Source organism: Muntiacus reevesi, chromosome 7 (assembly GCF_963930625.1).
Source record: "Muntiacus reevesi chromosome 7, mMunRee1.1, whole genome shotgun sequence".
NCBI classification, from domain to species: domain Eukaryota; kingdom Metazoa; phylum Chordata; class Mammalia; order Artiodactyla; family Cervidae; genus Muntiacus; species Muntiacus reevesi.
In genome coordinates, this window is record NC_089255.1 from 35678201 (window position 1) to 35733651 (window position 55451).

The 55451-nt window shown below is 42.1% G+C and overlaps 1 protein-coding gene across 1 annotated transcript; it reads left to right on the top strand.

Moving 5' to 3' along the window:
• The first annotated feature begins 2212 nt into the window (after window positions 1-2212).
• RTF1 (RTF1 homolog, Paf1/RNA polymerase II complex component) lies at window positions 2213-48906 on the top strand. Its single transcript, XM_065940971.1, has 18 exons — window positions 2213-2422; window positions 14164-14274; window positions 23966-24113; window positions 25453-25657; window positions 34032-34146; window positions 34824-34935; window positions 39914-40049; window positions 40489-40666; window positions 41569-41651; window positions 42796-42883; window positions 42992-43099; window positions 43683-43760; window positions 44287-44408; window positions 44582-44639; window positions 45082-45159; window positions 45626-45721; window positions 46445-46556; window positions 46799-48906. Exons 1-18 carry the CDS (start codon window positions 2213-2215, stop codon window positions 46903-46905), a joined length of 2145 nt encoding a protein of 714 aa, XP_065797043.1. The 3' UTR covers window positions 46906-48906.
• The last annotated feature ends 6545 nt before the right edge of the window (window positions 48907-55451 follow it).

The following is a 55451-nucleotide window of genomic DNA, read 5'->3' on the forward strand; positions in this document are numbered from 1 at the left end:
CCATGAATTGCAGCACGCCAGGCCTCCCTGTCCATCACCAACTCCTGGAGTTTACTCAAACTCATGCCCATTGAGTCGGTGATGCCATCCAGCCATCTCATCCTCTGTCGTCCCCTCCTGCTCCTGCCCCCAATCCCTCCCAGCATCAGGGTCTTTTCCAATGAGCCAACTCTTCGCATGAGGGGGCCAAAGTATTGGAGTTTCAGCTTCAGCATCAGTCCTTCCAATGAACACCCAGGACTCATCTCCTTTAGGATGGATTGGTTGGATCTCCTTGCAGTCCAAGGGACTCTCAAGAGTCTTCTCCAACACCTCAGTTCAAAAGCATCAATTTTTCGGCACTCAGCTTTCTTCACAGTCCAACTCTCACATCCGTACATGACCACTGGAAAAACCATAGCTTTGACTAGACAGACCTTTGTGGGCAAAGTAATGTCTCTGCTTTTTAATATGTTGTCTAGGTTGGTCATAACTTTCCTTCCAAGGAGTAAGCGTCTTTTAATTTCATGACTGCAATCACCATCTACAGTGATTCTGGAGCCCAAAAATATAAAGTCTGACACTGTTTCCACTGTCTCCCCATCTATTTCCCATGAGGTGATGGGACCAGATGCCATGATCTTAGTTTTCTGAATGTTAAGCTTTAAGCCAACTTTTTCACTCTCCTCTTTCACTTTCATCAAGAGGCTTTTTAGTTCCTCTTCACTCTCTGCCATAAGGGTGGTGTCATCTGCATATCTGAGGTTATTGATATTTCTCCCGGCAGTCTTGATTCCAGCTTGTGCTTCTTCCAGCCCAGCGTTTCTCATGATGTACTCTGCATATAAGTTAAATAAGCAGGGTGACAATATACAGCCTTGACGTACTCCTTTTCCTATTTGGAACCAGTCTGTTGTTCCATGTCCAGTTCTAACTGTTGCTTCCTGACCTGCATACAGGTTCCTCAACTAATCTTTAAGTCCTGGTCATTCTACCTTCCAAATTATCCAGAAGCCATCCATTTCTCCCCAATTTCACTGCTTCTTCCTTAGTTCTGGCTTCCCTGGTGGCTCAGGAGGTAAAGAATCTGCCTGCAATGCGGGAGACCTGCATTCAATCCCTGGGTTGAGAAGATCCCCCTGGAGAAGGAACCGCTACCCACTACAGTACCCTGTTCTGGAGAATTTCGTACATGTATAGTCTATGGGGTCGCAAAGAGTAGGACACGATTCAGCGACTTTCACTTTCCTTACTTCAGGGCATTATCATCTTTTGCCAAAATGCCTTCAACAGCCTCTGTGGTTTTCCTGCCTTAGTCTCCTTCCTTTTTTATTCACTCACCACACTGCAGCCAGAGTAATTTTTTCAAAAACACAAATCTGATAATGTCGGTTTACAGTTTAGAATCTTTCAATACCGAAGATTTTAAAACTTCCTAATATAGTTTATTAGGGTCTGAATGATTTGGCCGCTGCGTGCCTCCACAGTCTCATTCCCACACACCATGCCCTCTGTTCGGCTATAAAGAACTTTCATGGAGAAGGAAATGGCAATCCACTCCAGAATTCTTGCTTGGAAAAGTCCATGGACAGAGGAGCCTGGCGGGCTGCAGTCCATGGGGTTACATGACTGAGCATGTGTGCACGAGGGTGGAGGGAGACGGGTTGGTAGCAATAAACTGGTAGAACTAAAAAAAGAAAAAAAGAATTTTCAGTTCCCTCGACCCAACTTTTTCTATTACCGCTATGTCTTTGACCAAACGGTTCTCTGCTTGGAATACCCTTCCCTCTACTCTTTTTTTGGGGAAGTCAGATGCATCCTTCAGGTCCCAGATCAGTTGTCACTCGCACAGCCCAGATAGGCAGGCTTCATTCCACAACAGGTGCCCTCAGCGTGGTCCAGACGATTTGTCTTTCAGGCGAGCGACCCTAACGGTGCCCTCGAGACTCCATCAGTGTCGGACAGTCGAAAGGCTCCTCAGAGCAGACCCAGATGCTTGCGGCTCCAGTCCAAGACAAGTAGGCAGCACATGAAGCTTCGGGCCCGCAGCAGAGACACACCCAGAGTTTCCAGCTGCCAGCTCTGGGTACAAGACCGCCGTTCACCGCCCGGAACCCAGCCGGGTGTCCCCGCCTCCCACGCTGCGTCGGGGGCGGGGTGGGGCGGGGCTCTGGGCGCCGGCGAACGGCGTGCGACGAGCGGGGGGCGGGGCCAGGGGCGGAGCGGAGCGCGCATGCGCGGTCGCCTTTGTGTGGGTCGAGCAGCAGCGGCGGCGGCGGCGGCGACGGCGGCAGTGGCGGTCCCACTGGCAGGCGGGCAAGAGGGGAGTCCGGGCGGCGTCCGGCGTGGGAGCCGGGGGACCACGATGGTAAAGAAGCGGAAAGGCCGCGTCGTGATCGACTCAGACACGGAGGACAGCGGCAGCGACGAGAACCTGGATCAGGTTAGGACAGGCCGCGGAGGCGCGGGCCAGCGGAGCGGGAGGGCTGAGTCCCGGCCACGGGAGTCGGGAGCCTGTCGGGCCCCGGGCCTCCTGACTGGAGCGGCCGGCCTGCCTCGTGTCCTGAACGCCACTGCCGCCCCCTCTGTCCTCCCCTCAGTGCCCGCGGCCCTTGGAGTCTGGCCGGGGCCTGGAGACGGAGCCCGGAGGACTTGGCGCCTTGGGCGGGGAGGCGGGGCAGGGGCCAGGCTGGTGGGCCTCGGACTGGGGGAACTGGAGGAATCCTTGGTCTGGCACGGCCAGATCGGGGCGGCAGGCTGCAGGCCAGGCGATCCGGGCACGGAGAGATAGAAAGTATCGCTCGCCAACCCGGGAGATTGGGAGATTTTGGAGGAGGTGCACGGGTGACCGTGGGGCGGTGCGGGGGGGTGGGGGGGCGGGAGAGGGAGACCGAGAAGGTGCAGGCTGTGGAAGATGAAGTTTTTCAGACGAGGGTGTGAACAGAGTGGAGGGGAACCTCTCTCTGCTTGGCGAAGAATACTTAGCTGTGGACACGAATCTACTTGGCAGCTAGGGTGGTTTATGTTTGTTAAGGGTCCCCATTGAGATGTCAGACCCAGGAAAGCTCTTGGGAGGAGGAAAGTGGGCATAAGTGGAGAAATATCTAGGGCTGCATGGAGGGACTGGCGGGGCCTCTTGGCTCTTTTCATGCAGCATCCCAGAATTCTTTCTACTTGAAAGATGTTCAGGAGCCATTGAAACTAACTTTAGGTCTCACTGTCTTGGGGTTGCTTGAACTGTTTGTATACTCTGGAAGATACCATAGGGAGGAATCTGTCCTTTGTAGCAGTGCTCCAGTGATAGCAGAAGATTCAAAGAGAGTTTTCCCCCATGTTTAGTGAACAAATTATATAAAGAAAGAATATGCAAGAGGTAGTAGTTCTGTAAGTTGAATAGAGAGTACTGAACTTAGAATCTGAAATTTTTGAGTTCTAGGCTGTGCTGTTCTCTAGCTATGTATCTTTGGCCATAACTGTAAAGTCTAGATAAAACATCAGCCTTGTGTATCTGATTGGGTTATTACAAAGGATTGAGTAGTTGCAAGAATTAATTGGTACAAGCACCTGAGAATTAAAGGTTTTCTACAAATGGCTTCTTGGGAGTCCTCTGTATTAGGTCAGAGGTCTCAGGACTTAAATATTAGGGCATGAAAGGGGAGGACTTTGAGAAAAAGGGGCTGGAGAGGTGTTGAAGAAAAGAGAGCTCTTTTGAAAATGGTAGTATGTAGGTAGGTGATGAGGAAGTAGTGGGGCCTGTGGAGAAGTATCAGAGGGATAGAAACCTTGTTATGGGATAGAAAGTGAAAGGTAAGGTGAAAATGTCCACAGGAAAGACTCCTGAAATATGTAAAAATATATTCTTGACTGTAAACATTTGGCTGATAAATTTGGACTGGCACTTAGTATTAGAACAACTATTTCCTAATTTAAAAATGTAGGTATTTCTGATGATAACTTGAGTTACCATTTACATAGGGCCTGTGGTGAACCAGTCACCTATGTGTTGTGTGTGCTTAGTCGCTCAGTGATGTCCGATTCTTTGAGACCTGTAGAAGGATACTGTAGCCCTGGAGAAGGAAATGGCAGCCCTCTCCAGTATCCTTGCCTGGAGAATCCCATGAACAGAGGAGCTCGGCAGGCTGCAGTCCTTGGGGTCACAGAGTCGAACACGACTAAGCGACTGAGCTTTAGTCCATTGACCTCCTCTGTTCGTGGGATTTTTCAGGCAAGAATACTGGAATGGGTTTCCATTTACTTCTTGAGGGGATCTTCCTGACCCAGGTATCAAACCCTCATCTCCTGTGTCTCCTGCATCGCAGGTGGTTTCTTTACCCACTGAGCCATCCAGTCACCTCAGTTAAGTGCTTTATTTACAGTTGTCAGGTTTTCAAATTCTGATGAAGTAGGTACCATTTTCCCCATTTTAGATATAAGAAAAATGGAAGTTGAAGATGTAACTTACCTAGATTCACACAACTTGATAGTAGAATTTGAACCCAAGTCTGTATGACTGCAAGGCCTATGCTCTTTCCACTATGCCAACTTAATCTGGTTTTCATATTGCAAAATGATGTTTCATAACCATTTTCTATGTTACTCGAATGCATGTTTGTAAAGTATATTGAGTAGAGGAAATTGATACATCAGTTTAAAAGATGATTTGGGGGGCTTCCTTGGTAAAGCACTCTTAAGAGATCTCTTCTGATGATAAATTAACTAAGCTGTAAATTATTCTGTCTTTGATTATTTTCCACAGAAGTCTGACAAATAAAATGAGTAAAGAGCTTCCTTTTGTAGCAGAAAGATTTTTCCTTATCCACAAATAAGTTTTTTCAAAGTAGAAACTGAAGGGATTACAACTTTAAACCCAGCTTTTAGCTATTAGTAAAAAGAAATTAGCATAAAATTTGTAAGTAATACCTAATACATTTTAGCAGCAATTTCAACTTTCTCCTTTTCAACTCATTGGCATTCTTTTATCAGATGGGAACCAGATCAAAATCCCCATTTCCTGTGCATCCTAACAGGCATCAGTGCCTTCTTTCTATTTGTTCAGCCCTGTGCCAGGCTTTCAGAGGAATCAAAAAGTTCTATGCTCTCTAGAAGTTTTCCCAGAGATCTTTAGCAGAAGTTCAAAGTCAGCCTGGTTTTGCAGTCTTTAGGAATCCTCAGAACAAAGTTAATGCCTTCTGAGCCTTACCTCACCAAGATGCCTTGGTCTCCTCCATCTATTTTTTGGTCTTCATTGGTGGGGTATAACATCGTATTTGCTGTCTAATGTGCAGGCCTTGTGGAAAAGAACAAACCATGACAAATCTCTGAGTGGCAAGTGTGAGAACGGAGCACAGTTAGTAAGGAGATCCTTTATGAGTTTTCCAAGTGGGAATCTAAGCCATTACGTCAGAAATATTACCTCCAAATTAGTCTTTACTGCAGGTGAGGCAGGTCAACCTTCTACACCGGTTTTTCCTGGGGGTGAGAGAAAGAACATGTATGTATGAAACTGCTTGGGTTGCTTGTTTAAGATGTACTTTGCAGGGGCTCCCATCCCAGACCTACTGAATCAGAAGACTCACAGGGGACTCTATCCTCTGAGGTAAAATACGGCTTCTTACCAGTGATAGTCCAGGTACTTACTTGTGTTAAACACTAAGACCACTGTCTATATGCAAGTTAATCTTTTTCATAAGACCCTGTAAGTAGTTTGGGAGAGAAATAGCTTTCTGTCTCAGCCATAGTGTGTGTGCATGTATAACCAAAGGAACGTAACAGAGATGTTTAAGGTGGCACAGCAGCTGGTTTTTCTAATCTCTGAAGCCGTTTGAATTGTTGGGATGCTTTTTTTGAGGCCTGTTTATTTTTTCCCTTTCTTCTTGGTGGGAAGAGGTATGAATTGGAGTTCTTTGAAATTTGTTTTAACTTTCAAAGGTTTTAAATACTCAGACCTTTGATGGATTCATTTTAACATCTGACCTGATAGTGACCTTATTTTTTATGTTGGCCACACCTTTTTTTCAACATCTTAGAATTGCAGATCATGGAGTTATTTGCTTTTGGTGCTTCTTGGGAAAAAATAACACAATTTGAGCCAAATCTAGGCTTTTTTACCCCACCATGTACCTCTGTGGAGATAATGTGTCACTCTTTTGGAATAATATTTATGCAGTGGGTCCTATAATATGAAAAGCATCCAAGACAAGAAAGGAATCAAGTTTTCTATTCAAGTCAATACAACTCAGTGTTTATAAAAAGAACTTTACTGTGCCTTTTTCAAGGAAAAAAGAAAAGCTACATGCAGTTATTTCGTAGTTTTCATCCTTATTTAAAATGATGGTAATTGTGTTATCCTGTTCTCTTTGCTCATGCTACTTGAAGTAGCCATAATTAAACTTTATTTTTTTAATAGGCCCCTAAGTATTTTGTAGGAATTGCTTTTAGACATTATGTATTTAAAATATCCTTGTTATCAAGTATCCTTCCACAAATCTTTCACATAAAAGTTGGGAAATTTAGAAGTTGTGCTTCTCATTAATATAGTCTTTTTTTTTTTTTTTTGTCAGTGCCAGGTCTTAGTTATAGCACATGGGATCTTCAGTCTTCGTTGAGGCATGCAAACTCTTAGTTGCTGCATGTGAACTCTTAGTTACAGTTCTCTGACCAGGGATCAAACACAGGCCTCCTGCATTGGGATCATGGAGTCTTAGCCACTGGACCGCTAGGGAAGTCCCTAAAGTCTTTTTTCATGAGTCAGGGCAGTTTGAAGTCTAGGATGAACTTGTGAGAAGTGTCAGTGTTAACTTGTGAAGTTTTAAAATTTGTGTGATAATGTTGCATCTGGCCTGATGTAACTCATCTGCCAGTTTCACTTGACTTTCCTTTAGAAATAGTGCTGGGAAGGTTGAGTCCAGTGGGAGCCATAACAGAGAGGCTTTTAGGAAAAATTGAAAACCTGTCTTTCAACACCCGTTCTCTTGGTGTACTCATTTGCTCCCTTCCTAAGTTCCCCAAAAGGAAAGGTTGTTTTTTGGTTTTTTTAATCTTTCAACAAATGTGTTAGACAGTGCTAGACAATAAGGCTATTGGATGAACAAAATGGAAGCAATTTCCACCTTCCAGGAGCTGGGAGTAGGGGGCACAGAGGGAGGGACTGGTACTGGAATTGCTCAGAGTCACTTCCTTACCCTTACGTAGGAAGGAAGAACAAAGATGCTGTGACAGTTTGACATGGGACTCAAAGCTCGCCTGATGGGAGTGACGTTTAAGCTGAGACCTGGAATATGGGTTAGGGACAAGGAGATGGGTGACTGAAAAGTACAGGGGCATGTGAGTGTTCGTGGTTGAGGGACCAAAATGTACAAAACCGTTGAGGCAGGAAGGACCGAGCACCCTCATGAAACTGAAAGAAGCAGAGTGACTGCGACATCACCAGTTGGAGAGAGAGTGGTACAAGCGAAGCTGCTGAAGTAGTCTTTTGGGATCCTTTGAGAATGGAAAAACCAGTTTAGTGGATCACAACCTGTATTAAAAATAAAAAATAAAATTGAATCAAATAGAAAAAATAATGGTATGTCAGACCTAGTAAAGATAAGTATTGTCTTATAAAGATATTGTTTCATAAGGTATAATTTATCTCTCTGTGGGCTGAGGTTGAAAAGAAGTTGTAAGCCACTGGCAGGATCAGGTCAGCAATATTCAGGACTGTGAACTCTATTCTGAGGGTAATGAGAAACCAGTGGAGGATTTTAAGCTGGGAGAGGTGTTCCCCTTTGTCTTTTGAAAAGTTTTCCCAGGCTGCTATGTGGAGAGTAATCTGGAGAAGGGACACCAGTTAGGTGGCAGATAGAGGAGTCCAGGTGAGAGATGGTGGAGAGGGTAAGTTCCACTAGAATGGAAGCTCTGAGAGGGAGTGTCCCTGCATCTCGAACAGTGTCCGGCCTGCTGCATGTACCTTGTCAATATTTGTTGAATGAATGACTGACTTGGTCTGGTGTAGTTATAGACATAGCAGAAAGTGGATTCAGTAGGACATAATATTCACGCTCTGAAACTATGAGTTTGATGATTGATTGGATGCTGGGGGTGAGGAAGAGGATGTTCGGGCATGACATAGGGAACCCTGGAGGAAGATCAGGTTTAGAGATGAAGAGTATGTGTTCAGTCTTAGATGTGTAGAGATTAAAATTGTCTTATGAGACTCTCAAGTGGAAATATTGTAGGTAGTTGAAAATAATGCCCGCCTGACACAGAGTAGACAATTAATAAATCATTGCTGAATAAGCAAATGCTGCTTGTTGCATATCCATGGTAGAAAGTTAGATTCTAACTTTTCTGTATAATAGAGTCACTTAGAGATAAAAGGGATACTGTCAGATTGGGAATTATTACTCTAGCCTCTGCAGTAATACTGATACCTCTTCTATAAGGCCTAATGTGCATTAGTTAGAAAGTATTCAAAGAGGGAACCAATTATAAATAAGTAACAGTAATAGAATTTTTTTAAGATTTTTTTAAAATTTTTATTGAAGTATAGTTGATTTACAGTGTTGTGTTAGTTCTTCTTTGCTGTGGTAGTGGTGGTTTAGTCGTCTAGTCGTGTCCGACTCTTTGCGACCCCATGTACTTATAGCCTGCCAGGCTCCTCTGTCCATGGGATTCTCCAGGCAAGAATACTGGAGTGGGTTGCCATTTCCTTCTCCTAAAGATTTTTATGTACTTTTTATTTTGATTGTGTTGAAAGCTGATTTTATTTTATCAATTCTGTGGCAGTGTGGGCATTTATATAGCACAGTATTTTATCTATAACTATAATCACTTTGCTGGAAATTGGAAGGAGAAGTTGCCACATTTAGCTCCAGTCATGCGATATGTAAAAGAATGTTATACTGTCACTTTGGAATTACTTCTTCTGAAGGGTTTTTGTGTTTGTTCATTGGTTTGGTTTGTTTTCTTTTTATTTTTTAATTTTAAAAATAGTGCATGCCTGTTGAAACAGTTCCAGCAAAGAAGAATGGGACATACATGTGTGTACAGATACATGTATGGGATACATGTATCCCACAGACATGTATGTACACAGTGGCTGTGTTCCTTATTCTTTAAAAATAACCAGTGTCCACTGTTGGAATGATGTTCTTCTATCAACAATTTTGATATGAAAGAAAAAATAGGAATTAATCTCAGATTTACACCTCTGTGAATTACTACTCTTTACTCAGCATCTCTCAAGCCCTCCCACTTCCCTCTGTCCCTGTGGCTACTTAGGCTGTCCAGGCCACCACCCTCTCTGATTACCCTGCTGTGGGCCCCTCTCTACTTCTTCCCTGGCCCTCTAGTCAGAGTGCTCTTTTAAAAACCCTGTCAGGGGATGGTTACTTCCCTACTTTAAAATCATTTGATGAAGGCTTCCCACTGCCTTCCAATAAAATTTGTTCTCCTGATGCTGCTTTATAAACCTGGGAATGATGTAGTTTCTTCTTGCCTCTAACCTGCCTCATTCCATCACCCCCCACCCCTTGCCTAAGAAGCTCTAGTCACAGTGGTTCCCTTTCAGTTCCTTGGTTAAGCCAAGCTGTTGCCAGTTTCAGGGCCTTATCTATTCCATCTTAGACTTCTGTCCAGAAGACTGCTGCACCCCCGTCTCCTGTCGCCAGGTTTCTAGGCTCAGCCTAAATACCATTGCCTCAAAGAAGCAATCACCCTGTTGCAGATAGGTGTTCCATCCACTTGATAACCACCTTTTTAGCATTTATTACTAGATATAATTGTTTCTTTACCTATTTGTTGTTTCTCTCCCTCACTTGATTTTATTTATTTATTAAAAAAAATTTTTGGAGTATACTTGATTTATAATGTTGTGTTAGTTTCAAGTGTACAGCAAAGTGAATCAGTTATTCATAAACCCCCTCACTTGGTTTTCAGTTCTGGGAGATCAAAGGATTATGTATCTTCATGACTACTCAGAACTTGGTATATAGTAGGTGCTGATAGCAGGGGAACTATTAATATCTGTCCCGGCTTGCCAGGAACTGAATTTCCCAGAATTCAGGACTTTCAGTGCTAAAACAAGGACAGTCCTGAGCACACCAAGATGTCTGGTCACCCTAATTGGCAGTAATAACTTACGTTAGTTGTATTTGTGGAATGAATAAGTGAAAAATACATGCTAATTTACTATTAAAAAAAATCTCTGAGGTTTATTTATATGGGCTTTTATTCTCCTAATCTGGGGTACAGAATATGTGTCCCACTTTCATGTGATCATGGGAGGTTTGATTAAAGAGATGAGACTTAATTTCCTTTGAGTAAGGGGAAGCTAAATTGCTTTATTTCAAGTTGATCCCAACATGACATCACAAAAAGCGCACTGTGAATGATAGGGTGGGGGAATTCAATTCTCCGGTTTATGAATTTTCACATATTGATGGATTAAAATTCTAATTTTAACCAAAATAATACTATTTTAATAAATATTACCTTAGTGTAGTTAGGCTTGCTTTGTTAGGGTCTGAGTTTTGGCTATCTAGTTTAGTGTTAAATATCAAGCAGTGTTAATGAAACTTACCTGCGGTGTGTTGGGCATTGGCGTTACTCTCAGCAGATCTTTAGTTCAGCTTCAATTTGATAAACCATGCTGGCACCCTACACTGCCATGGCATCCTAGAGGAACGCCAAGAAAAGTAAGGAAGATTTTCACTAGCTGTGATGAAATACAGAGAGGATGATGAGAGAACAGCTGGACACATACCACCAACATCATCTCAACCAGGGTGGCACAGTGAAGTGGGCCCGGCAAGAGAGAGCTATAGGTAGATCTACCCCCATGCGTGAATCAGTTTTAAACTGGCTTTTGTGAATTTTGGTGTTAGATAAATCCACCCCTACAGGTAACAAATCTATCTCTTCGTGTGTGCTGTATTGGCAAGATGTTTCTGTTGCACATTAGTGTGTTCAGCTGATTAATGAGCCCTCAGAATATAAAGGACTTAACTGTGAAGAGTAGCCTTGCCATGAGGTCCCCAGTAACTTCATACACAGTTCTCAGCTTGTGGAAGGAGTATCTTTCACACTTTTTAAGGTCTTTGCTGTCTCTGTACTTTGTTTATATGGTATTTAATGCTGTAGAAGGACTGTGCCTGTCAAATGCAATTGTCCACTAATGAAGAGCCATTTGCTGGATTGTTATCTTTTATTTTATTACGTATTTATTTTTAACTTTTTATTGGGGTGTATTTGATTTGCAGTGTGGTGTGAATTTCAGGTGTACAGCTAAGTGAATCAGTAATACATATATTCATTCTTTTTTAGATTCTTTTACCATATAGGTCAATTACAGAGTTTTGAGTAGAGTTCTCTCTGCTATGCAGATAACTTACACGGGTTCTTATTAGTTGTCTTAGGTTTTTAATATCATGTGGAATCTCTTTAACAGGAAGACAATATTAACATCTTAACACTTTAGTTACAGTAACTGTCAGTGGATATCTACTGCTTGTAATAGTCTGTTTCAGGGAAGAATTTGATTGCCAACATATCCAAATCCATGTTATAATGAGTTGATATTATTACAAACCAGAATTCTGTTGCATTTGTGAACCTCAAAGGGTCAGGAAAAAATTACTAATCAGAAATCTTTCCAATTTTTATAAATTTACATGAAAGTAATGTGGAAAAAAGATAATAGTAAAGTCCGTTCACAACTATAGCCCAGCAATACCACTCCTCGGCATTTATCCAAGTGAAATAAAAACTAGTATTTACATGAAAACCTTACATGAGCTAATAATTGCCCCAAGCTGTAAACAATCCAGATGTTTTTCAACTGGCAGATGGGTAAAGTGTGGTGTATCCATACAGTGGAATATTACTTAACAATAAAAAGAAGCAAACTGCCAATACCTTTCTCAGCAACATGGATGAACCTTAAATGCATTATTCTAAAAAACCGGATTCAAAAGACTACCTGCTACATGATTCCATTTATATGATATTTTATGATAGGCAGATATATCGGGACAGAAAGCAGGTCTGTGATTGCCAGGGGATGGAGGGAGGGAGATGAAGAACACTAACTTCCTGTAAAGGCTGAAGATCATACATGCTCTACTTTTTCTTACGAAAGTAGTGACTGCTATTGACCAGTGCAAATTACAGCAAAATTTGGAGGGCATGATGGAACTGTCCTATATCTGGTTCACGAAAGTAGTTCAGCTGTATTTGTCAAACTCATAGAACTGTTCATAAGAAAGGATAAAACATACTATATGTAAATGACATACTCATTTTTAAAAGACTATAAGCACACAAATATGAGCGATTCGTATTTGGTCAGTAGGAGTTACCATTTTGATATGAAAAAAGTAGAGTGTTCTTATGATCTGAAGCCTTTTCAGGAAGTTAATATGCCAGCTCTGTCTAAGGAAATGAGAAGAGTAGCATTTCATGACTGCTTATGAAGACGAGATCATGTCAGCTGTTAATCTGAGAAGGTCATTTTCTCATTCTGGCCAAGGAGGGTATACTCCTAAAATAGAAAGAGACTGGAAGAGGAAAACAGATATTTTATAGCAGTCTTTAAAATTTTGTCTTGACACTTAATCTTTAATTGTATAGCACCATCATCATCAAGGAATACTGCTACTAGTATTTATTAGTTGTATTTTTCTCTTTTTTTGGCACAAGGGGAAAATGTAAACCATGATTGAAATAAGAACTAGGGTTTTATCTGTCCTGGTTTGAATCCTGACTGTATCATACACTTGCTGTATTATCTTGGGTAAATTGATGATGATACTTACCTTAAGGCTATTGTGAAGATTACATGTTAGATGCTTAGAAAAGTACCTGACATCTGGTAAGTGCAATATAATTTTGGGCTGGTATTGATATTATCCAGGAGCAAGAACCAGAGCAAGTATCCTTTTGCTGTGTTTTTGAGTGATTGGACTGAGTTGGGGAGAACTAACAGGAGAGGGAACCATGTGAAAGAGCAAATCCTGGTTGTAGCCACAATTTACTAAATGGCATATCTCTTCCCCTTTAATCTCTTAAATCACCAGGACAAGGCAGAGATGGTGAATGGAAATATTTGGGTTGTCAAATTAGGATTCTGATGTAGTGGTCAGCATCCTTCCTGTTTGACCCTGTGTTAAGCACCAGAAATATACTTTCTTCCCCCCTGGTTTAATCATTCATAAAACTACCTCAGAAACTTACTGGGCTTCCCTGGTGGCTCAAACGGTAAAGAATCTGCCTACAATGCAGGCTACCTGGGTTCGGTCCTTGGGTTGGGAAGATCTCCAGCATTCTGGCCTGGAGAATTCCATGGACAGAAGAGCCTGGCAGGCTACAGTCCGTGGGGTCACAAAGAGTTGGATACGACTGAGCGACTTTCACTTTCAGAAACTTAGAGTTTGTCAGCTTATTCCGAACAGCGCCACAGATGCCAGTTTTACCATGAATTAGATATATAGTAAAAGGATGCTCAGAGTATTGGCTCTACCACTCAGGACAGGGAGCAGATTACCTTTGTAGACATGGTCCTGAGATCAGTACTTCCGTAACTTATAGAGGAAATTTGGGGGTAGCCTGGGGCTTCCCTGGGGGCTCAGATGGTAAAGAATCTGTTTGCAATGGGGGAGAGCTGGGTTCTATTCCTGGGTTGGGAAGATCCCCTGGAGAAGAAAATGGCAGTCCACTCCAGTATTCTTGCCTGGAGAATCCCATGGACAGAGGAGCCTGGCAGGCTCTAGTCCGCGGGGTTGCAAAGAATTGGACACGACTGAGTGAGTAACACATATGGGGGTAGCCTACTATTCAGTTTTCTAGTCACTTCTCCATATCAGACATACACCTCCCATTGAGGGGACAGATTTTTTTTTTCCTGTGCTTTATGACTTGTGAGATCCTAGTTCCCCCACCAGTAATTGAACCCAGGCCCTTGGCAGTAAAAGTGCAGAGTCTTAACCACTGGACCACCAGGGAATTCCTAGGACAGATTTTGAAAACATTTCTTTAGCACTTAGAAGTGTGGCAGTCCGACTGTTCATGTGATGAAAGTTCCCATGACAGTAATTTTTGATTGCAACCACAAAGAGGTAGAAGAGATTTAGGGAAGGTGGGCATTGTAGTATTTTTGGATGTATTTTCTCTGTAAACAAAACTCATGTGGCTACTTTGCCCTCTCAGGAACTCTTGTCCCTGGCAAAGCGGAAGCGAAGTGACTCTGAAGAGAAGGAGCCGCCTGTGAGTCAGCCTGCTGCCTCCTCAGACTCAGAGACATCTAACAGCGATGACGAGGTGGGTGTGAAGGGGTAGGCCTATGATGGGCATTTGAGCGTCCTGACAGCCTCTTTTCCTTAACCTGAGACCTTCCCACCTAAGATCTGTGAGAACTTCTTAGGGAAAGAAAATTGTGTATGGAAAGCTCTCACATTATGATGTTCTTTGTACTGCTAGTTACCCAGCAGGTACCTCTGCAGTGCATCCGTGACCATTTTTTAGTCTTTTATTTTCGGCACTCTTACAGAAGGGGCACAACTTGTTAGTCATCATCTCTTTTATTTTTTTGTCAACTTCTTAACCCCATTTCTATGTTAGAAAAGAAATTCTATCAAGAATGCCAAATTTTAGTGGAAAAGACTCTAGGAAGACAGGAAGCTTTCTTTGGGTAGACATAATCATCCCCCAAAGTGGTGTCATTAGGTATTATGGAGAAACATCCAGCTGTTCATTGTTTAAGCCAAGCTGACTTTCCCAATCTGCTGCCCACCACCTAACAAGACCCTGAAAGATCCAGAACTTTAACGGAAGAGAGAGATTAGGGGAAAGGTCTTTGAAACACTTCTACATGTTCCTCATTTGATTTAAAATACTTTTCTTCCCCTTAGTAATTTCCTGGAGGGAGGCTGGATATCACCTTTGTGTTTAATCTCTTACCCAGCAGTCTAGGAAAAATTTTTTATTTTTGTATTTATGTATTTTATTGTTTGGCTGTGTTGGGTCTTCGTTGCTTTGTGCGGGCTTTCTCTAGTTGCAATAAGCAAAGGCTGCCCTTCGTCGTGCTGTGCGGGGTTCTCATTACGGTGGCTTCTCTTGTTGCTAAGCACAGGGTGCGGGCTTCAGTAGTTGTAGCACTTGGGCTTAGTTGCTCTGAGGTATGTAGGATCCTTTTGGACCAGAGATCGAACCTGTGTCCCCAGCATTGCAAGGCAGATTCTTAACCACAGGACCACCAGGGAAGCTCCCTAGGAAAATATTTTTAACAGTGTACTAACAGTATCGTGTTTTAAAGTTCCACTGAAGTAAAAAATTTTTTTTATTATAATAAAATTTAGTTAACAGCCAGAACAGTATTTACTAGTGCCCTGCATATGCAGATTAGGAATGATTGCATTCTGATTGACTGTAGTGATATTCTTAATCTTAAGTAATTTAACAGACCTAAAATTGTTTTGACAATAAGAGGTAGTGAATGTGTGAATTTTATTCTTTGTTTCATTTATTTTTCATGGAGGAACTGTAATTCCTCTAAAATTGATAAAGTAACCCAATCTGTTAGAAAAGCAGTGGACTTCATGAAATAATTTGCTTTGTTTTTTCTATTAAAAAAAAAAAAGAACAGAAAAATTTTGAAATAATTCCCTTCCCCACTATTCCTACATTAACTACTTTCATTTTCCATGTTTCAGAAGTCAGCTGCTACAGTGTAATCCCAAATCTGTGTTGTGTTTGGAGTACCCTGTAGCATGTTTATGGTCTTTGTACTTCCTTAAGGAAAAAATCAGTAGCTATCCTTTGAAGCTCCATAGTACTATCATTAGATCACTCCTGAGTATACAAGGATTCCCTTAGTCATTTTGAACTGCTTCTACCAAGCGGTCAGAGTTACGTGTCAACTCCACAGCATTAGAGCCCAAACATGTGCTTGGGTAGATCAAGCGTCATAAACATGTTTCCAGCTCAAGATTCCTTTTGTCACTCGAAGCTTCTAACCAGCTCTTGAGTCTTCATCCTTAGAACTCTACCAGCTACTTCTGTACTTATTAGAGAAAAAACTGACAGGCAGGCTGCACCCTGTCTAGGAGGGAATTAGAGTTTGAGTAACTTTCCCCCCACAAAGTTCTTAGCTCTTGTTGCTGCCTCCACGTCCCAGCCCCCAGGTTCACTGGCTTCTTGCAGCTCTGCTCCAATCTTCTCACCCTTTACTGGAAATAGCAGTCTCTATTTCATGGCCATTCTGAAAGGTGCCTCTTTTTTGGTCTGCATTATCAGTTTCTTACCCAGGCTACTAGCTTAAGCACAAAGCACCTCAAAGTTAGGGTGAATATTTCATTATTTTCGACAATTAAGAAAATCTTTTTTAAAAAATCTTACCAACCACTAGAGAACTCAATAGTATGGTAAACTCAGATTTATGGCTGCCATATGCACCTCCTAACACTTTTCCCCTCCCATGTGACTCTTTTATGGTTTATTGTCATTAGCAATGATAAATACAGATAGAAGGAAGAATATTGTTCCCCTCAGATTTGCTGGAACAGAAAATTGTCAGGAACAACTGACTTAGGTTAACGGGTGGTCTTTCTTAAGGAGAGACACTCACTGACTTTAGAATAAGAAGATATCTGGCTAACTAATAGGGGTGGGGAGGGAGATGCAAAGAAGTTATGAAAGTTTCCTATCCAGAAAAAAAGTGGGTACAGTGGATATTAAGTATAAATTTCAGTTATGGGGACTTCCCTGGTGGTCCAGAGGTTAGGACTCAGCACTTCAGCTCCCTGGGGCACGGGTTTGATCCCTAGTCAGGGAACTAAGATCCCACAAGCTGTATGGTATGGTCCAAAAAAAAAAGAAAGAAAATGTTCATTTCAGGAGGGAATAGTAGAGATTTCATTTGTAGTCTCTGTCAGGGGGAGGGAATACCTAACTTTAATGAAAGAAAATATGCTTCGGTATTTTTGCTGAGTGAATTATTCTCAATCATATCTTGGGCCCATGAGAAAATAAGAAGTAGAACTCTTTCTGTAACGTTTACATTGACCATGCCTGGGAAATTGGAAAACACACCTCAATGGTAGTTTATAATGTTCTGTTGTGGCATTTTGGTACCGTCACTTCTTGTCCCTGAAAGCATTTGATAAGAGAAGCACCACCAAGGGTCCAGACAGGAGTGGCAGGGAAGAAAAATAACAAGCGTAGAAGGAAGAGAATTAGCAGTGCTCATTCATGAGATGAAGTTTTAAAAAAAAAATGACTGAAACAAAAGTCTGCTAGGAGGAACAGAGTCCTTTTTAGAAGCATGGTGGGTCTCATGATAACAGATAGCTGCACCTAGATAAGACATAAGAAGAAAACCTAGATTTTCACTTGCTACCAATGAAAATCATGTGAGATACCAAGAAAACCTTTTTTGTTGTTGTTCAAAGCAGACTATAACTACATTAGACGAAGTAAGGGGACATCAGACTTATGTCCTAATACCCTCAGCCTGACTGAGAATGATTATTTTAAAAAGCTTCACGTACAGCCTTGTTTTCTACACTTTTGAGAAATAAAAGCATCTGGCCCAGCCCTGTCGTTTACTGCTTGTCACGCCAGGTTTTTCTTTCCCAGAACTTGGGTCAGCCCTCCTAGATGATCTTCATGCTCCAGCTTACCACCTCTTCAAAATTCTGGTCTCTTCTTGCTTTCCCCCATTCCATTGTTTTCTTTCTTTCTTTCTTTCTGAAGCTTCTTCTCTTTCCCTTTTATCCCATTTATCTTTTGGGCGCTCCCAGGTTGATCTAGTTGCACTCCTATTCCACTACTTAATTATTGCTTGCTGGCTCCAATATTTTTAATAGGACATTTTGAAAAGGATACAAGTTTTACTTAAAATTCATTTATTAATAACTAATTTTCCAGGAAGTTGGCTGAGATACCCAAGAGCAAAGTTTTGTTACTGCTTTACCATGCAGATAATACATAATCAGCTCGTACTTCCGATAAAGGCCTTCACCGCCAAGCTAATATTTTTCAGTGTGTATAGTAAGGTTTTCATACACACAATACTTGTAGAAAAAGATGTTCCATGGAGATGAATTATCCCAGTACTAAAACTAAACTCTTGAAAGTTTAAATCTTTTATATTTGAAATTTTTGGATAAATTTTGTCAAATATAGTTTTTTAAACAGATTTAGTACTATGAAATAGTGACTTCCAGAATACCAGGCTGTGTAGTGCTGGTTTTGGTACCTTTCCTTTCCCCCAGTATTGTAGGTAAGCAGTGGCCATTGTCTCATCTCCTAGTGATGGCTCTCTTCGGCTCCTGTGTCTGATCTGCTCTGGGGTCAGGAAGCCAGGGCCCCATAGAGTTTGTGTGAATATTCTGCTTGAATTTAACGGTAGCTGTTTGAATTGCTCATAAGCCTTTTTTTTCTTTTTTAACATACTTTTTGGTTCTTGGCTATGTAGATTACCATACTGTAGCGCCTCATTTTCTAGAGACCAGAAAATCTCATCACAAGAAAAATAAAGTGATTTTCATGGGCCACTTGCTTAAACTGTGCCCAGCAAATCTGACACTTCTTACCACACAGTGCAATGGAATACTGATTATATTTTACTTTGTTTTTTGGTATAGTTTCTGTTTCACTTTTTATCTCCACAACCACATTATAAGTATTTGTGATTGAGCGTAGGGATTCTTGTGATTGTGTTTTCCAGTTAAATATGCATGATTGCTTGATTATAAGGTAGAGTAGTGTTCTTTGTATTGTGATTAATTACAAAGTAATTAATTTCTTTTAAGGAAAAAGAAAACTTAAGCTATTCCTCATGTCCTTTAGGCTGACATTTGTGTTTACTCTTCAACTTTGCTGATCCTTTTCTATCTTCAAGGGGAGAAAGAAAACTACCTAAATCAGGAACCATGCCCTCTCCACACAGCTCTTTATTGGCCACTGTTTAGATCTAGAATAATGACTACTGAACCCTTTTGACAAATGCTTCAATTTAGTATAATACTCAGTTCATATAGAATCCTACAACTTTAAAACTCCAAGGGGTCATAGAGATCATTTGGATTTCCTTATTACAGATTAGAGAACAGAGGCTCACAGAATATCTGGTTTCCTTTTCCCATCATTAAATAGTACCCTCCATTTATATAGAACTTCATAGTTTCTGATGTGCTCTAAACATCTTTCATTCAGTCTCCTTTGAGTCTCACACTACCCTGATATGTGGTCAAGTATTATTCCTTCTTTACAGATAAGGAAACAGTCTCAAGTTGAGGACTTGGGCCTTATTCCAATTCTTTGAACCTCTATTCCTGTAGTTTATCACTAGCCCAGCTGTTCTTAAACCCTACTTACCTCAAAGTATGTCATTTCACTCTAAATTCATTCCAGGAATAACTGCACTGCAGTGGTTTCTACTCTGAGTCCTGAGACCTAGAATATGATCTTCCTTGCCCATTAGAGATAACCTCTCTGAAATGCTGAAGTTTCTTTGCTTTTCTGTCTCCAGGATACTCAGAGTACGCAGCATGTCAATGCCACCCAAGCCCAAGGCAGCCTCGCCCCACCCCATGTTCCTTCCTGTCTTTCAGCTGAGTGCCAGGAAGGTCAGCTGCTTCCCAGAGTAGGGACCTGCTTATAATACCCCCTACACAGTCAGTCTGGCACACGGTGATGTAGTACTCCCCACCCTCTTTGTATCATTAGATAATTGCCATCCATTAGAGTATCTGTTACAGGAGTGAGAGTCAAAGTGCTAATTTCTTTTAATTTATTACTTAAGAAAACATCTTCCTTCTAGTCACTGTTTAGGTTTCCATCACTGCGCACATACGTAATGCTTCCCTGGTGTTTTGTGTGGGCCTGCTTGCATGTGAGTGCTGGGGAAAGCAGAATGGCAGTGTGTATGGGTCCTGACTGGCAGTCGATCCTTTCCCTTTTCCACATTGTTTTTAAGCAGCTATCCTCTGGGGATGCTCTGGCTCTGTACTCGGATGCAAATCAGCAGGCACTCGTTTTCTCATTCTTGTCTTCTATGTGGTGCATTTTAGAGCACTTTTAAGGTCACCACAGAGCTTGCCTTTCATTACAGCCATAGTTCCCAAACCAAATTAAGAAAAGCCAGGTCATTTCTTCTACTCTCCCCTGGATGGGGAAAGCCTAAGAATATGTCTTTAATCCTACCCTGTACTCTTTAGACTCCATTTACTACCACCCTCTGGCAATGAAAGAGTTAGTTTTCCTTCTGTCTTAGAGTCAACAGAACGAGACTTTGATAGGAATAGGTAAGCAATCTCTGGGCTAATGGCTTCTGCTGCTGCTAAGTCGCTTCAGTCGTGTCCGACTCTGTGCAACCCCATAGTTGGCAGCCCACCAGGCTCCCCTGTCCCTGGGATTCTCCAGGCAAGAACACTGGAGTGGATTGCCATTTCCTTCTCCAATGCATGAAAGTGAAAAGTGAAAGTGAAGTCACTCAGTCGTGTCGGACTCCTGGCGACCCCATGGACTGCAGCCTACCAGGCTCCTCCGTCCATGGGATTTTCCAGGAAAGAGTACTGGAGTGGGTTGCCACTGCCTTCTCCGGGGCTAATGGTTGGGTTAAGATTATTTCTACATTGATTTTGCCTGCCACAATTCTTGACCATCTCCTTGATGGTTTATTAGGGTCTGTGATCTTGAGAAGAGAGGTACTGGGCAAATATTTAAAATATGTACTTAGATATATTTAGACCAAGAAAACACTCAGAAACCTCTGGATTGTAGGAATAAATGTAAAATATTACAAATATGACCTGTTCTTCAGGGGAAAAAAATCTTTTGGGAGATTATCAGGACCAATTTGAGTCTCTTTTTCTATATTAAATAGGAATAATGAGAACTGGGCGCCTTATTTTAAGTGATTATTTACCTTTAGGTAGTAGAAATACAGATTTTTTCTTTTCTTAGCTTTAAAAATACTGTTTTTTCCCCAAAGCTTCATATGATGAACACATATTATTCTTTTTCTTTTTTTTTTTAGTTCTACCACTTTATTGCTACCAACCCATCTCCCTCCACCCTCGTGCACACATGCTCAGTCATGTAACCCCATGGACTGCAGCCCGCCAGGCTCCTCTGTCCATGGACTTTTCCAGGCAAGAATACTGGAGTGGGCACATATTATTCTTAAAGATGTATTCATAAGAAGTTTTATTTTTTAAACTAAAGATACCTACATTATTAAAATTTCCCTGAAAGCCTGTCATATATGGTGAGTTTGGCTGTTTGCCATTGGCATGACAGACTCTATTGAGTCAGCATCATGGGAAGTGAGGCAGCTTTGTCATCTCATTTCTTTTGAAAATTGTTGGAAAGAAAACAAGGTTCCCTTCCCACACCTAGGTTCAGCCAGGAAAAGTGAAAGTGAACGTCACTCAGTTGTGTCCAGCTCTTGCGATCCCATTGACTATACAGTGCATGGAATTCTCCAGGCCAGAATACTGGAGTGGGTAGCCTTTCCCTTCTCCAGGGGATCTTCCCAACCCAGGGATCGAACCCAGGTCTCCCGCATTTAGGCGGATTCTTTACCAGCTCAGCCAGGAAAACCCCTGTTAAATTGAAACATTTTATTTTTTTCCATTTTAACGCTTACCTTTCTTCCCTCTCACCCAGGGGTTAAGCATCATAAGCTGTAGATGACAGTTGTTGAGCTTAGGCAGTGGCAGATTAAAGCCGATGGACAGTGGAAAAGGAAGACCCACAGCTTTCTAGCACCTCCTGAATTGAGTTCACCTGTGAGGCCTCACATTTAAGCCCTTTTTGCTTTTACACACTCCCCCCTTGCCCTCATCCAGAATTTCAGAATTTGATTCTGTTGCAGATGAGTAATACTAATCTGTGGGCAGAAGTAGACCCTAGCCCATCTTGATACATGTGACCCCAGTAAACTCAGCCTTTATGTTCTGAGCCTTTCCATATTACCTTTGGGTAGAAGTATAAAGGAACCTCTTTGTACAAAGAAGGGATTTCTGTAAAAAGTCTGAAAAGACACCCTGTTTAGAAGAGATGGGTCATGCTCATTTTCATGATCAATATTTATTGACTGTCATGTGCATAGTAGGGATATTTCTTAAAACAAGTATAATATCTCTATTGCCAGCATAGGAAGTTGATATATTTTAGCTCAGTTAACTAAGAAACTGATTACTTTGGCCTCTTGGATTCTTTCAAAATGACCTAGAAAGTATCTTCCTTGAATGATTAAGATTTGAAATGGTTGAAACATAGCCATTAAAAGCATTGGAATTTGTTTCTCAATAGTGACTGAGTGTTGAAATGTTAAAAGTTTGAGAAGTAAATTCACTTATAGAGTTGCCGTTAACTATATATTCACTTAATATATAAATGATGTATTACTTCATATGTCATTTATTCACTTAAGGTATCATCTAGAACATGTAGCTGTTTTATTTTCACTTGTCCCTTCTTCCTAGCTCCTGAGTACAAAAATAAAGCAGCAATTAAAATAACTGAGTAAATTAAAATGAAAAATCAGAAGATTAAAATAGCACCCTTTCACAATATTTTATCAAGGTAAATTAACAGACTGTGGTTCTTAAAAATAGCTCATCTGGAGCATTTCTAAGATGGAAACCTCATCAGAACTATCCCACCACCCACACCCCCTAAAAAACTCCAAAATAAATTTACTTCTGAGCCTGGCTATTGTTAGATAGGGTCTATGATGATCATATTATAAAAGGAACAAAGACTTGGTGCTTTTAAAAAATATTACATATAGAAATTGTTTGTCAATACCAGATTTATAATTCAATCTATGATGTTGGAAAGATGAATGTTATTTTTTATCCTCCCCCTCCATGGTTGTTCATTGGTTTATTTAGTCTTGTCTGAGTTTGCTTTATAATTCCTGGGTTTTATAAAATTTTTATTGACGTATAGTTGATTTACAGTGTTGTATTATTTTAAGGTGTACAGCAAGGTGATTCAGATGTATTTATTTATATATGTATATATTCTTTTTTAGATTCTTTTCCAGTATAGATTATTACAAGATATTGAGTATAGTTCTCTGTGTTACACAGTAGGTCCATGATGGTTATAAATATTATTTTTAGAGTACATAAAATGAAGTTTTTCCAAGTAAAGTACTTTTCACCTAAAATCATTCTCCTAAACTGATAAATACAATATCAAAGGAGGTATGGTTTAATGTAACTAAATAGTCTCTGTGAATTTTAATAATGATTTTATGCTCTTTCAGCCTTATAATTAAAGTGCTTGATGAAGATGATTTTTTTTGGCCTTGGAGTGATTGTGTATTGCCTCCCTGTTACTTTGATAATACAAATTGCAGGTTCCTTATATTTAGATGTATGGGATCTCCTATTTATGATCCAGTTTAAGCACTGTGCTGTAGTGTAATACATGCAGATTTTTTAAAAAAGATACACACACATGTATATTTTTCAATGATCTATTATATACTTACTTTCTGCCTCCTTGGAGTTGGTACCAGTGCTACTGTCCATGCCAAACAGTGGCCTGCATCCTTTTCTCCCTGTGTTTTCTGAAGTGTTCTCTCTTGCTGACACTCTTTATTCCCCCTGCCTTCCTGGGACCCACTCCAGAACTAAACTATGCACTGTGTACTGAAACCCAGACATACCAACCTCTAGCAATTACTGACCTCTCTGCCACAGGAAACATTAGAAGCTGTTTTCTGTACCAGTTGAGTTTTAGTTAACTCAGTTGACTTGCCATTAAGATGACATACTTGCTTTTCTATTGAGAAAAAGTTATGAAGTTTTAGCTAAAATTTCAAAAATCATTATCTGTCTTCCTATAAAAGTGTATTTGTTTTGGATTCAAAGCAATAGAGACTCTTGAAATTATTTCGATGAACATCGGTAACTCTTAACTCTCGAATCTTACAGCTTTTCTCAATAAAATTCCTGTTTCAATTTTCCTTTTTCCTTTTTCCTTGTAGTGGACTTTTGGGAGCAATAAAAATAAGAAGAAGGGAAAAGCCAGAAAAATAGAGAAGAAAGGAACCATGAAGAAACAGGCAAATAAAACTGCTTCCTCAGGCAGTTCGGACAAAGACAGTTCAGCTGAGAGCTCAGCCCCTGAGGAAGGTGAGTCAAGTTAGACCTGGGAGTGAACTCTTACGTGGTAGAAGCTGCAGAATCAGAAATTAGGGGAAAGGTACCTGATTTATAGGTATGGTCTCTGCCTGTATTGTAAGGCTCTCTAATCTTTTCAGTGGTCGTGTATCTGCTTAGAATCTAAATGAAGCAAGAAAAATACAATTCTAAAGCATTAGTTAGGCCCTTGAAACCCATCCAGGAAACCCACGAGGAGTCTCTGCGTTAGAGTCTCCGTTCACCTTAACCTGAGAGCCTTCTCTTTCATTTTTCTTGGATATTCATAGGGTAACTGAGGAGGAAAATCCTTGAACCAAATACAAAACTCAATAAAAAATGTTTTTGTTTTGAAATCAGAATTTTTGCTAACACTAGTTTGAAAATGAATTTGTTCCTGGACTAAACTGGTCAACTTTTATATTTCCTTTGAGTAATAACATTTATATACAAACTGGCTTGTACAGAATTGGCCTAACCTGGTTTTAAGCTCATGCCTATGAATGTTAACTCAAATGAGTCAAGCACAAAGTTGCTAGTTTAACTTAATAAAAACTCAGTTGTAATATGTCATGCTTTATTCCATCACCCTTTGTCCTACCAAGATCCAATTTCATTAGAAATTCACTAATCAGTTCAGTGATTGATTAAAACATTGATTCTTTTAAATGCTGACCAATAAATGTAGAAGAAACTGAGTTTGAAAAATCACGATTTTCAGCCTTCATGGTAATCATTGATTTACTGAAGAGTTATTGACGTGTTAAAACCACTGGGTAAGAGTTTGTTGAAGAACAAGATGTCTACACAGTCTCAGAGCATCTCCCTATATGTACTATGAAAGGTGGATATGGACTGTGTGTCAAATGAGACTATTTCTTAAATGTTAAATTTCCTGGGTTTGATCACTGTGTATTTGGTTATATAAGAGACTCTCCTTTTTACAAAAATTGTTTAAGGGTGAAAAGTCACAATCTCTGCAGCTTACTCTCAGTTCAGCAAATTAAGTGATAAAAATGTGTACATTGCTTTATATATGGAGACAGAAAGTAAATTGGTGATGTTAACAACGGGTATTCTTGCAACTTTTTTCTTTGGTCTGTAATTTTTTGGAAAATACAAAAATCCAATTTAAGAAATCATGCTGGTGATTTCTTAATCTAGCCTAAGATTCTGTAACCTGTGTTTGCATTTGCCAAAGGCAGATCAAGAATTGTCACCAGGGAAATGAGATGACCATGTTCCACTTCACCTAGGAGAGCTGAGGAGGAATAATTAGCAACACGTATTTTCTGCAGCATCACCTAATCTTGTGTTTGGGCCTGTGCTGCAGGTGAAGTGTCAGATTCTGACAGCAACAGCTCCTCCTCCAGTTCAGATTCAGACTCTTCCTCAGAAGATGAGGAATTCCATGATGGCTACGGAGAAGACCTCATGGGAGATGAGGAAGACAGGGCCCGTCTGGAACAGATGACAGAAAAGGAGAGAGAACAAGAACTGTTCAACCGCATAGAGAAGAGGGAGGTGTTGAAAAAAAGGTAAAGTAGTGGTTTCTTAATGATACATTAATAGAGTAATTTTCCAAAGTTCGCATTTGGAGCCCTGTCTTCCTAGGCTTTAAGACTTGAAATTTTGGGAATTCCTCCACGGTCCAGGGGTTAGGACTCTACCCTTTCACTGCTAATGGCACAGGTTCAATACCTGGTTGTGGAAGCAAGCCATGCAGCACAGCACCTCCCATCCAAAAAAAATGACTTGAAATTCTCAGTATTTATGAGTTAGGAATCTGACTATCCTTCTAGCATGGTTTTTGTATTTTTTTTTTTCTTCCAAACTCTAATGTTAAATTGCTTTCTGGTATACAAAGGTGTTTCAGTATTTAGGATTACATGTGTAAATGACAAAAGTCAAGGAATTTCCTTATCACCTGAAAGAATTTCAAGGTGAAAATAAACTTGGCTTTCATCTCAGGAAATAGTCCTCAGAACTTGGATTGTTCTTTCCCGACCTAATCATGTGAAAGAAACAGAGAAGCGTTTTCTTTGGCAGCAGATAGCCCCATTTCATCTGGGAGCCTGGTTGTCCCTTCTAGAGACCAAGTTAAGTCTGGTGAATTATCTGAGACAAGAATGTTTGGCTTTCAGTCAGCAGCAAGTCATAGACATTTGTTTTGAGTGTGGATGCTTCCACAGTTACCTATACTGGAACAAACAGGACTTGAGAAAACAGTACCAGAGTTGCCAGATGGTTAAGAATGACTTCGAAAATTTGTATTTCTGAACTGTGGAGAGCATAGCAAGAGGTTCTCAACCAAGGCCAGTAGGGCCCTATGGTAAAATCACCAAGTAGCTCAAGAGTAGTAGGTGGCTTATCTCAAGGTTGGTTTTTATGTTTTTCACCTTATATGAATGAGGCAGTTGAAGAATGTTTGCAGTGAGGAGAATTAAGACAGAAGTTCAGAGCCATTCTCAGAAATTTGAGGGGTTTGAGGCTCATTTGTTTACCTGCAGGGCAGTACATTGTAATTCAGAACCTTTTGTGTAAACATCACTAGCATCCTAATGTGAGATGTGGCAGCACCAGTAATGAGGCATCCTTTTTGGTGGTTTTTTGTTTTTTTGGGGGGTGTTTACTTGTTTGGGGGGGTTGTTTTGTTGGTTTTGGAGTTTCTTGTCTTTGTTTTGACTGCTTTGTGCAGCATGCGGGATCTTAATTCCCTGACCAGGGATCCAACCCATGCCCGCTGCAGTGGAGTCCCATCCTAACCACTGGACCGCTAAGGAATCCCCAAAGTGTTGGTTTTGGTTGTTAGTTTCTTCCCCTATTCTAGCTTTCCCTTTTTTATTATTTATTTACTTACTTATTCAAGCTTAGTACATAAAGGTAACTTGGTTGTATAAAGGGCACTGATATTTTCTGTCAGAAAGTCTAGGCTCAGGTCCAACTCACTAGCCAGGTGATCTGACCCTCCTCCTGCCTCAGCCTCCCCTTGAGGGATTGTCGTAAGTTCAGGATGAGATGATACATGTAAGAGCATAATATAAATACAAACTTATTTTAAATTGATATACAATATTATATAAGTAACATGTAGAGTAAGTCACAATTTTTAAAGGTTATACTCCATTTATATTGTTTATTGTTGTTCAGTTGCCAAGTTGTGTCTGAGTCTTTGTGACCCCATGGACTGCAGTACACCAGACTCCTCTGTCCTCCACTATCTCCCAGAGTTTGCTCAAACTCATGTCTATTGAATCAGTCATGCTATCTAACCATCTCATCTTCTGCCACCCTCTTCTCCTTTTGCCTTCAGTTTTTCCCAGCATCAGAGTCTTTTCCAGTGAGTCGGCTGTTCACGTTAAATAGACATAGTATTGGAGCTTCAGCTTCATCATCAGTCCTTCCTATGATATTCAGGGTTCATTTCCTTTAGGGTTGACTGCTTTGATCTCCTTGCAGTCCCAGGGACTCTAGAGTCTTCTCCAGCACCACAATTCGAAAGCGTTTATTCTTTAGCACTCAGTCTTCTTTATGATCCAACTCTTAAAACTGTACATGAATATTGGAAAAATCATAGCTTTGTCTATACAGACCTTTGTCAGCAAAGTGATGTATTTGCTTTTTAATATGCTGCCTAGCTTTGTTATAGCTTTCCTTCCCAGGAGCAAGCGTCTTTTAATTTCATGCCTGCAGTCACCATCTGCAGTGATTTTGGAGCCCAAGAAAATAAATCTGTCATTGCTTCCAATATTTCCCCTCCTGTTTGCCATGAAGTGATGGGACTGGATGCCATGACCTTAGTTTTTTGAATGTTGCATTTTAAGCCAGCTTTTTCAATCTCTTCTTTCTCCCTCATCAAGAGGCTCTTTAGTTCCTCTTCACTTTCTGCCATTAGAGTGGTATCATCTGCACATCGGAGGTCGCTAATATTTCTCCTTGCAATCTTGATTCCCGCATGTGATTCATTCAGCATTTCATATGATGTACTATGTATAGAAGTTAAATAAGCAGGGTGACAGTGTACAGCCTTGTTACACTCTTCCCAGATTATATTGTTAGTTATTGTAAAATATTGGCTATATTCCATACTGTACAATATATGCTTGTAGCTTATTTTATACATAGTAGTTTGTACCTCTTAATTCCCTACCCCTGTAGTGCCCCTCCCCACTTTCCTCTCCTCAGTGGTAACCACTAGTTTATTCTCTCTGTCTGTGGATCTGTTTTTTTTTGTTTTTGTTGTTATATTCATTAGTTGTATTCATTTGTTGTATTCTTTAGATTTCACATATAAGCGATATCATACAGTATTTGTTCTTCTGGGTCTGACGTACTTCACTTATTAGCATGTGCTATGTTGTTTCAGTCGTATCCGACTCTCTGCAACTCAGTGGACTGCAGCCCTCCAGGCTCCTCTGTCCGTGGGATTATCTAGGCAATAATACTGGAGTGCCATTTCCTCCTCCAGAGGATCTTCCCCACCCTGGTATCGAACCTGCATCTCTTAGGTCTCCTTCATTGGCAGGCAGGTTCCTTACCACTAGTGCCACATGGGAATCCCCTTTCTTAGCATCAGTTCAGTTCAGTTCAGTTGCTCAGTCGTGTCTGACTCTTTGCAACCCCATGAATTGCAGCACGCCAGGCCTCCCTGTCCATCACCAACTCCCAGAGTTTACTCAAACTAATGTCCATCGAGTCAGTGATGCCATCCAAACATCTCATCCTCTGTCATCCCCTTCTCCTCCTGCCCCCAATCCCTCCTAGCATCAGGGTCTTTTCCAATGAGTCAGCTCTTCGCATGAGTTGGCTGAAGTATTGGAGTTTCAGCTTCAGCATCAGTCCTTCCAATGAACACCCAGAACTGATCTCCTTTAGGAAGGACTGGTTGGATCTCCTTGCAGTCCAAGGGACTCTGAAGAGTTCTCCAACACCACAGTTCAAAAGCATCAATTTTTCGGTGCTCAGCTTTCTTCACAGTCCAACTCTCACATCCGTACATGACCACTGGAAAAACCATAGCCTTGACGAGATGGACCTTCGTTGGCAAAGTAATATCTCTGCTTTTTAATATGCTGTCTAGGTTGGTCATAACTTTCCTTCCAAGGAGTAAGTGTCTTTTAATTTCATGGCTGCAATCACCATCTGCAGTGATTTTGAAGCCCCCTAAAATAAAGTCTGACAGTGCTTCCCCATCTATTTCCCATGAAGTGATGGGACCAGATGCCATGATCTTAGTTTCTGAATGTTGAGCTTTAAGCCAACTTTTTCACTCTCCTCTTTCACTTTCATCAAGAGGCTCTTTAGTTCTGCTTCACTTTCTGCCATAAGGGTGATGTCATCTGCATATCTAAGGTTATTGATATTTCTCCTGGCAATCTTGATTCCAGCTTGTGCTTCTTCCAGCCCAGCGTTTCTCTCAGCATAATCCCCTGCAAATTCATCCATGTTGTTGCAAATGGCAAAGTTTCATTCTTTTTTTATGGCTGAGTAGTGTTCTGTTGTGTGTGTGTGTGTGTGTGTGCGCGCGCGCGCGCACCACATCTTCTTTATCCATTCATTGCATGTCTTGGTAATTGTAAATAATGCTGCTGTGAACATGGGAGTGTGTGATCTTGTTGAATTAGTTTTTTGTTGCTTTTGTTAAATACATACCCAGGAGTGGAATTGCTGGGTCATGTGGTGATTCTGTTTTAGTTTTTTGAGAAACCTCTATGCTCTTTTCCACACTGGTTGCGCCAGTTAATTTTCCTCCATTCTTCTTTGTGTTCTCTTTGATGATAGCCATTCTGTGAGGTAATAATACCTCATTGCGGTTTTGATTTGCATTTCCATAATGATTAGTAATATTGACCATCTTTTCGTGTGCCTGTAGGTCATCTGCATTTCTTCTTTGGAAAAATGTCTATCCAAGTCTTCTGCCCATTTTTTATCAGGTGTTGTTTTTTTGATAGTGAGTTGTATGAACTGTTTATATATTTTTTATATTAACTCCTTATCAGTTTTATCATTTGCAAATATTTTCTCCCATTCAGTAGGTTGTCTTTTTGTTTTGTCAATAGTTTCCTTTATCCTTTTGAAAGCTTCTAAGTTTAATTAGGTCTCATTTGTTTATTTTTGCTCTCATTTCCTTCACTTTAGGAGACAGATCCAAATACATATTGCTATAACTTATCTCAAAGAGTATTCTGCTTATGTTTTCCTCTAGGAGTTTTATGATTTCTGGTCTTACATTTATGTCTAATCCATTTTGAGGTTTTTTTTTTTTGCTTTTTTTTTTTTTAGAAAATGTTCTAATTTTTTTTTTTTTGCATGTAGCTGTCCAGTTTTCCAGCACCTCAGTTATTAACTTTGAAAATAACTTTATTCAGCTATATTTTTACACACCATAGAATCCACCCATTGAAAGTGGTTGAAAGTGATTCAGTGATTTTTTTTTTATGTATTGATAAAGAAACCTGAGCGCCAAAGAATTAATGCTTTTGAACTGTGGTGTTGGAGAAGACTCTTGAGAGTCCCTTGGACTGCAAGGAGATCCAACCAGTTCATGCTAAAGGAAATCAGTCCTGGGTGTTCATTGGAAGGACTGATGTTAAAGCTGAAACTCCAATACTTTGACCACCTGATGCGAAGAGCTGACTCATTTGAAAAGACCCTGATGTTGGAAAAGATTGAAGGCAGGAGGAGAAGGGGATGACAGAGGATGAGATGGTTAGATGGCATCACCGACTCAATGGACATGAGTTTGGATAAACTCCGGGAGTTGGTAATGGACACGGAGGCCTGGCGTGCTGTGGTTCATGGGGTTGCAAAGAGTCAGACACGACTGAGCGACTGAACTGAACTGGACTGAAAGTTGTATAGCCATTGCCACAGTTAATTTCAGAACAGTTTCATCACCCCAGGAAAAAACCCTGTACTTACTGGTATTCAGTTCTCTATTGCCTCCTAGCCTTAGGAAACCACTAACTTACTTTGTGTCTTTATAGATTTGCCTAATTCTGGGCATTATATATAAATGGAATCATAAATATATAGTTTTTTGTGCCTGACTTCTTTCAGTTAGCATATTTTTGAACTTCATTCATGTAGCATGTGTCAGTACTTCATTCCTTTTTATGGCTGAATAATATTCCATTAAGATAATACGTCACATTTTGTTTACCTGTTAATCTGTTTTGACATCTTTTTGTTGTTATGAATACTACTACTATGAACATTCATGTACAAATATTTGAGTATCTATTTTCAGTTCTTTTGGATATGTACCTAGGAGTGGAATTGCTGAGTCATATGGTAATTTTATGTTTAACTTTTTGAGAAACCACCAAACTGTTTTCCAGACCAGCTGCATCATTTTACTTTCCCCCAAGCAATGTATGAGAGTTCCAGTTTCTCCATATCCTTGCCAACACTTGTTATTTTTCCATAATAATTATCCTGGTGACTGTGAAGTATCTCATTATGGTTTTGATTTACATTTTCCTGTTGACTAATAATGTTTAGAATCTTTTCAAATCCTTGCTGGAGAAATTTTTGTTCAAAGGCTTTGCCTATTTTTTGTTGTTAAGAGTTCTTTATGTATTCTGGTTACTAGGCCCTTATTGGAAAAGGAGATGGCAACCCACTCCAGTTTTCTTGCCTAGAGAATCCTGTGGACAGAGGAGCCTGGTGGGCTGCTGTCCATAGGGTCGCACAGAGTCGGATACGACTGAAGCGGCTTAGCATGCATACATGCATTGGAGAAGGAAATGGCAACCCACTCCAGTATTCTTGCCTGGAGAATCCCAGGGACAGAGGAGCCTGGTGGGTTGCCATCTGTGGGGTCGCACAGAGTTGGACACGGCTGAAGCGACTTAGCAGCAGCAGCAACAGGCCCTTATCAGATACATAATTTTCTAGTATCTTTTCCCATTCTCTAGGTTGTATTTTTCACTGTCAAGTATTGCTTAATGCACAAAATTTTTAAATTTGTGTGTACAGTAAGTGTTTTCTTTTCTTGCTCAAGCTTATGATATCATAGCTAAGAATTTATTGCCAAATCCAGTCATGAACATTTACCCCCATGTTTTCTAATAAGTTATAGTTTTAGTTCTTATATTTAGATCATTGATTTTTTAAAAAAATTTTACATTGGAGTATAGTTGATTTACAGTGTTGTGTTCGTTTCAGGTATACAGCAGAGCAATTCAATCATACATGTATCTATTCTTTTTCAGAATCTTCTCCCATATAGACTATTATAGTGTATTGAGTAGCATTCCCTGTGGTCACAGTACGTCTTTGTTGGTTATCTGTTTTACATGTAGTATTGTGTATATATCAGTCCCAACCTCCTAATTTACCCCTCTGCCCCTCATTGATTCATTTTCAGATCTCTCTCTCTCTCTTTTTTTATGGTGTGAGGTATGAATTCAGCTTTACTATTTGGTGTAGTTATCCAGTCGTTCAGTATCACTTGTTGAAAAGACTGTTCTTTCCCCAATCTTGGCCCCATTGCTGAAAAATCAGTTGTTTGTGGATGTATGGATTTATTTGTTGACGCTATTCTGTTCCATTGATGATTGTTTATTGTTACGCCAATGTCATACAGTTTTGATTATTGTAGCTGTGTAGTCAGTTTTTAACTTGTGAAGTGTTAAGTTATACAACTTTGTTCTTTTTCAAAATTGTTTTGGCTATCTGAAGCCCTCTGCATTCCCATAGGAATTTTAGTATCAGCTTATCATTTTTCACAGCAGTGAAAAGAAACAACTGGGATTTTTATAGGAATTGTGTTGAACCTGTTTCTCAAATTTGCAAGTGTTGCCATCTTAAGTCTTTCAATCTGTGAATATGGTATCTTTCTACTTACTTATATATTGTTTAATTTCTTCCAACAGTTCTTTAGTTTTTGGTGTAAAAGACTAGCACTTGTTTTGTTAAATTTATTCCTAATATATATTTTTTTGGATGCTACTGTAAATGGAATTGTTTTCTTTGTTTCATTTTTGGATTGTGCATTGCAAGTACATTGAAATACAATTAATTTTTGTGTATTGACCCTATTAAGAGCTAAGTAAAAAATTTATAATTGAAGTTATTTTATAATGTTATGAAAAGAGTTTAATATTCTTATTTTCTTATTGTTTGTCCCTTCCATAAAATTCCTTAAATTCACACAAAACAATAATTTTGTTTCATAAAAGCCTGATTTTTGTTACAGGGGGAGAGCCTCAATTGCATTTGTTTAAGAGAATAGCATATTTATTCACATGTTTGCTGGGGTAGAGCTGAGGGAGTTATTTTTCCTAAATAGGAAAGATGTTGAGTGGTATTTTTATTTTTTTATTTTTTTTATATATCACAAATTCTGTTACCACTTTTTTTTTTTTTTAATATTTATTTGATTGTGTCAAGTCTTAGTTGCTGCATGTGGGATCTAGTTCCCTGACCAGGGCTCGAACTCAGGGCCTCTGCATTGGGAGTGTGAAGTCCTAGCTACTGGACCACCACGGACGTCCCTCGAGTGGTATTTTTAAAATACAGCCTGTGTCTTGACCACCTTCAAAATGTGACAGTGATTCTCTGTGGCTCCATTATATTTCTAATGAGACACCATTGGAGTTAATCCAATAATTAACTCTTTTCTTCCATTTTGTGAAGTTGAGGAAGAGCTGTGTATTACCAACAAGATACAGGAGGATCCTAAATATCTTCTCTCATTTTTGAGTCTATTTCAACTGAACGCTGTCCAGGACTTTTGGTGTGCTTATATTCAGTATTTCTAATGTACTTAATACATTGGAGTTTCTTGTAGGAAACCAAAACATTAACTCCTTCCCCCCACTTATTTTCTTTCTCCTATCTAATAGAAGTCAGTCCTTACAAATATTTCATTGCCACTTAAAAACCAAACAAATATCTTTTAAACAGATTTGAAATCAGGAAAAAACTGAAAACAGCCAAAAAGAAAGAAAAGAAAGAAAAAAAGAAAAAGCAAGAAGAGGAGCAGGAAAAGAAAAAATTGACACAGATTCAAGAATCTCAGGTAGGAGATACAATAGTCCTTGTTATCCAAAGAGTAATAACCTCTGTTTTGAGGTGTATGTATGTTTATGTAAAAGATGGGTTTATATTATAATCAGCTTAGGTCAGTTAGTGCCAGACTGCTCATGTGGGGTCCTCATCTTGTAGGTTTCATTAATCTCTGGACATATCATTTCACCATTTGCTGTGCTATTTAACTCCTTGGGAATTCTACTGAAGTCTGCATGTAAAAAAGCAGCTCATTGGTGTGTGAGCATTCCTTAAGGGAATGTTGGTAAACTTCTTGTCCCAGGTAGCTAAATTGGTTATGATGTTTACTCAGGTGTATGCATCCTGGACTTGGTAATAAATGTAGCTGGGAAAATTAGTCATCTCTGCGTTTATCACAAAAAGCTTTGTTGACAGTATTAACAAATATTAGCCACGATCTAGGGAGTCCTTTCAGAAAGTGTTTACTCTGATAATTCTTTGGCTTTCTTTTTATTAGCCAGATAAGACAGGGACTCACTATACTGCTCAGTCCACTTTGTCCACAAGAGGATGCTGTCTCCCCTTAAGCAAATTTCAGTTTCTGCAGCCAATATAGCTTCACATTGGAGAATTGAATTATTTTTAGTTACAGAGAATGTTATCAGCTATTGGTGAAAAGAACCATCCTACACAACTTTCCCTTCCCAGGTAACATCCCACAACAAGGAACGACGTTCCAAACGGGATGAGAAACTAGATAAGAAATCTCAAGCCATGGAGGAACTAAAGGCAGAGCGAGAAAAACGGAAGAACAGAACAGGTAAGTGGGGAAAATGTAATGGCTACTTTGTGTCTTTGATCATATGATTTGACTTCCTGATGCCATTTTTATCCCCCCCTTCTCAATTTTAGACAGTTCCAAACACAGAGAATAGTATATTTATTTATTTTTATTTATGTGACTGCACCAGGTCTTAGTTGTGGCATGTGGGATCTTTAGTTGCAGCATGTGGGATCTTTAGTTGTGGCATGTGAACTCTTGAGTTTTGATGTGTGGGATCTAGTTTTCTGACCAGGGATTGAACCCAGGGCACCTGCGTTGGGAGTGCAAAGTCTTAGCCACTGAACCACCAGGGAAGCCCCTCTTTGGGTTATTTTAAAGTAAAAGTAAATCCCAGCATCATCACATTTCAACCATAAATACTTCAATATGTATTTCTAAAAGATTAGGACTCTTAAATATAACTACAGTACCATTACCACAGCTAAAAAAAGTGACAAATATTTTTCTTCCAGTCTGTAGGTTGTCTTTTCATTTTATTTATGGTTTCCTTTGCTATGCAAAAGCTTGTAAGTTTGAGTTAGTCCCATTTGTTTATTTTGCTTTTATTTCTATTGCCTTGGGAAACAGAGAAACATTGGTGTGATTTGTATCAGAGAATGTTTTGCCTGTGCTCTCTTCTAGGAGTTTTATGGTGTCATGTCTCATATTTAAGTCTTTAAGCCACAAAATGGTGATATCATTCTTTCATCTACTATCTGGTATACTTATATAAAGAGAAACTTACCAGCTATTCAGTTACCACCAGGGACATTTTGTATTTACTAGTTCTCAAAAGAATGAGATAGTTCCTTAGCAAACTCCAACTGTAACCAGTGAGATTTGTTTGTTTGTTTTGAATATCCTTGGGAACTCATGGATTTTTAACATACTTTATGTTTTTATTCCATTGCAATTATTATTGTTGAAACTCAAATTGTCTTATATTCAACCAGTTGTAGCATGCTACTGGATTGGTTATTACTTCTAAGTCTTTTCGGTATTCAGAGCTAGGATTTTTTTTTTTTTTTTTAGGATAAATTTATTTTGAGCCTCATACCGATATATCTGTTTCAAAACTAGGATGCCAAGGTTTTTTTTGTTTTGTTTTGTTTTTGCTTTATAACAACTTTCTTGAGGTATAATTAAGGAACCATACTGTTTACTCATTTAAAGCATACAGGGCAGTGGCCTTTAGTATATTCACAGCTGTGTAATAAAACTCAATGAGCTTTCAAATGTTTCATTACTCTAAAAAGAAACCTCATATCCCTTAGCTGTCACCCCCTCAGTCCTGTTATTTCCCAGCCCTAGGCAACCACTGGTCTACTTTCTGTCACTATGGACTTGCCTGTTCTGGACATGTCCTATAAATGGAATCATATACTATATGGTCTCTTGTGTCTGACTTCTTTTGCTTAGCATGCTTTCTGGATTCACCCATGTTGTAGCATGTATCATACTTCTTCCTTTTATGTCTGAATAATGTTCCATTATATGTCTGTACAAGTTTTATTTGTCCCTTCACCTCTTGAGCGACACTGGATTGTTTTCACTTTTTGACTGTTACAAATAATGCTGCTCTGAGTATTTATGTGTAAGTTGTTGGGTAGACAGATTTTCACTTCTCTTGCCTATACACTTAGGAGTGGAATTGTTGAAGCATATCGTAACTTTGTGTTTGACCTTTTGAGAAACTGCCAGGCAGATTTCCAAGAGACTTAACCATTTTGCATTTTCACCAGCAATGTATGAGCATTCTCCCCTGTTTTCACATCCTCACTAACACTTGTCATTGTCTTTTTTATTATAACCATTTTAGTGGGTATGAAGTGGTATCTTATTGTGGTTTTAATTTGCCTTTTTCTAATGACTAGTGATATTGAGCATTTTTGGTATGCTTATTGGCCATTTGGATATCTTCTTTGATGAAATGACTAGTCAAGTCCTTTGCCTGTTTTTTAATCACGTTATCTGTTTTTTGTTGTTATTGAGTAGAAGAACTTCTTTAATTATTTTCAATTTTAGTCCTTTATCTGATAAATGATTTACAACTGTTTTCTCCTGATCTGTAGGCTGTCTGTTTCCTCTTGATAGTGTTGTTTGATGCATAAAAGTTAATTTTGATGAGGTACTATTTATCTTCTACTGTTTATCTACTTTTTTTCTTTTGTTGCCTGTGCTTTGGATATCATATCCAAGAAATTGCCAAATGCAGTGTCATAAAGTTTTCCCCCTATTTCCTTCGAAAAGTTTGATAGTTTTAACTGTTACATGTAGATCTTTGATTCATTTTAATTTTTTTGTATGGTGGGAGGTAAGAGTCCACTTTTTTTTTTTTTCTATTATGTGGGATATCTAGTTTTCCTAGCACAAGGTTTTGAGATGACTGTCATTTTCCTATTGATTGATCTTGACATCCTTGTCAGAAATCATCTAACCATAGATGCAAGGGTTTATTTCTGGGCTCTCTATTTCATTGGTCTGTATATCTTTCAAATGACTTTTTTTTTTTTATGCTTTTTATTTCTTTTTTTATTAGTTGGAGGCTAATTACTTCACAACATTTCAGTGGGTTTTGTCATACATTGACATGAATCAGCCATAGAGTTACACGTATTCCCCATCCCGATCCCCCCCCCCCCACCTCCCTCTCCACCCGACTCCTCTGGGTCCTCCCAGCCCACCAGGCCCGAGCACTTGTCTCATGCATCCTACCTGGTCTGGTGATCTGTTTCACCATAGATAATATACATGCTGTTTTTTCAAAACATCCCACCCTCACCTTCTCCCACAGAGTTCAAAAGTCTGCATATAGGGTTATCATTACCATCTTTCTAAATTCCATATATATGTGTTAGTATGCTGTAATGTTCTTTATCTTTCTGGCTTACTTCACTCTGTATAATGGGCTCCAGTTTCATCCATCTCATTAGAACTGATTCAAATGAATTCTTTTTAATGGCTGAGTAATATTCCATGGTGTATATGTACCACAGCTTCCTTATCCATTCATCTGTAGGTTGCTTCCATGTCCTGGCTATTATAAACAGTGCTGCAATGAACATTGGGGTGCACGTGTCTCTCTCAGATCTGGTTTCCTCGGTGTGTATGCCCTGAAGTGGTATTGCTGGGTCATATGGCAGTTCTATTTCCAGTTTTTAAAGAAATCACACTGTTTTCCATAGTGGCTGTACTAGTTTGTATTCCCACCAACAGTGTAAGAGGGTTCCCTTTTCTCCACACCCTCTCCAGCATTTATTGCTTGTAGACTTTTGGATAGCAGCCATCCTGACTGGCGTGTAATGGTACCTCATTGTGGTTTTGATTTGCATCTCTCTGATAATGAGTGATGTTGAGCATCTTTTCATGTGTTTGTTAGCCATCTGTATGTCTTCTTTGGAGAAATGTCTGTTTAGTTCTTTGGCCCATTTTTTGATTGGGTCATTTATTTTTCTGGAATTGAGCTGCAGGAGTTGCTTGTATATTTTTGAGATTAATCCTTTATCTGTTTCTTCATTTGCTATTATTTTCTCCCAATCTGAGGGCTGTCTTTTCACCTTACTTATAGTTTCCTTTGTAGTGCAGAAGCTTTTAAGTTTCATTAGGTCCCATTTGTTTAGTTTTGCTTTTATTTCCAATATTCTGGGAGGTGGGTCATAGATGATCTTGCTGAGATTTATGTCAGAGAGTGTTTTGCCTATGTTCTCCTCTAGGAGTTTTATAGTTTCTGGTCTTACATCAAATGACTTTTTTAAAGTCACTTGTTGGGAGTTCCTTGGTGGTCTAGTGGTTAGAATTTGATGCTTTCACTGCCTTGGCCTATGTTCAATCCCTGTTCAGGGTCTTGAGATCCCACAAGCCAGGTGGCGTGGCCCAAAAAAAGTCACTTACTAGAGTTCTTTTGTGTGGTTGTGAAATCAAGTGAATACCTTGTTTCATTTTGTTTGTGATCTGTAGAGATGACATTATTATTATTATTATTATTATTTGTTTTATGATTATATAAAATACAAGGTTCCAAAGTCAAACTTTTTAAATAAGGTATTTTCAAAGAAATTTAGCACCTATACCCTTCTGTTTCACTCCTTGCCTCCCTCCCGTAGTAGGCAGCCTTCCTTTTTAGTTTTTTAAACAAAAGGAACAGATTCACCTTCCATCTTGAATTAATGGTAGCGCATTATACACACTTTTCTCTCCCTTGCTTTTTTCACTTACTCATATTTCTAGAGATAACCCCTTAGTTTTTAAGTCGAGCAGTGGTTGGTAGACTACCTGTTTTGTAATGATTTGATTGGAATACAATGATGCCCATTTTTTCTTAATTGTCTGTGGCTGCTTTCTGTCTATTGTAGCAAAGCTGTGTAGTTGATGCAGTAACCATATGAAGCCCATCCTAAAATATTTACTATCTGTTGATTTAAAAGATTTTCTGACTCAGGATGCAATGTAATGGCTCAACTTGGCTCATTCCTTGTTTCACAGCTGCAGGGTAGTTCACTGGGTCAGTGTGCTAGAGCTGATTCAGCCACTCCCCTTGCAGACATTTGGGTTGTTTTCAGTCTTGTGCTATTACATGTAGTGCTATAAATTCAAAATAAGGTTTCCCTGAAAGACTCTGAAGACATCTTTAGTTTTTCCTCATTTTTCCTGCCCATCTCCAAGTGTCTTGAGAACAATAAAAGACAAGTGTCAGCAGAGTTGGTGTCCCTTTTTGCCCACTTAGTAACTGTCTTCCATCACACCCCTCACCCCCTTTATTTTCGTCTGCTGGGGCTTGACATTTGGTATGACTTTAAACTCTCTGGGTAACTCACTTGTATAGATAGCCCAAGTAATCACTATCCAGGCCAGAGACGATGGACCTATCTATTAAATCTTTTTGTACATTCCAGTCCTTTTTTTCAGAGATGAAAGATGTTTCAGTTTCTTATTGAGAGAACCTCAGTTAAACATTTCCTTTTTTTTTTTTTTAAAGCTGAGCTCCTCGCCAAGAAACAGCCATTAAAAACCAGTGAGGTGTACTCTGACGACGAGGAGGAAGAGGAGGATGACAAGTCCAGTGAAAAGTCAGATCGCTCATCCCGAACATCGTCATCCGATGAGGAAGAGGAGTAAGCTGTGCACATTTTGGTCTAGTAGTCAGGATGGGTGGGTTCTACGGGGAAAGGCTTAGTGTAGCTTCCAAATATCTCCTCCTGTTTGGTGACAAACTGTGGTTTGGTCAAGTACCCTGAATTGCCGAACTGAGTTTGCTAGCACATCAGCCAAATAGGCTTCTGCCTTTGGCTTGTAGACTGCGCCCCTGAACATTTCATCAGGATTTGGCAGGTAGGAATTGCCTTCATGTCACCCTTGGATTGGCCAAGAGCTTCCATTAGTTTTCTTTCTCTGATAGTGGGTTGTCTGGGATGGCAGCCTCATTCGAGACAGTTCATAGTCCTGGTTAGGAACAGGATTGTAGTCCCACTTTCCTGTTGCTTCAAGTATTTTTATTTACCTTGATCTGTTAGTACAATGAACATTTTTCCCAGCGTCCTTTGTTCCTCACAGGAAAGAAGAGATCCCTCCAAAATCACAACCAGTCTCCTTACCAGAGGAATTGAATCGGGTTCGATTATCACGGCATAAGCTGGAACGTTGGTGTCATATGCCCTTCTTCGCTAAAACAGTCACAGGGTGTTTTGTACGGATTGGCATTGGAAACCACAACAGCAAACCAGTTTACCGGGTTAGTATTTCTTTCCTTGGACAGTTGTAAGATGTTTTAAATATAATGATTCTTGGCTAAGAACATGAACTGCTGAACAGACCTGTCACTTTTCTGCTACCATTTGATGGGAAAATAGATTCCAGTTGAGATGTCTTAGATTGGCCACAATCTGAGACAACCAGGGATCAAGCTGACCTGCTGCCACGAAGAGTACTTGGAGCCTAAAAGTTTAGATTTAGAATGATTTTCTAAAAGCAAGACGGGAGACATTTATGAAATCTTTGTCAGGAGTTATGTAATCTGGAAGATTTATTCATTTGAAAAATAATGAAAAATTTCCACGTTATATACTAAGTGACTTCTGGAACAGGGAGTTATATTGAGGTTTAAAAAATAAACAAAACCTTCCAACCTATTGAGATTATTTTGTGAGTTCCAGCTCTGCTTCTGTGGTCTGGATGGCTAGAACGTAACTGGTTGGTTTGTTTCTCTTTTCTTTTCTTTTTTTGTTTGTTTTGTTCTAAGTTGTTTGATTTTAACCTGTGTTTTACCCCCTTGTGTGAGGACCAGTGGCCATGCCACGTCCCAGAAACCTTGGCAACAGAAACAGACCTCATGGTCTTCACATTTGATTGATAAAACTGACCTCTGAAAGCCAAGTGCACCCCCAATAAGGCAGAATTAAGTTAGAGGAGAATTTGCTAGTGGGTCCCACCAGGCTAACTGCATCCTCACTTACTGTGGGCACAGGTGCTTGGCTATCTAAGTCCTAAACCTGAAAACGGTGCCCAGAACACCTTGAAGCTGTGGGCTCCTCTCAGTTTAGGTTCACTCATCTGCACTCAGGCAGATGAAGCCAGAGGATGGGGTGGAGGACTTCGAACAAGTGTGTTGTGACTGGTGTCTCTGTCCTCATTTAGGTTGCTGAGATCACGGGTGTTGTGGAAACTGCCAAAGTTTACCAGCTTGGTGGCACCAGGACAAACAAAGGGCTACAGCTACGGTAGGAGAGGTGCTTCCGTGGCCGATTCTGTTCCCACTGCAAACAGGCATTGCCTGTTGGGGCTGTTGTTTGCTCCCAGTGTTCTGTTTCTTATAATACTGTTTGTGTTGTCCCCACCAGGGACTTGGAGGGAAACTTGTATTCTGCCTTCCCCTATAGGGAAGGTAGGATGTAGCTGTCTCATAGGGGATGTTGAGTGGTAGAACACATGGAAGGAAGATGATCACAAGACCCGCTTCTCCCAGAGTCCTGCAGACATTCCTCCGTGAGTGTGGTCAGGAGGCTTGCTTCTGGTCCTGGCTCCGTCACCAACTACCTGATCTCTCACAAGCCACGTCACCATTTTGGATTTAGTTTGTGCCTCAATAACGTGATATTGACTGAATGCTGGCTACATGCCATAGTTGTAGGCATCAGGATAGAGGTGAGAACAAGATACACAAGTCTCTACCTTCTTGGAGCCTGAAAATTCTAAAGGCCCCGTATGGGAAGGAATAGGAGTAGCTTGCCAGGTCACTGCAAATAGTGGGCCACAGACACACCTCTGCCATGGCCTTATTTGGCTTCTGTGGTCTCTCTGTTCTCTTCTCCCACTCCCGTCATTTCTCCTGGACGGTTGAAAAGAGCCAGTTGGGTTAGGCAGTAGCCATGACATGCCAAGAGTGACTGTCGCTGTGAGGCAGGCTTCATGTGGCCGGCGCAGGGATCAGTGGAAAGGCAGTGTTCTTTCTCTCCAGGGATAGAGCCTCCCTGTCCTTCAGACGCCTCCGTGACACTTCATGTTCTCGATGCCATTGACTGTGACCAGCTTTACTGTAGGTGGACGTCTGAAGCACTGGCTGAGCCTGCTTGCTTCCAGTGCTCGCGCTGATGCTTAGTCATGGCTGCTCTTTAGAATAGCCTGGAAGGTTTTTTGTTGTTGTTTGTGTTATCTCAGTGGCTGGTTCCTACTCCGAGATTCTACTTCATTTGATCTAGAGTGGTGCCTTGGCACTGGAAGTTTTGTAAATCTTCGTAAATGATTCTAAAGGGTGGCCAAGACGGAGGCCCTCGGAGATAGGCAGTGTGGAGTCTGGTGGGATTGATCTGCTGGCGCTGCAGTCACCGTGGCCATTTCTGAAGCTGCTGTCTCTTTTTCATGTAGGCATGGCAGTGACCAGCGAGTGTTCCGCCTAGAGTTTGTCTCAAACCAAGAGTTCACTGAGAGTGAATTCATGAAGTGGAAAGAAGCGGTGAGTGAGCAGACAGCACCTCCCTAGCAGTTGTTCATGAAAACACTGACAGAGCCTTTCCCCAAAATTCTTTATTATAAACAACCCTTTTATTGCGTTTTGGTCCAGATGTTCTCTGCTGGCATGCAGTTGCCCACTCTAGATGAAATCAATAAGAAGGAATTATCTATTAAAGAAGCTCTTAATTATAAATTCAATGACCAGGACATTGAAGAGGTAAGAAACCTGGTATCCCAGAGTCTGGAGGCTCATCAAGAGCCAAGTGTTAGACAAGATCATGCCTGTCTTTTCCTTCCTGTATTTTGACATTTTTAGCTCTACCACTATTGCATGAGGAAGAGGGAATTCTGTCATTGCTACCTTAGACTTTAGAGTTCATCAGGATTTTCTCGTACACTGTCACTTGAGGTCATAGCCTAACAAAGATTCAGGACTCAGGGATCTCTATTCTTCTGCTAGGCTTGGTCCTTGAAGAGTTTGCTTTCTCCAGGACGTTTTGGTAAAACTGTTTGATCTCTGTTCTCTTGGACAGTGGCTAGCCTTACAGTACAAGGTCCTTGGGCTACTGCTGTTTATTGGTGCATGTTCCTTCACGCTAGCCCAGAAGAATCTCCGTGACCCCGGAAGCAGCATAGTACCCCTTGGACTGAACTCGCTCTGTGTGTGGGGCATGGCACTGCCATAGGAAGAGCAGCCCTCTTTTAACTAGCTGCTTACCTCCACAATGGGCTCAGCTGTCCTGCCTTCAAAAGTAGTTTAGGAATACCTCACTGCTGGTGTCTCCTCCTCTCTGGTACAGATTGTAAAAGAGAAAGAAAGATTCAGGAAAGCTCCACCCAACTATGCTATGAAGAAAACGCAGCTTCTAAAGGAAAAGGTAAGGACTTGTGTTGGAACTACTTTCCCTGTCCTGCAAGGAGATATGGAAACCAGACTTGTTCATCCTCTGCCAAGTCAGTAGTGGCAGGATCGGGAGAAAATGCGGTGCTTGACTGTAAGCAGCATAGATTTTCTTAGCATCTGGGCAGCATCCGTTGGCTGTTTTCCTTTCTCTGAGTGGAAGCTGATCTTGCCTGTTCCGTTCTTCTCCCCTCCTAGTCACTTTAGTTTCATGTGTAATAAGATAGACCCCAGGGTAGTGTCAGCACTGGGTCCAGACAGACGAGTGATATTGCCAAGCCCCACTGTGGCTGGTGGTTTTCTATTCTTTGTGTCAGGGTGGGGTGAGCCTGGTTAGGGTGAGTTAGCCAGGCGGGGCCTGGGTTCTGAGGTGTTTGTTTTTGCTATTCCTTCACACCTCCTGCCATTTGTTCATATGAGATATCTTGCCTGTGTTGGAAGGAAGGGGACACTTGATACAGAGCCAGTCACAGCCAAAATCTCATGCATCTCTCTGTGTGCAGGCCATGGCTGAGGACCTGGGGGATCAGGACAAGGCCAAACAAATCCAAGACCAGCTGAATGAGCTGGAGGAGCGAGCAGAGGCCTTGGACCGCCAGCGGACCAAGAACATATCTGCTATCAGGTGTGCTTCAGGGCCTGTGTTGATTGGGCTCCTATTCTTGGTCCACAGTTATCAGGCGAGCTGTGGCCTTGTACGTGCTCTGCTCCAGTGACTCCACATATCTGGGGTCGGGCACCATGGTTCCCTCCCTCCTTTCACAGTCCACTGACTCATCCCTCTTCCTCACCCCACAGTTACATCAACCAGCGGAACCGGGAGTGGAACATTGTGGAGTCTGAGAAGGCCCTTGTGGTGAGTGAGACAGCTTAATCTGGATCACTAAGTATAGTTTTAATTAATAAAACAACGTGTGATCTTTTCTGTATCTCACCTGAGTATGTTTTCTTTTAATTATTAAAGTAGCATGTACATTTAACACACATGGTCTCTCTGTATGTATACATACAACTACATAAGGTATTAATTTATAATAAAAAGCAGCAGTCTTCTGTGCCGTCTAATCCCTCCCCATCTTTAGATTCTACTCCACGCATATTAATTTTTATCAGTTTCCAGCTGTTTTCTTTTTGTTGTTGCTCCCATAATCTGTTCTGGTGTTCTTGAAGGGAAAAGGCTAATAGCCTTTAACTTTTTAAGGCCCTTGCAAAGACTGTTACTTATACGTATGCTTATGATAAATGAGAGGCGTGAGTGGCAGGAGATAGAGTTCTGTAATACATGCTCTCTGTTTCAGGCTGAAAGTCACAACATGAAAAACCAACAGATGGATCCCTTTACCAGGCGACAGTGTAAACCTACCATCGTTTCTAATGTGAGTGCCTAAAGAGGACATATTTAGTCAGGACCTAGATTCTGGGACATAAATGAATTCCATTAGGAGATTAATAAGGAAGTTAAAAATAATGTTGTCTTAGTGGGATTTGCTTGCCTCAAACACTTGGGTCTGGGTACTTCCTTTTTTATCTTACTGTAGGACATACAGGTAGTAAAAACCTGGCATGGATTTTAGAAACCCATGGACTAACGTGTGATGCCAGGGCAGGTTTACCAGTGCAGCAGACATGAGGAATGTGTAGGCTAGGTCGCCTAGCAAGGGCCTGGCTGGGCGTACTTCAAAGCTTTTAACTGTTCCTTTCTGTAGCCTGGAGGAAAACCCCACTGAACTGCTGATTGGCCTGCTGTGGTACTTGTGTTAGTGGTGGTAGGTGGGATAGAAAATGGTGGTAGGGCTGTGTGAGTGTTGAAGAGTCTCTAAAATAACTTACTTTTCCTCTCAGTCCAGAGACCCAGCTGTTCAAGCTGCCATATTGGCCCAGCTGAACGCAAAATACGGTTCTGGAGTGTTACCAGATGCTCCAAAGGAAATGAGCAAGGCAAGTATAACACTGAAGCTTGGCCACTGGCCTGGACACCAGAGCAGGCACTTCTGGTTTGGGCTTGATTGTCCCCACCTGGAGGAACTTGGCGTCCCACTTGCAGTCCTTTCTTCATTCTCATTATTTACAAATGTAATAAACAGCTACTGAATTTTGGTCAGATGATGGAAGTTCTGAACCCAGCACCAGTACTTCATGAAACCCCTGACTGTGGCTTTAGGCAGCTGACCTCCAGCCTTCTGATCTACATTTTCTCCTGTGTAAAGTGGGGTAATATTATATACCCTGCCTAACTCATAGGACAGTCAGGAGCAGATGATATGTAAGGATGAGACAGTTGTAAAAGTGAAAGCTCCTTGTAAACTGAAATGTTAAACCAAGAGAAACTGCCCATTTAGAAGCCATTTTCTGCCTTTTCCTGAGGAGCTCAAACTCCCAGAAATTCCAGAGATCTTGGGTCAGGGGTGACTTGTTGTCTTAAGCTTACCCTTTCTGCCCTCACACCACAGACATGAACCTTCCCTTCCCTCTCCTCTTAGACTCAGAAATGAAACCTCTTTGGGGACTCTCCTGTCCTCCCTCTGAGAGAAGAAATCAGAAAAGTCTTTAATAGGAAGATCTGATGAACTCGAGCAGCAGTTTTTACCGTTAGTGGTTGCTGCTTCTTGAAGTCCAGTTGAATTTATCCCTCTGTAATTAGTTTTTCTCTTCCCATTGCAGGGTCAGGGAAAGGATAAAGATTTGAATTCTAAGTCAGCCAGTGACCTCTCAGAAGACTTGTTCAAAGTACATGACTTCGACGTGAAGATTGATTTACAAGTTCCCAGCTCAGGTAGGTGAAGGTAGAGATTGGTCATGCATAAGGACCAGGTGGCTCCATGACTCTCAGCCAGCAAGGAGCCTGCTTTTAGGGAAGAAATGGGGGTGTCTGGTCACCTGTATTTATGGAGGCCAGAGTAAGATAGGCTGCAGGTCTGTCTTGAGAGGGAACAGGGACAGTCAGAAAGGCTACCTGGAGGAATGAAGCACAAGACTGGGAGACCTCAGATGCCGGTTTGCTCTTCTTTCCTGTAGAATCAAAGGCTTTGGCCATCACGTCCAAGGCTCCGCCGGCCAAGGATGGAGCTCCGAGGAGATCTCTGAACTTGGAAGACTACAAAAAACGACGAGGGCTTATCTGAGCGCACCCAGCCTGCTGCGTCTGACCCCGCATGCCCATCACAGTGTCCCACCTTTCCTCCTTTCCTCTGATTTGCCCTCACTGGGCTGGAGCAGCAGGAGAACTGGGAAGAGACTCTAAACTGCCAGTCATCTGTAATATAAACCATTTGCTGTATAGACTTCCCTGGTCTGCAACATCTCCACCAACCCCCCCAGGACCCACCCAATGTGAACGTGGGCTCTCTTGGGCTTTATCCATGTCTTTAGATTTGTGTTTGCCTTTTTCTTTTTTTTTTTAAACCACAGTTCATTGGCCACTCTGCACGCATTCAGTATTACCGTGGAGCTGGGGTTCTTGCTGGAGCCCCCAGCAGCAGCACTGGGCAGCGTCCTGTACGGGATGGCCCTGGGCCCAACCATTGAACATTTGGCCCTTGGCCCTTGTGGGGGAGTGGGGGCTGGGCACCCGCAGTCCGCTCTCCTCTCATTTTTCTCTTCTTCCTATCTTGCGGAAGAAGGGTTTTCAAAACCCAATTTAGTTTCCAAAAAGTGTACATTTGTGGGGAGGGAGGGGGGGGTCTATTTGAGAGAGAGTGTGTATGTGTGTATGTGTCTGTAAGTGTGTGGATTTTTTTATCATTTTTTTAAAATGCAGTACTCTTTGTATCTGTCTGTCATGGGGCTATAGCTGTTTCAGATTTTTTTCAGCTGTACTTGAGCATCTGAAACTGCAAGAAAGAAACTCATTAAATGTGATTCTTCTTACTAAACAGGCCTGACTGCTGTAGCTGTGTAACTTCTCCCCCACCTCCTCTTTCCCATCACCTTCCCACCTCGGAGAAATCTCCCCAGTTTGGCCCCTGCCCTGTCAGCTGTGTCCTGGCAGGTTGGAGGGAAGCCCATGCGAGGTACTCGGGAGGTACAGGTGTCTTGCTCAGCCTGTGTGTTCAGCCCACAGCTTCTTGGCTGAATGTAGAGTGTGTCTTTTCCCCTCCCCATGTACTTGTCTCTTCCTAGTGATTCTGTTTTGCCGTTTCAGCAAGAATAATATTTTGTTCTGTTTTTTAAGAGAAAGTATTGAACATGAATGTGGAGAGAACGAACACAAAGATATAGGTTGCAGATGTTACAAGCATGTGCAGTTCTGTGTGTGTGTATACATATATATGGTAAGCATATATATTGTTGTGCAGCTAGGGTGAAGCCAGCAAAGAAGTATGTATGTCTTTATAAAATGTTTGCAAAGAGATAAGCTGACTGCTTGATAATCATTCTCAGGTGTAAAGCTCCAAGTGTAAATAAAAGTGGCATTTAACAAATCTTTTCAGAACAAAGTACAGCTGACTATATAAAACAAGAACTAAGCTAAAGGAACAGCTGAGAGCTGCTGATTCCCACAAGAGGGAGAGGAATCTCAAAGCCCTGCTTTGTATCTCTTCACCCTACTCTCTATAAGAAAGTGGGATGATGGGAAATCATGGATTAAGTTGTATTTAAACAAAAAGGAACTTGGTAACTCTTCTGGGTTTAGTAGAGCCTCAGTGTTGCTTTAACTTAGTTTACACTTTTTTTATTTAAAAAAAAATAAAAAGCAGCAATCAAATGTTTTTTTAAAAAGAATTGTGACTGTAAAATTGATAAATATGACTGTAACACAGCTATATGGTGGCTGTGACAGTTCAGTTGGGCAAAGGAGTGGAGGTGGACTCATTAAAATCATATATACTTGAATAGTCCATTGACCAAAACTCTTTATAGACTGTTGTGTAAATGTGGAATCTCAGACTGTTAAACATTGCCTGGACTCCAGAAGAGTCCCGGAGGCTGCTGGGACCTCTCGTATCATGACAAACTTGGACTTTTTTTTTCTTTCTTGTTTTAAAAGACATGAAATGATAGAATCCATATAATTTGCTGGAGACATTCTGATCCACCATGTAGATCTGTATTTAGTATCATTTGGATTTGGAGAAGTGTCGGTTACATTATGGCTGTGTAATAAAATTTTTATTAAAACTGCATCACACTGTAGCCACTGTGCCACTACCTCCCCACACGCAGCTGCTGAAACTTTCGTTCTGAGACGCCAGAAACAGCAGGGAGCAGAGCCAACCAAAGAAGACCAACAGTTAACTTCTCACCTGAGTAGCCTATTTTGGTGATTGGAATCAAGACTGAGGACTTGTCTGCAGTCTCAACTGAGGCAGGGCCTCTGAACTGAGATCTTGACCAGGCATAGTACATTGGCTTTATCCCACCGGCTGAGCTTCTTGGAGGTTCGAGGTGGTACTTGTGCTGGGAACGGCAGCAGCGGCCCACTGCCCCCCCCACCCCCCAGGTGGTTTCAGTGTTGAAGGGTGTGGCGCCTAAAGCTGCTTTATACATCTTTCACTTCCTTCCAAGAAGCAAAAAGGCCAATGTCCGTATGCCGAGCTCATGACGTATAGAGGTCTGTTTGTCTGTCTTGCTTCTGACAGGTGCAGGGAAAGTCTTCCTGCCTACAGCTTTCCTTCAAAGAGAATGCTTTTGTTTTCTTTGTTTCTGTGAAGTCCTGACCTGTCACTCAAACTGTACAGCTATTTGTAAATAAACTTTATGCCCTGTTTTAACAAGGAAGTCAGATTTAGTCCAAAGACTGCATTAGTCCAAAGTGGCAACTCTCAAAGTTATGTTTTAAAAGTCCAAGAGAGCCTCTCTCACTTGGTTTCTCTCCCTCCCCCTCCTCTTAGCCCTGAACACCACCACCCCCAAGTTAAACTCTTCAGCTACCCAGTTCCCCAGAAGCCTCTCTGAGACATTGGTTGTCTAGAGCCAAGGCAACCTCCAACTGGCCTAGTTTACTTTCTACTTTGGAAGATACCAACAAGCTCTAACAGAACTAGGTAGTTCTGATACACTGCCTAACCCTAGTGAGAGTGTCGTCCTAGCTTTCAGTTGGCTGAGGTATAATTTTTTTGTTAATCTGTTTCCTGCCTGTCGTGAGTGTGAAGGGGAACCCAGGGCTTGTGAGTATGGCTCTGGAGGAAATACTGATACCCTTCCCTTAGGGCCCCAGCTGGGGACATCTGTAAGGCTCCCTGCCCTCACTACATGAGGCTGTGTCTCAAACCTTTCTAGACCTGGAAAGGTAGGGGGTGGCAAACGCAATGGTACAAGCCCAGTCCAGGCCTGCCTTTGATGTTGGGAGAGGTGGCTCCCTGGGGCTCACCTAGCAACTGCATCTAATGAGGTTTTCTTGAACTCCCTATCACACCAGCCACCTGATTGTTGGAAGCAGTGGGCTCCTGGGCCCTAGAGAGCAGAGATTATAGTCTAGCCTAGAGGACAGCCTTGTCTAGTTATTTCCTAGGGTTCTCTGCTGGGAGGCAGCCACTGGCTGTGACTGCCTTGGGTGGAGGAATGCAAAGGGGAGAGGGGTGCAGGGTCTATGGGCTATCTCATGGTAGTGGCGTCCAGGAATGGGGAAGTCACGGGCCTCCAGCTCAGATACTTTTGTGTGACTTCCCTGACTAAAGTGGGCAGCTGAACTGCGTTGGGGAGGAGAGGTTTGGATGGAGCAGCAGCACTGGGGGGTGAGGGCAGAGGGGCAGTCTGCCTTCTCTGTAAGGTTCCCCAGGCTGGCCCCCAGGGGCAGAGTTTCTTGGCCCAGAATAGGGGCTTAGCCAGTGCAGTACAGGTGTATTGAGGGCTTCCAGATTGTGCTCTGGACCTGAGGGAGAGCCTAAAAGCCACAAGGTAAGCGGGCTCAGTGCAGCATTCATACCCCAGCTCCACCACTTAACTACCTAGGGCTGAAGCTGGTTAACTCTTCTGAGCCCATTCCCCATCTTTAACATAAAATCTACCAGGAGCCTGTTCAAGATGAAGTGTTCCTTTTCCCAGTAAAGGTTCGGTAAGTGCTGTTGTCCGAGTAGAGGCCATTAGGCCTCACAGGAGAGACTTGGAGCAGAGTGGAGGGGTGGGGGTGGAAGGGGCAGTGTGATGGAATGGGTCGGAAGCCACAGAATAGCCACAGTGCCAGCACAGGGCATGAAGCTCCAGAAGCTGGAGCACTTGCCCCAAAGACTCAGCTGGCTCCCACCTGGGGGGGGGGGGGGGGAGAGAAAGAGAGAGAGAGTGTGTGTGTGTGTTGAAGTGGGGGAGGGAGGTTTGGACTCAACTTGCTGCTGCTATTCTCTGCAGCCCCAACACACACCCTCGTTACTGATGGTCGGTCTGAAAGCATCCTCCTGCTCCCAGCCCTCACTGGCTCCAAAGGCCTCCACCTCACCACTGCCCCAGGGGACTCAGAAAGACTGTGAGGCTTCACCTCCCCAACACCACGGAGAGTAATTAAAACATAAAAACCGTGTCAAACTGGAAAATGAGTGTAAAGAAGTTCAACCAAGTTCTGATCTGTTTCATGATGACTTAAGAATCTTCAGGATATCACTTTTTTGCCTCTTTTAGCTGTCCATGACCCTGCATTTTCCCCAGTGGTTCAACGGTCTGCCTGCAATGCAGTACACGTGGGTTCAGTTTCTGGGACGGGAAAGTCCCCTGGAGAGGGAAATGGCAACCCACTCCAGTATCCTTGCCTGGAGAATCCCATGGACAGAGGAGCCTGGTGGGCTACAGTCCATGAGGTCACAAAGAGTCAGATACAACTGAATCGACTTAGCAGGCGTGCACATAGACCCTGTGTCGCTAAATTCATGCGGAGAGCACATCTTGCTCAGCCATAAACACATCCACCTCTCCTGAAACGCCCAGGTCTATCCCCATCGATTTTTCCCTGGAGAACTACTCTTCACCCTTCAGCGCTCAAAGGTCACCTCCTCCAGGAAACCTTCCCTGATTGCCCCTTCCCGCTCCGGTTTGGGAGCACCTAAGCTTCTCTAGAGCGGCACACACCACGCTGTAGCACTGTTATCTGTGAATCTCCACCTCCATCCTGGAACCTAATTAACGCCCAATAAACGCAGTGGAGGAAAGGGGGGCGAGCCCAGCTGACTGCGTTCTGGGATTTCTGACCCCACCACTCCCCTCTATCGTGTCCCCAGACCGCAGCGCACGCGGGAATGAGATATGGCGCTGCCACGCCGCCTGCAGTAGAAGCCCAGGCTGTCGGTCCTATGGGTTCAACCTGAGTCCGCGAGTAAAACGGCTGTGGCAAACGGGAGCCATGCCCTCACAGCCCCGTTAGCCCACTCGCCACTCGCCCGTTCACCCACTCGCGACCTCAGTGACCTTGGAGTCCTCGTCCGAGTGTCCCACGGGGCGGTGACCACACCGCCGGCCCGTGCATGCGCTAGCCATGCACGTCTCCAACCGTGGACCCCGGCCGGGCGCGCGCACCGGCGGCTTCCCCACACCCGCCCTCCACCCGCCGTTGGGAGCTGGGGCCTCAGATTGCTCGATGCTCCTGGCGGGGGGCGTGAGGCGCCTGGGCGACTGATGCCGAGGAGGAGCAAGCATCAGCTTCACGGACCTGAGGCCTGCGCGCCGCTTCCCAGTGGTTCCTGTTTCCACCTGGCCACTGGAGGCTCTCTGCGCACCCTGGGAGGAGGTCACGCTGGCAGACAAAGATCACGAACGTAATTAGCGGATGAGCCCACCTGGGGCGGAGAAAGATCTGGTGGTACCCTGGTAGGGATGTGGGGGATAGAGAAAGACTGCATCCCTGACCTCAGACACTACCAGTCTCCTCTGCCTCCCCTTGGCCACTAGCAGAGATTCTAAGGGTTCTGAGTTTTAGAGAGAGGGAGGAGGGGGAACCACTGGAACACAGGCTCTTGGGAGGGATGGGAAACCTTGTTTCTGAAGTGTGTCAGGAGAGAAAATGTTCTTACTGAGCATACACAGGTGTGGTGACACATTTTAACTGTTTTGGAGGAGGATGATTCAAAGGGTGGTGGGTCAATGAATGCCGCTAGATCCCAAGTTTTATCAGAAGATATTCCCAGGATATTTCCACAAATTGTATCAATTATGGGGTCAGAGATTGCATGGGGAGGAGAAACTCAGAGGCAAGGAAAAGGATCTGGGGTTGTCAAGTGAGGATGGCTGTTCACTCCTCTTTTCAGGAGGAAGGAGAACACCAAATTCTTCCCCATTTGCAATAACCCTGGCTCTGGCAAACCCTTCAGCACTGCCTCTACCATGCTCCGGGCAGAAAAGGACTTCAGGCTGACCAGGGTTGGAGAATGAATGGTTTGCAGGAAGCAGTAGAAGACCAAGGTCTCACTGAAAGTTCCTTGGAAACAATAAATACAGCCTTCTAGCATCCTGGGGCCTGTTTTCTTTCTTTTTTAAAACTGCACTGTGTGGCATGTGGGGATCGTAGTTCCCCAACCACAGATGGAACCCATGCCCGCTGCATTGGAAGCACAGAATCTCCTGGGGCCTGTTTTCTCTTGTGTCCTTTCTCATTTCCTTCCTCCAAAAGACAATGTAAAATGATGTACCACCACCCCTAGTAAGGGATCATTCCTGTATCCCTTTCACCTACCACAATGCCTTGTTCATAGCCACTGCTTAATGAAAGTAAACTTGCTCTATAAATGACAAATGAGTCATAGGTCACAGAATATTGGAATCTTGGGGTCAGAAACTCCCTTGGAGGACCCTAAGCCCACAGAGCATGTCTTGGAGTTGTTGACTTGAATGAGAACCTGTACCACCTGGTCTAAAGGAAAATATGCCTCCACCACCTTCCCAACATACATACATACACACACTCACACACACCCCATGGAGGTTCAGCTCTCACTGGAAAGGCTTTCAAAACAACAGGTGGGGGCTTCCCTGATGGCTCAGTCCTAAAGAATCTGCCTGCCAATGCAGGAGACATGAGTTCAATCCCTGGTCTGGGATGATTCCACATGCCAAGTGGTAATTGAGCCTGTGTGCCACCACTACTGAGCCTGTGCTCTGGAGCCCAGGGGCCGTAACTACTGAGCCCAAGTGCTGCAACTACTGAAGTCCCGTGCCCCAGAACCCATGCTCCACAAGAGAAGTCACTGCGATGAGAAGCCTGAACACCACAACAAAGAGTAGCCCCTGCTTGTTGCAAATAGAAAAAGTCTGTGTGCAGCAAATCCAAATAAATAAAGTTAATTAAAAAAAAAAAAAAAACAGGTGGCCCACTCATCCTCTGTCTCCAAGGTGAGAGGCCCTGCCCAGGGGGTCTTGGGAAGCAGAAACTGGCATAGAGATGGTGAGTAGTGACCTTGCTGCTGCCCCTGGGGTCAACGGTCCTGTACTGTGAGTTGCATAAGAGGCACAGAGCTAAGTGAGGCAGGCTAAGGAATAAACCAGAAACCTCTCTCTCAATCTCTAGGCACCCCTTCCCCAGCTTTTGTGCCCCAGGGTAGTTATCCCCAGGAGGGATGTAGCCCCCATGCCTGATAAGTCTTGAAGGACACAGAGAGGGATGAAGACTCAGACACCCCAGGATGCAAGTATCTAGGGAATAGAAGGATCCCTGAACAAAGAAGCCACAAGAAGGACCAGTTCTCTTCTCAGACATGTAGCCGACCTTGTGGATAAGGCAGAGGGATTCTCATGGCCAATCTCAGATCAGCCACCTAATGACCATTAAAACCTTGAAACAATCTTCTTGGTCCCTGCACATCCATTGTTTGCATCATACAAGAGGCCATTCCTACACCTATATTGTAGTCAGACTGACCTTCTCCACACCCCTCTAACTCACATCCATCTACTCAACTTCAAGGACTGGGAAAGCTGAGGCACAAAAACAGAATTCCAGCATTTAAAAGGTCATTCCTGGCTCAACTAGGAGGACATGAGGACCCTTTGACCTTGTCCCACAGCTGCATTGGGACCCCTCTACCCTGTCCCAGGATTGTGCCTAGGTTTTCTGCCTGTGGTAGGTGGAGGCAGACTCTGCCTTCACTGGATAAGGATCTAGAGACTGAACTACAAGATGTTAAGAAACTGAGCATAGCACAAAAATAGAAGTTAGGACACACTCCACCACCTAACTGTGTGACCTTGCACAAGTGCCTTAACCTCCGTGGTTGAATCGTTTAATCTGTTACTTCTGCTGTATTGTGAGGATGATAGAGGCATATAAATGTACTTCCCACTTGAAAATCTATGAAATTAACTCATTTCAATACCCATTCCAAGGTTTGTCCTTACCTTTCCAGGGAGGAAGGCCTGAGCAGGTATGGCAAAGAGCTCTTCTTTGGTTGCCTGCCTTGGGCAAATTCCTGACACAAGAAAAAGGAATTGCCCGGAGTTTCCTCATGGCAGTCAGGATGACACCCGCTCCCAGCCTGCTCGTGCCTCCAACATTGCTCATTGGTTGACTGCCACACAGGAGTGAGCTGCATATTCCCTCTTCTCACTTCCCTTCCCGCCTTTCCAGTTCTAACAGGTGCTTGGTGGCTCTCTCTACTCTGGTTTGCCCCCAGTCCCCTCTCTGAGGGTACTACCTTCCCAGCTCCCCCCTAACCAGGGGAGCTCTGAAGGAGGGGAAGAAACGAGTGCAGGAGACATAGGTGTCTCTGGTTCTTCAAGCCCTCAAGGACACCCCTCACACAAACACCCAGGCTCC

Bases quoted from the DNA above. Each gene is read 5' to 3' on its own strand.
- RTF1 (XM_065940971.1), top strand. From the start codon at position 2,213: ATGCGCGGTCGCCTTTGTGTGGGTCGAGCAGCAGCGGCGGCGGCGGCG. The intron at 41,652-42,795 runs GTAGGAGAGGTG...TTTTTCATGTAG, and splicing joins AACAAAGGGCTACAGCTACG to GCATGGCAGTGACCAGCGAG. The intron at 46,557-46,798 runs GTAGGTGAAGGT...TCTTTCCTGTAG, and splicing joins TTTACAAGTTCCCAGCTCAG to AATCAAAGGCTTTGGCCATC.